The sequence below is a fragment of the Cucumis melo genome, chromosome 11 (genome assembly GCF_025177605.1).
Source record: "Cucumis melo cultivar AY chromosome 11, USDA_Cmelo_AY_1.0, whole genome shotgun sequence".
Lineage (NCBI taxonomy): Eukaryota > Viridiplantae > Streptophyta > Magnoliopsida > Cucurbitales > Cucurbitaceae > Cucumis > Cucumis melo.
Window position 1 is genome coordinate 9,007,363 of NC_066867.1, and position 72,089 is coordinate 9,079,451.

Consider the following 72,089-nt stretch of genomic DNA (forward strand, 5'->3'; position numbering starts at 1 on the left):
TGAGTTTCGTTTGGATGCACCTTTTGGCATCGAGAGATCTCCCTTTTCTTGTAGTGACACGATTTTTTAATATGGCTATCCGATCGTTTAGATTTGGATATTATTTGGTACACGATCGTTTAGATTTGATCGGAACGATTTTTTTTCAAGATTCTTTGTACACAATTCTTTAATTTGGTTACACGATCATTTAAATTTGACTATTATTTAGTACATGATCGTTTAGATTCGGTTGTTTAGATTTGACTTATTTTTTTCAAGATTCATTGGTACAAGATCGTTTAAACTTGGCTACATGATCGTTTATATTTGCCTCATTAATTTTTTTCAAGATTCTTTTAGTACAGGTTCATTTAATTTGATTACACGATCATTTACATTTGGCCAAATGATTTTTTTTCAAGATTTTTTTGGTACATGATCGTTTAATTTGGTTACATGATCATTTAGTTTTGGCCAAATGATTTTTCTTAAGATTCATTTGTTACATGATCATCTATTTTTTTTGTACACGATCATTTAGATTTAGCTATTTTTTGTACACGATCGTTTAGATTTGAAATTCCTTAATCTAAATGATCTAGGATCATTTAGATTAAGGAATTTCAAATCTAAACGATGGTTTTTTCAAGATCTTTTATATTTAGTATATGATCTTGAATAACTAAATAGTAGTTTGAAAAAAAATTGATATTTTAAAATTGATACACGATCTTGAACCAAATAACAGTTTGAAAAAAAATTAAAAATGAAAAAAAATAGATCTTTTATATTTGGTACACGATCTTGAACCAAATGACATGTAAGCTCTCTTTCCATTCTCCTTTTATATTCATAGTACCTAACATGTAAGTTCTCTTTCCAGTCTCCTTTTATTTTAATGTTTCCTTGTGGATATGGATCCCATGTGAGTTATTCCAAGCCATGTATTTAGTATGTCATCTTGGTTGGATTGGATGGAGGTTGTTATCATGGCGGGTACTAAATATGTGTGAGCTAGTTTTGGCCGCATGATTCTTTGGTCATGTGTGAGCTATCTTTCGCCATATATTTAGATGTCTTGCCATGGTTTGATCGACTACTGGTTTGTTGGTTGATTAGTGGCTACGAGATAATGACGTTTTAACTAATATTTCATTACTAATGCATATTTACATATTTTCTATTTGAGCATGTTTTATGAGTTTTACTTCTAAGAAACTTGCCACTTACTGAGTTTTCAATGTTTTCTTTCCACCCCTCCTCCCCCCCCCCCCCCCCCCCCCCCGCGCCGCGCGCAGGTAGCGATCAAGGACCAAACTTTGGTTGGATTGTCGTCATCATTTGTAGATCCTCATTTTGGTATGTATATAGTTAACTTTTGTATTGCATCATGAAATGGTTAGATGTAGCGAGAGTGATGCTAAGGACTTGCATTTGGAGAGATCCCTTATTAGACTGAAATTAAATCATTTTGTCTGTAATATCTAGTTTGAATGTGAATTCTACTTCTGGATAAGTGTGTGGTAAGACACACATGATGTGTTGTTGAGTCTGAAGTTGCTTATATACATATAGAAGTGAAAATATCTTCCTTTACTTTAACTAATCTATATTTTAGGGGAGATGTTGCCGAAAGTTTTATAGAAACTTCTTGAAAAGGGTGTTATATATCTTACATTTGAAAGGAAATGTTTTTTAAAGAATAAATTCACACCACGATCTAGGTTAGAAGAGAAACCTAGAACGGGGTGTGACATAAAAGTTTGGAAAAAAGGAAAAAAAAGAGTAGAAAGACGATGAAAAGAAAAAAGAAGAAGAAAGACGATAAAAAGAAAGGGCAAACCTAGAATATTTAAAAAATAATGGTTAACTTCATGGGTTTTGTTACACAGGCTGTAATATAAATTATATTCAATGAAATGTATACAATCAGTATTGAAACAAACATGTTTTCGCGATAGATATAGATTGATCAAAATGAATATAGATTTAGACCTCTTTGTACGTTATATAGATCATGGTAGATATATGTAAATGATGGAGATAGATCAAAATGAATATAGATTCAAACCTTTTTATATGCAAGTCAGATTGTCGATAGCGATAGTTTTGTTGGAGCAGTTACTAAGATATAACAATTGACGAGGAAGATGATTAACGAAAAAGTGTGAGCAAGTTCTTTCACCTTTTTATAGGTCCCTTCATTGTGATGTCATTTTTGTAATTATGAGTTATTGGTGTAATAACCCGAACTTTTTAAATTAAGCTAAGGTCATTACTTAAAAGATAAACATTAAAGACATTTTTTATTTTCCAAAAAAAAGAGGCTAACTAAAATTTCTATAAAATAAATACCAAAATGTTCATAAAAGCGTAAGATTATCAAAATTAACAAAGATAGTTGAAAATGTGAGCCGCGGGTTTTAACACTTTTTTTTAGAAAATAGAAACAAATATAGCATAAAATCTTAAGTTAAATGATTAAAATTTAAAATATCAAAAAGAAAAAAAACGATAAATAAGCGCGGAAGCTGAACTAGGTCCCCATATGGCATGTCACAGATCCCTTGTTGTCGCTCGCCAACTTCTTCTTTACCTCAGCCTGAAATGTTAAACATAAGAAAGAGTGAGTATATAAATATACTCAGTAAGGGACCCACTACTAGTCCCACTGGGTAATCTGTTAACTTCTCATTAGAAACATACATGCAGTATCGTGTGTCCAATGGAGCACACCTGAGTCAGTGAGATCGTACGAACACCCCTAAATCGTGCGAGTGATCCTATAGGAATACCCCTAGTCGTGCGAGTGATTGCAGGTACACACTCCATAAACATATCTGTAATACGAGGGTACGCCCCTAATCGTGCGAGTGGTCTCGTCGGAACACCCCTAGTCGAACGAGTGACCCCGTATACACAAAATAACTACCCCCTAACCGTGCATATGATCCGTAGGTACACCCCTAAATCGTGCGAGTGATCCTGTAGGAACACCCCCTAGTCGTGCGAGTGACCCCATAGATAGGACCACGATACAGGTGGGGTAAGAAACTCATCATATAAAGTTAACAGACACACCATAGTCCAAAACATGTAATATCATCATAAGCATCATAACAGGATCTAAGCATTAATCTTAACATCCTTATTCATGTGATTAATATAGCATGTATCAAAATCAAACATAACATAACGATCATCATCCTCAACCATAACATCAGTTGTCATCATAAACACAATATCAATCATCGTCTACAGCATCCCCTATGCATCATAGCCACCATAAATACATAACCGTAAATACATGCGGTCTCTTAAATTCAGTCAAAGGTCTAGTAGTAGAATCTCTTACCTAGAGATTAATTACACCGATACTTTTCCTAATAGTTGCGGTCACGCTTCCTAAGGAAAATCCTAAACACAAGTAGACCCAAAATCTAAAAGTAATTAATAAATAACAGTCCCCTAGGGACCAAATTCCAATTATCTTCACTTACCCAAAGTTGAAACGAACCCAATTTATCCTTGGTTTAGGAAAATTCTACAGCACAACTCCCAACTGACCTACCACGAAAAATAATTCAATTAAGTCCATAGTTAAATTATTTAGGGTAAAAAATAACCTTTGATGGGTGTGCCAAAAACCCAATAAAAAACTTACCAAAATTAACTGAAATGACCAAAATAGGCTAGGCGGCTTGAAAGAGGCATGACGGCTCAAGGATGAAGAGAAGGGCGGCTCGGATAGGTAGCTTACACAGAGGCGGCTCGCGTGCGACTCAGACGCAGGAGGCGCGACTCAGATGAACGGCTGGTGGGCGCGCTGGGGACACAGCTCACACGCGTGCACGGTTAGAAACTCAACCGTGGTTCGACGCGGGTTCGTGTACGACTCGGAGCGTAATCGTGCGGCTGAAAGGCGCGGCTCACACCCACATGCTTGGCGTGGACGGAGCTCCAACCTAGACGACTTGGCTTGGACTCACGCGAAACAGCCGTTTGCACAATGGTGGCTTGGCTCGGTGAACGACGAACGATCGGTGGATCGAGGTGGCGACGCGACAACCGTGACGGAGAGTGAATGACTAGTGAGCGAAGGCAAGAAGATGGGTGACGTGAAAAGTTGGCGGCTTGCAGAGACGAGAATCGGCTTGACAGTCGACGCTGCGACAGCCGACGACGGAGATGGCGGAGATGATGGAGATCGTGCGTGGCTGTCGGTGGTGAAGGATGGTGAAGGAGGCGGCGACGTTTAGGGTTTTTTTTTCTAAAGAGGAAGAAGATGATGGCACGTAATACGATATATTTATAATAATAATAATATCACTATTATTATTGTTATTATTTCTCTATCATTTCCCAAATATCTTTCTTTTAAATTCTTTTCCAAAACAAACATTCTCTCTCTTCATTTAAAACCCACTAAATTCTGCTTTTACTCAAAATTCCACCAATCACCTCACCCTTTCTCCAAATAAAATATCAACATTATCTTTTACTAAATAATAATTATATTTTCTATCATACAATTATTATTTTAATTTCATTCTCTCTCTCCACAAATATATATGTATATTCCTTTTTCCAAAACAATATCCTTACATAACCATATGATCAGATGTTTCCTTTTTATATTTTCAGACGTGATCAGATGCACATTTGAGATAATCGTTAAAGATAATTTACGCGATCGTTAAAGTATTTTGTTATCGTTTAGTATTTATTGTTGATCGTTTATGTATTTGGTAATTTACAAGATTGTGTATCAATTGTATATTATTCTACATGATGTCGTCTAATAATCATTTAGTAACATTAGTCGCGCGTGCACGGAACGATTAATCGCACGTTTCTTGGGGTATTTTTGGTATTTCGTATTCTGGGCCTATGAGATTTTTCCGTTTCTGAAATTGTTCTATAGAGTATAAATAACTTGCCGCTTTGTTATATTATTAAAAAGTCCCCGTTATTTTTCTTTTTCTTCCTTAATAAATATTTTTCTCTAAAATACAATTATTTTTTCCTTAAATAACTATATTTCAACCAATATAAATAATTATCTTTTCCTTTTCCATAATGATTATATAGATATATACACACACACACACACATATAGTCATCAAATCTCAAACAAAATTTCCTCTTTACAATTTAATAAAAATAACAACCGTAATTATTTAATTTTATTCAATTTCAACAACACCAAAATTCTATAGTTTTACTTAAACCTCGTAACATACAGTTTAATCAAATTCTCAACAAACACTACAAGCTAAAACCTCTAATTAATTAAATATTGATCTACAAACATTTGATTAATTATAAATTTCCGTAAAATGAAATAATTCTCATTAAATTAATTCAAAATAATGCCCAATAAATTAACGGTGCATTTTCATAAATATAACAAACCACTAAAGTATTTACGACTCGTGTAACAAAGCCCATGAAGTTAGTCACTTTTTAAATATTCCAAATTTGCCCTTCCGTCTTTCTTCTCCTCTTCGTTACAATTTCTTTCTATCGTCTTTCTTCTTTTCCTCTTCTTTTTTCCTGCTGCGATTTGTTTCCATCGTCTTTCTTCTTTTCCTTTTTTTTTTTACTGTGATTTCTTTTAATCGTCTTTCTTCTTTTCCTCTTTTTTTTTTTTTTTTTTGATGTGATTTCTTTTCCTCATCTTTCTTCTTTTCCTCTTCCTTTTCTATGTTGTTTTAATTTGGGTAACTAAATCTAAACGATCTAAAGGATCGTGTACAAAAAATAGCAAAATCTAAAAGATCGTGTATAAAAAATCTTGAAAAAAAAGTCGTTTAGATTGGAGTAGCCAAATGTAAACGATTCTGTAAAAAAAGTAAACGATCGTGCACCGAAAGAATCAAAGAAATCGTTTGGCCAAATCTAAACGATCGTGTACCAGAGAATATTGAAAAAATAAACGATCGTGTAGACAAATCTAAATGATCGTCTACCAAAAGAATTAAAAAAATTTGTTTATCCAAATCTAAATGATCGTGTACCAAAAGAATTTTGAAAAAATTCCTTAAGCCAAATCTAAACAATAGTGTACCAAATTTTGAAAAAAAATCATTTAACGATCGTGTAACCAAATTAAACGATATTGTAACCAAATTAAACGATAGAATTGAAAAAATAAATCGTTTAGATTTGGATAACCAAGTCTAAACGATCAAATCTAAACGATCGTGTACAAATTATATTTCACGCGTTGTTGACAGGATATTTTGGTTTTTTCTATTGTCGGCTTGCAGACTTTTTCCATTTTCGAAATTGTTCTCTACAATGTAAATATTTACAGCTTTGTTATATTTTTTAAAAAAATCCCTAAATTAAATATAATTAAACAAATCTAAGATAATTAACTCCAAAATTATCTTCATTTTTTCTTGGGACATTACAATAAATGGAATAAAAAATTTGATGTATCATTTTGCATTGTTGGTCAACAAAAAAAAAAAAAACATATAGATGAACATATAGATTTCTTATCTAAATTAATTCGTTAATATCTTCAAAGGGTTTCTCTACTTTTTTCTAACTTATATTTAAAATAGATGAACATATAGATTTCTTAACCTTAAATTTTTAACATCCTTAAATTCAAACTATGTAATCCCCAGATTCAATCATCTATCCTGAACATTTACGTACACTCAACATTCCAAATTTACACACACCAAACGACCCTCTTAAGTACTGTCTAACTTACATACCCCATGTATATAGTTTAATACATGCAAATATTACAATCCATACATGATGACTAAAAACCATGATTCACAATTAGCAAATATAAACTCTCACATATATGAAATCAAATCATCTAGCATAATCAATTCTTAAACTCTACAGCCAACTCGTTGGCATTCACCGTGGTGGTATCCTCATCTAGCATGATTGAATCATCAATCCCTTTAGATGGAATCTGATCAAAAGTCCTTTAATCAATCTTCAATGGACCTTCAACAACGGTGGTACTGATCCCCTCATGTTCCCTACCCAGCCCCACAGGCGTTAACTGACACTGCAAAGCTAATTCCAAATCATTCACCACTTCGCGCATTGAGGGCCTATTCGCCCCAACTTCATCCACACACTTCTCCGCAACGTCCACGAATTTGCTCAGCGAATTCGCATCGATGGTTCCAACAAGAAAAGGATCAATCAATTTTTCAATCTCTCCTTTGTTTTTACATAGAATTGCCCAGTCTGCTAAGTATGTCTCTTCACTTGGAACCGACTTTTTTATCGGAGCTCTGGCCGAGAGAACTTCGAAAAGCACGACACCGAACGAGTAGACATCAAATTTTTCTTTCAACTTTCCGGTGCTTAGGTATTCTGGGTCCATATATCCGTAAGTGCCTCTAATAGTGTTGTCCAATTCAGCGGCGTCCGGTACTCTAATCTTTGATATCCCAAAATCAGCAACCTTTGCATTTAAGTCTTTGTCGAGCAAGATGTTTGTCGTTTTAATGTCTCGGTGTATGATGATGCCCGCAATGGAGCCCGTGTGTAGATAATCAAGCCCTTTTGCTGCACAGATGCAAATTTCAAGCCTTTTCTTCCATGACAATGGAACATGATCTTTTGCTTTTGAACCGTATAAATAATCTCTTAAATTTCCACCATCCATGTATTCGTAAACCAGGATCATCTCTTCGTTTTCGTCACAGTACCTTTTCATGACATATGGAGTACAAAAGATTACATACATATAAACTAGTTTTTAAACACATTAGTGGACGAGTTCTTTCATGCATCTATTTTACAACAATATAAATAGATATAGTATGAAATCAATTAAATAATGAATCAACTTCAAATTTTCATAACATTGGATAAATTTAATATATCATACTACTTTTCATAACTCTCCAACTTATAAACCTTTTACTTTTTGAAAAATAAAACCAAAAAAAAAAACTTATAAAACTTTTAAGAGATTAGGTCCACCATATTTCTCGATATTTCAATATATTCATGCTTTGATATTTAGATGAATGTGTGAATCTATATTTTCATCATATTGTTTAATTTAAAGAACTATTGTTTAATAAAATAATAATAATAATAATAATAATAATAATAATAATAATAATAATAATAATAATAATAATATAAATTATATTATATTATTATTATTATTATTATTATTATTATTATTACTACTACTACTACTACTACTATTATTCACCCCACTCCCGCGTCGCGCCCCCGGTGTCTTCTTCTTCTTCTTCTTCATTTCCTTCACCCGACAGCCGATGACACCGCTTCCCTTCATCCATTTCTCTTCCGTTCAACACACACAGCCGCCATCCGCACGACTTCTCCTTCATTCAACCGACTGCATCTGCACGTTTCCGTCTTCAGCCAGTGAACAGTCAACCACCGACGAGTCCTCCAGACCGGCCATCTGATCGTTTGCAAGCTCCTCCATCTCTGACGTTCTCTCTCTACCTCGTGTACCCGAGTGGCTGTTGGCCGCTTCTGCCCTTAGTCGAGCGGGCCACCCCTCCATTTCCGATCTGTTGTCGCTTCGCCTATCATCTGTGAAACGTCCACCGTCGTCCTAGACTCGGAAACCAGCCGTTCGTGGTTGCCTCAGCTTCAAGCGGTTCGAACCGAGCCAACCAAGTCGGACCAAACTGTGAGCCGCGAGCTGAACCAAACTGAGCCGCGAACCAAGCTGAGAACTGAGCCCAGTCACGAGCGGAGCTGAGCCGAGCCATTTTTCCAAGCCAATCTCCCACTTCACCGAGTCGCCTAAGCCGTTCTATCCGTGCTAAGTCCTGTTGAGTTTTGGTAAGGACAATGTGAGGAATTGCTAACGTTTTCAATAGTCAATGCAAGTTTAAATGTCGGATTAAGATGTTGAACTTCTTGGTTGGGTTAACTGTTGATCCCTTGAAGGTGTTAGCGAGGTGACGCTGAGGTTCTAGGATGTTACGGCAAGTGTATTTGGAGCCAACTCTCCTCTATTTTGGTAAGCTGGTAGATGTTGCTTTGGAACGTTTTGTAATGTGGATTTTTAGTGATATCATTATTAAACCCTTATGTTTGTGTTTAGGTGGATTCGTTTGCACGTCGAATTGAACAAAGATTTTAGCTACAGTTCAAGTAAGGGATTTCTTACTACTGGATCTCAGATCGAGATTGAAAACGTAGTAACCCACATGTGAATTATACTATAGCAACTGTGCTAAATTGATTGATGCATGTTTTGCTAGAAAACATTACTAATATGTACTCTTGACTAATTAAAGGTGATGTGATCGTTAGTTGTAACCTATGTATTTATATACGTTAATGAGTTGTTCTGCTGAGGGGCACAGATGCTTAAATGTTCTGAGTATTGCAGTTATGTTGATGGGCTGTGCTGTTAACTGGAATAGTAATGTCGATGGACTATGAAAATCTTAATGTTATGTCAAGTTGAAGTTTGTTGTTAGGATATATACCAGTTATGGAGTTATGTCGTGGAGGAACTAAGAGTTCGGAGACCTCTTGTATAGATTTTGTATACACTGTCGAACTGTGCTGTAGACTTAATACGACTGTTATGCATAATATGGACGTTATGCATAACATAGATTACTCGTAGATGTGCTAGGGTTTGAACTGAGACGAAGTTACCGTGAGGTGGATTTACAAAGTGATGATTTCAATAGTTGACTAGTTTTGAGAAATGTCACGATGACGTGTGAATTAGATATACATATAGCGACTGAAGAGACTGTTGATTGAATCTAAACTGTCTGACTGGCTAAGCTTATAACTGAACCGTTAACTTAAACGTTATTGTTCTGTGACTGTTGTAGACGGTTTAGTATGGACCGAGGGGTAACGGTTAGCTTTATCTATGGGTAGCGTACCTTACAAGCATGGTGTCCTTTGGGATTCCTCGACTGATATGTGTATCCTTCAGGATCAGTCGACTGATATGTGCATCCTTCGGGATCACTAGACAGATATGTGCATTCTTCGGGATCACGAGACTGATATATGCATCCTTCGGGATCACTAGACTTATATGTGCATCCTTTGAGATTAGTAGACTGATATGTGCATCTTTCAGGATCACTAGACTGATATGTGCATCCTTCGAGATCATAAGACTGATATGTGCATCATTCGGAATCACAAGACTAATATGTGCACCTTTCGGGATCACGAGAATGACATGTGCATCATTCGGGATCACGAAAATGATATGTGCATCCTTTGGGATCACGAGACTGATATGTGAATCCTTCGGGATCACTATACTGATATGTGCATCCTTCGGGATCACTAGACTGATATGTGCATCCTTCGGGATCACTAGGCTGATATGTGCATCCTTTCGGATCACTAGACTGATATGTGCATCCAACGGGTAGACTGATTGATGTGTGTGTTCTACAGAACCACTAGACTGTTTATGTAGAGTACCTCTTAATAAGAAGCTAACTGTTATTAACGGGTCCATTAGTGGGTCCATTAGTGGGTCCCTTGTTGGGTATATTTTTATACTCACCCTTTTTCTTTTTAACTTTTCAGGTAAGGGTATGGCGAGGGGCAGACCGGCGAGGGGCAAGAAGGATGCATGAAGGTCATATGGACGCATCTAGTTTCTTTATGCTTCCGCTGACGTATTTGTTACTGTTTATTTCTTTTGACTATTAAAGGGAGTCATGGTTAGAACATTTGATTTGCTATTTTGTTTTGATAATGTTGTGAACTATATTTTGGAACTTTTGGGAATGTGATGCAAAATAGGGCTCGAAACTGTTTTTATGATATTTTGAATGTTTTTAATGAATCGTAACAGGTCTTTCATGAGTTTGTGTGTTTTACTGTCAAGTCTTAGCAGTATGTAGTGACCTCAGCTTAGTCTGGAAAGTTGGGTTGTTACAATTTATATCCTTTCGATGTGATTAAAAAATAAGGTTTTCTGACGAAGAAAAGAACTCGTTTACTCAGTTTTAGTTAGAGATAGATTAGATTAAATATTGGAAAATTGCACCAAATAGCACAAATTAGAAAATAAATATAACCTATAGCACAAGGGAAGAATATTTGCAAAACATAAATGACAATTTTTTACAAGTCATATGGTAAATTTTTTAATAAAAGGTCAACTCTGCCCTTCAGTTTCCTGATAACTTGAACTTTGAATTTATATCACTAATGTCCTCTCATAAATGTCCTCTCATGCTATCAGTGATGATTTATATCACTAATGTCATGCTATCAATGATGACTTCTATCAATGACAGCATGTCACTGATAACTTGAACTTTGAATTTCTATTTGATATAAATGTTGACAGCATAACTGTAAATCAATTATTTATTTCAAAAGTTGCAACTATATCAATTTCATTTATACTATTTGCGATAGAAGCTACCATATGAATAGTATTTTATTAGAGATTCAAAGATATTACCAAAGCATGCTAATTTGATCTCTGTTTTTCTTTTCTTCTTTTTTTTTTTTTTTGTCCATTTGCTTTGATATCATTGATATATAGTAGTCTATTAGGGATATTACTTATAAATGTTAGTACTGATATTGCAATAGAAGAATATCATTGATAGTTATAGCTATAAAAATATCAATTGATAGCATAATTAAATCTTATCAATTCAAAATTGATATGTTCTAAGAAGATATCACTTACATATTCTTTTTATGATATTGCTTATACTTATTATCAGCGATATTCTTCTAATGCAATCATTGATAGATAATGTTAGTGATATCATTTTACGTTGATAGCAATATAGAAAAATTACCTATAGTAGATGTCTGAAATATTAATTGATAGCAACATTGCTAATAGAAGATATCAGTTATAGCAACTTATACCACATTCTCAAATTAAAAGCTATTACCGATACCAGTTATCAACTATAAAAACTAACTATTGCATTCGATACCATATTTTCTCAAATTTAAAGTTACTCTACCCTTTAATGGCTATCATTGATAAAAGTTATCACTAATACTCATTATCAATTATATCAGCTGATAACATATTTCTCAAATTAAAAGCTACCATTGATAGCATCTATCAATGACAGCAACGTATGACAGCTATCAATTTAAGAAAATCGAAAAAAAATACTCATAGTGGTGACAAGTTATCACTAATAGCTACTATCGGTATGATAACAACCGATATCAATTATAAATGATATTCACTAATTGTAGCTATTAGTGATAGCTTTTAATGTGAAAAAATCGAGAAAAAGTGGCCAAATGGTTGTTTGACATGGGTATTTTACTATTTTATTATTTTTTGTGCTATATATGTCATTATATTAGGTTTTTTTTTTGCCATTTATGCAACCAACCATTAAATATATATTTGGTAGTTCACTCCCCATCGATCTGTATACAGAAGACTCCATTTTATTTTTTTATTTTTGTTTTTCAAGATTTTTTTTAACATCTCGCTCTTCAATTCTTTAAAACCCTATTTCTCGAGCCTTGTCGTCTTAACCGTTGCACTCTTAGTTGACATAGTCCTAAACTTTCGACGAAATCTCCGCCGGCCACACCTCTCACATTCTTGCCTCTCTAATTGTGACCACATCCTGGGAATCTGTCGTTGAGTGCCAAACCTGGTGATTGTGAAGTTTTTGTTGTTTTTTATCATGGGATGATGTCTCTAGATCATATTGAATCTAAAGAAGGGATTCTCATACGTAGGAGAAGCATAAGCTTCTAAGGGAAGTGGCATTCAACTTAAGATGGAAAAAAATTACAATTTTTGTTGAGAGCGAGTCTCATGCTTAGAAGGTGTCTAATTGATCATTCACTAAGTTACCCTATACGTGTGTGATAATTTATTTATTTATATATAAGTACAACGTTGTAATTCCTTAACTTTATATTAATAAAAACCAATTTTACTCCACACGGCTAAGATAGTGTACATGGCATTGATTTAGGTTTACATTAGTAAAAAAATATTGCATTGGTTTAGGTTACAAAACTTAGATATTGTTCCTGTTATAGCTTTTCATATGTTCCTTTACAATGTTCTTGAAATTGTAGTAATCATGTGTGTGACAAACCACATTGCATGTCAAATAAATATTTCAATGATGATCAAAGTGAGTTCAATTATTTATATTTAATGGTGTTCTCAATCCAGGGCCCTTTAATTTGATGGTTCAAGTTAAAGATGGTGGATCTACCACACTACTCTTACTTATTAGATGACACCAACTACTCTTATTGAAGAATTTACCCTAAGGTGCTAGGATTGAAGAAGTGAACTTCGTGCCTGATGCGAGAAAGTTCGAATATTTAGACTTGCAAAATAAAGATTCTTGAAAGATTAAGTCATCAATTGAAGAACTACTAGAGTTAGAATTAAAACCACTACCTGCACACCTGAAGTATGCGTATTTGGAGGAGAATGAAACTTTTCTTGTCATCATCTCCGCCTACTTAAAGGCCCCAGAAGAAAAAGCAGTTATGAAACAAAGGCCTGAAACTTCGAACTAAGGTCATAGAATGGACCTAATTGGCCAATATTTAGGGAATTAGTCTATCATGTTGTATGCACAAACTTAGGCTTGACGAGTGGCAAGCTAACGTTATTCAATATTAGAGGCAGTTAAATCCTATGATGAAAGAAATCGTGAAGAAAGTAATGATTAAGTGGCTTGACGTGGAGGTTATTTATCAAATTTTTTATAGTGAATGAATCAGCCCAATCTAATATGTTTTGGTAAAAGGTGGAATGACAATAGTCACCAATGAGAAAAATGAGTTGATTGCTATGCAAATAGTGACTGGGTGGCAAATATGTATGGATTATTGCATGCTGAACACGACCACTAAAAAGAACCATTTTTCCTTGCCCTTCATTAATCTAATCTTGGGCATGCTGAATTATTTTCCTTTCTAGATGATTATTCTTGGTATAACTAGATCGCAATAGCACATGAAGGACTAGAACACAATGAAGTTTACGTGCACTTATGGATCGCTTGCCTTTCTTCACATGCGTTTCAGATTGTATAACACTCTAGGAATGTTTAAGTGGTGTATGACAACGTTATTTGTTGACTTCGTAGAGAAGTTAATGAAGATCTTCATGGATGATTTTTCTGTCTTCGAGAACTCAAAGACAATGACATTTTGGAGAACACAAGTTGGAAGATTTGCAGGCAAAACACAAGGAACTCACTTCTAAGATGGATAAGGTGAATGCTGGCATTAACAAATTACTTGCTAGGAATGTATAGCTTCAAAAGGTATGGTTGGTCTTAGAAATGCCTTGGTTGATGAGTTTTAGAGAGACACGATAAGTAGTTCTTCACATTGATGCAATATCTTCATGATGTATTTGTACAACACGTCCATGTGCCCCAATCATCCCGCTAGACATACAACAATCCATCTCACCAGTCTCAAACCCTTCCTTCCGCGCCTACTGCTAATCCAAACTTGAGGAATGATTAAATTTTGGGGTGTTTTGCTATTTCTTCGATTTTAACTTTTTGTAACTTGTAATCATTGTGTTATTTGTTTCATATTCTGTATATTATTGCAAGTTATTTTCACTTTTTATCTGTAACGACCCAACTTTTCCGGACTAAGCTGAGGTCACTACCAAATACCAAAACTCGACCATTCAAAATAAAATTTAAAACAGACCAGATACGATTCATTAAAACATTATAAACCTTACAAGAGACAGTTTCGGGCCCTATTTTAAATAATTCAAAAAGTCACAAAATAAAATGTCAAGTCACCAGTCCAAAAATCACAATCAAAATATTCTGACAAAATACATAGCGGAAGCGAAAGAAAATCAGACGCGTCCATATGGCCTTCACGCATCCTTCCTGCCTCTCGTCGGTCTGCCCCTCGCTGTACCCCTACCTGAAAAGTTAAAGAAAGGAAAGGGTGAGTATAAACATACCCAGTAAGGGACCCACTACTGGGCCCGTTAGGGAACATCAGTTAACTTCCTATTCGGGGGTACCCTACATAACAGTCTAGTGGTTCCGTAGAACGCACATATCAGTCTAGTGCTCCCGAAGGATGCACATATCAGTCTAGTGCTCCCGAAGGATGCACATATCAGTCTAGTGCTCCCGAAGGATGCACATATCAATCTAGTGCTCCCGAAGGATGCACACATCAGTCTAGTGCTCCCGAAGGATGCACACATCAGTCTAGTGCTCCCGAAGGATGCACATATCAGTCTAGTGCTCCCGAAGGATGCACATATCAGTCTAGTGCTCCCGAAGGATGCACACATCAGTAAGGTACACTACCCCATAGATGAAGCTAACCGTTACCCCTCAGCCCTTACCAAACTATCTACATCAGTCACATCACAACGGCATTCATATTACAGTCCCGCCATAGGCTTTGTCAGTCAGATAGTATAGGCTTAAACATCTACACCCTCAGTTGCTATATGCATTACCGATTCGTACCCCAATAGGGAAACCCTAGGCCCAAACGACTAACCAACCAAAACAGGACTCACTGTCTTCCCCATCCAAACTCCATGAACCACATCCAGACCAGAGTTTAATACATACTAACCGTAACTTTAAGGTCCATCAACATATAATTTCAATCCACAACAGCAGTCACAGTATAATTTCATCAGACCGAAAATAATATCAGCACTTAACAGTCAACACGCATACAGATATTCAGTACAGTCACTAACGTGTAATCCCCTGTGGATTACTACGGTTTTAGCCTGGACTCGGGGTCCAGTAGTAGGAAAACCCTTACCTGAAACTCGGTGATGCCCCTCGATTGAAAACTACGCTCAACAGATCCACCTAAACGAAACACGAAGGTTTTAGTGGGTGGCCCTAGTAGCAGTTGATTTAAAAGGTCATCCGTTGACTTACCCAAGGAAAGGAAGCTATCTCCAACCAGGTCTGTCGCGGAACCCGAGAACTTAGGCGTCAACTTTGCACTACCTTCAAGGGAGAAAAGTAGGGCCAAAACTTAATTCAACATTCAGACTCAAATCGGACGAGGAACATTAGGGAATTCATCAGAACAAACCTTACCGAAAACTCACCGTGAACCGAAAAGAAGGAAGGAAGGCTTAGGTGGCTCGGCTCGGCTTGGACTCGGCTCGGCTCGGCTCGGCGGCTCGCGGCTCGGCTCGCGGCTCGCTCGGCTTGGGGCTCGGCTCGCGGCTCGGCTCGCGGCTCGCTCGGCTTGGGGGCTCGGCTCGGCGGCTCGCGGCTCGGCTCGGCGGCTCGCGGCTCGGCTCGGCGGCTCGCGGCTCGGCTCGGCGGCTCGCGGCTCGGCTCGCGGCTCGCTCGGCTTGGGGCTCGGCTCGCGGCTCGGCTCGCGGCTCGCTCGGCTTGGGGCTCGGCTCGCGGCTTGGATGGCGGCTCGGGTACGGCTCGCGGCTCGGCTTGTCCAACACGGCTCACCCGGATCTGTGTGGCTCGGATCGGAAACGGCTCGGGTCAGCTGGAACCGGGTCGGGTCTGGACGAAAGAGAATGGGCAGCACGGTGATCGGTTTTTTTCCCGGCGAGCGACGGCGGCGACGATTCGCGGACAACACACGAGGGATGCGGGTGGCTGCTTCGTGGAGCAGCGACGAGCGGCGGTGGCGTTGGGTGGGATTCGACGGACGACGACGAAGAGACGGGTTGCGGCTTGCGGATGGTGGCTGCGGCGAACGTCCGGCGAGGCTACGCACCGACGGAGATGGAGATGAAGAGACGGACGGAGACGAAAGCGAAAGGAAATGGATGGGGCTCGGGTTTAGCGGTGCCGCGGCGTCGGGGAGAGGAAGAATCGGCTGGCGGCGGCTGCGGGAGAGAAAAGAAATTTCGAGGGGGGGGGGGGGGGGCGTGCGGCGCGTATTAGGGTTTTTGTTTTTAAAAAATTTTATTATATATATATATATATATATAAATCTTAAATAATATATAATATTAATAAATTAAATTAAATAATAATATATATATATATATTAAATAATAATAATAATAATAATAATAATGAAGTAATAAATATAATATATTAATAATATTAATATTAAAGAAATAATAATTTATTTTGTTATTTTAGAAATAACAATATTTCTATAATATTAATTTATAATAATATTTATAATATTAATATTATAACCAATAAAATAAACATTAATAATAATAATATAATTAATATTATATTATTATTATATCGATTTGCATTTTAAATAAAACGAGAACAAAATTTTACCTTAAAAAAAATTCGGAGCGTTACATTCTTCCCTCCTTAGGGAACTTTCGTCCTCGAAAGTTTTTATTCCTCGAACAGTTCGGGATAACGGGATCTCATGTCGTCTTCACGCTCCCATGTAGCCTCTTCTACCCGGTGATTCCGCCACAAGACTTTAACCAGGGGAATTTCTTTATTTCTCAACGTCCTCACCTCTCTAGCAAGCACCTCAACAGGTTGTTCAACATAGCTCAAGTTTTCATCAATCTCTAGTGGCTCGTAATCCACTACGTGGGATGGGTCTGGCACGTACTTCCTCAACATAGAAACGTGAAACACGTCATGGACTGTCGAGAGTGATGGAGGCAACGCCAAGCGATAAGCTACAGGGCCAATCCGCTCCAGAATCTCAAATGGCCCAACAAAACGGGGACTCAACTTTCCCCTCCTTTCAAAACGCAAGACACCCTTCATAGGTGCTACCTTTAAGAACACCTTATCCCCTATCTCAAACTCAAGGTCCTTCCGCCTCACATCTGCATAACTCTTCTGCCTACTCTGAGCGGTATGCATGCGTGATCTAATCTTCTGTATTGCTTCGTTAGTAGACTGAACTAACTCAGGACCCATCAATCTCTGCTCACCTACCTCACCCCAGCAAACCGGGGATCTACAACATCTGCCGTACAGGGCCTCAAACGGTGCCATGCCAATAGTAGCCTGATAACTGTTATTATAAGCAAATTCCATCAAATGTAAGTGGGAGTCCCAGCTACCTGGAAATTCCAATGCACACGCCCGTAACATATCCTCTAAAACCTGGTTCAGACGCTCAGTCTGACCGTCAGTCTGTGGATGGAAGGCCGTACTAAAGTCCAACCTCGTGCCCATAGCAGTCTGTAAACCCTTCCAAAATTTGGAAGTGAAACGGGCATCTCTATCAGAAACAATCGACACTGGCACTCCATGTAATCTCACTATCTCAGACATGTACAACTGTGCCCACTTACTAGCAGTATAGGTGGATTTACCCGGAACGAAGTGCGCTGATTTAGTAAGTCTGTCCACCACAACCCAGATCACTGTAAAACCCCTCAGAGTTCTCGGTAGCCCTGTAATGAAATCCATGGACACGTTCTCCCATTTCCATTCCGGTATGCTCAAGGGTTGTAATAAGCCCGCTGGTTTCTGCCTTGGTGCCTTAACCTGCTGACACACCAAGCATTTACTAACAAATTCTGCTACTTCTCTCTTCATGTTACGCCACCAATAAACCCGCTTCAGGTCCTGATACATCTTCGTGCTACCTGGGTGCATGGAAAATGGGGAACTGTGCGCCTCAGATAATAATTCTGTCTTAACCGCACCATCTGACGGAACACAGAGGCGTCTCTCAAATAACAGTCCACCATCAGAGGATAACGAGAACTCAGCCGTTTGCCCTGCCTCTGCTAGGCCACGTTTCTCAACCAGATAAGGATCGTTACTCTGAGCATCAATGATCCTCTGCCTCAAAGTCGGCTGTACCGTCAACTGGGCTAACTGCATAGTAACTGTCCCCACTGACACTGCAATCTCAGCCCGCTCGAGATCCCGATGCAATGGGGCCTGCCGGGTAATAAGTGCTGCTGAATGTGATACTTTCCTACTAAGAGCATCAGCTACCACATTCGCCTTGCCTGGATGATACAGTATCTCACAATCGTAGTCCTTCACTAACTCAAGCCACCTTCGCTGTCTCATATTCAATTCTTTTTGAGTAAAGAAGTATTTCAAGCTCTTATGATCTGTGAATATCTGTATCTTTTCACCATATAAATAATGCCTCCATATTTTCAAAGCGAAAACCACTGCTGCCAACTCTAGATCATGTGTAGGGTAGTTCTGCTCATGACTCTTCAACTGACGAGACGCATAAGCGACCACCTTACCCTACTGCATCAAAACACAACCCAAACCTTTCTTGGAAGCATCACTATAAATCACGAAACTGCCAGAACCATCGGGTACCGTGAGGACTGGTGCGGTAACTAGCTTCTGTTTAAGGGTCTGGAAACTGTCCTCACATGCCTTGCTCCAAACAAAAGGAGCTCCCTTTCTTGTCAACTGAGTAAGAGGAGTAGCTATACGAGAAAAGTTCTCCACAAACCGTCGATAATAGCCTGCTAAACCCAGAAAGCTACGAACCTCACTGACTGTGGAAGGTCGGGTCCAACCAGTGACTGCCTCTATCTTAGCTGGATCCACAGAGACTCCAGCCTTAGAAACCACGTGGCCCAGAAAGGACACCTGCTTCAGCCAAAACTCGCACTTCGAGAACTTTGCGTACAACTTATTATCCCGAAGTGTTTGCAAAACCATACGTAAATGCTCCTCGTGTTCGGCCTCCGTCTTAGAGTATATCAAGATATCGTCGATAAACACAATCACGAAAGTATCTAGGAACTCCCTGAACACTCTGTTCATCAAGTCCATAAACACCGCCGGAGCATTCGTCAAACCAAAAGACATCACAATAAACTCGTAGTGTCCATATCTGGATCGAAATGCTGTCTTCGGTATATCCTCCTCCTTAATCCTCAGCTGATGATATCCTGACCGAAGATCAATCTTAGAGAACACTGTGGCTCCCTGTAACTGGTCAAATAGATCGTCTATCCTGGGTAAGGGATATCTGTTCTTTACCGTTACTTTGTTCAACTCCCTATAGTCAATGCATAGACGCATCGATCCATCCTTCTTCTTAACGAATAAGACTGGCGCACCCCAAGGTGACACGCTCGGTCGAATGAATCCCTTATCAAGCAATTCCTGTAACTGTACCTTCAGTTCTTTCAATTCTGCGGGGGCCATTCTGTAAGGGGCTCTGGATATAGGAACCGTGCCTGGCTCCAACTCTATGGCAAACTCAACCTCCCTGTGCGGAGGTAATCCTGGAAGTTCCTCAGGAAAAACGTCCGGATAGTCCCTCACTACTGGTTCTGATGACAGGGATACATCCGCCTCTCTAGTATCCACCACACTCGCTAAGATACCCCAAGTACCCTGACTGAGCAGTTTACTGGCCCTGATGGCTGAGATTACCTGAGGCAACGACTTTAACCCTCCTCCCTTAAATTTAAAACTGGCCATCGAGGGAGGGTTAAACGTTACCTCCTTACGTGAACAATCTATGCTGGCGTGGTTGGCGGCCAACCAATCCATACCCAGGATTACATCAAAGTCCAGCATATCCAGAACTATCAGCGTTACCTCAATCGCATGGCCTGCTAACTCAATCTGACATGCCTTCACCTTTTCCTTCGACAACATACATTCCCCGGAAGGAGTAGATACTGACAGAACATGGTGTAAGGGCTCAACCTCTAAGCGGGCATGCGACACAAATGCGGAAGAGATAAAAGAATGTGACGAACCCGAATCAAACAAAACTAAGGCGTAATGCCCCAACACTGGGAGCGTACCTGACGAGCGGCAAGGATCGTTTCAGCCATAAGGACACAAAACACAGACTCACATTATAAGTCAGTCTACAGAACCTAAAACTTAGGCTCTGATACCAACTGTAACGACCCAACTTTTCCGGACTAAGCTGAGGTCACTACCAAATACCAAAACTCGACCATTCAAAATAAAATTTAAAACAGACCAGATACGATTCATTAAAACATTATAAACCTTACAAGAGACAGTTTCGGGCCCTATTTTAAATAATTCAAAAAGTCACAAAATAAAATGTCAAGTCACCAGTCCAAAAATCACAATCAAAATATTCTGACAAAATACATAGCGGAAGCGAAAGAAAATCAGACGCGTCCATATGGCCTTCACGCATCCTTCCTGCCTCTCGTCGGTCTGCCCCTCGCTGTACCCCTACCTGAAAAGTTAAAGAAAGGAAAGGGTGAGTATAAACATACCCAGTAAGGGACCCACTACTGGGCCCGTTAGGGAACATCAGTTAACTTCCTATTCGGGGGTACCCTACATAACAGTCTAGTGGTTCCGTAGAACGCACATATCAGTCTAGTGCTCCCGAAGGATGCACATATCAGTCTAGTGCTCCCGAAGGATGCACATATCAGTCTAGTGCTCCCGAAGGATGCACATATCAATCTAGTGCTCCCGAAGGATGCACACATCAGTCTAGTGCTCCCGAAGGATGCACATATCAGTCTAGTGCTCCCGAAGGATGCACATATCAGTCTAGTGCTCCCGAAGGATGCACATATCAGTCTAGTGCTCCCGAAGGATGCACACATCAGTAAGGTACACTACCCCATAGATGAAGCTAACCGTTACCCCTCAGCCCTTACCAAACTATCTACATCAGTCACATCACAACGGCATTCATATTACAGTCCCGCCATAGGCTTTGTCAGTCAGATAGTATAGGCTTAAACATCTACACCCTCAGTTGCTATATGCATTACCGATTCGTACCCCAATAGGGAAACCCTAGGCCCAAACGACTAACCAACCAAAACAGGACTCACTGTCTTCCCCATCCAAACTCCATGAACCACATCCAGACCAGAGTTTAATACATACTAACCGTAACTTTAAGGTCCATCAACATATAATTTCAATCCACAACAGCAGTCACAGTATAATTTCATCAGACCGAAAATAATATCAGCACTTAACAGTCAACACGCATACAGATATTCAGTACAGTCACTAACGTGTAATCCCCTGTGGATTACTACGGTTTTAGCCTGGACTCGGGGTCCAGTAGTAGGAAAACCCTTACCTGAAACTCGGTGATGCCCCTCGATTGAAAACTACGCTCAACAGATCCACCTAAACGAAACACGAAGGTTTTAGTGGGTGGCCCTAGTAGCAGTTGATTTAAAAGGTCATCCGTTGACTTACCCAAGGAAAGGAAGCTATCTCCAACCAGGTCTGTCGCGGAACCCGAGAACTTAAGCGTCAACTTTGCACTACCTTCAAGGGAGAAAAGTAGGGCCAAAACTTAATTCAACATTCAGACTCAAATCGGACGAGGAACATTAGGGAATTCATCAGAACAAACCTTACCGAAAACTCACCGTGAACCGAAAAGAAGGAAGGAAGGCTTAGGTGGCTCGGCTCGGCTTGGACTCGGCTCGGCTCGGCTCGGCTCGGCTCGGCTCGGCTCGGCGGCTCGCGGCTCGGCTCGCGGCTCGCTCAGCTTGGGGCTCGGCTCGCGGCTCGGCTCGCGGCTCGCTCGGCTTGGGGGCTCGGCTCGGCGGCTCGCGGCTCGGCTCGCGGCTCGCTCGGCTTGGGGCTCGGCTCGCGGCTCGGCTCGCGGCTCGCTCGGCTTGGGGCTCGGCTCGCGGCTTGGATGGCGGCTCGGGTACGGCTCGCGGCTCGGCTTGTCCAACACGGCTCACCCGGATCTGTGTGGCTCGGATCGGAAACGGCTCGGGTCAGCTGGAACCGGGTCGGGTCTGGACGAAAGAGAATGGGCAGCACGGTGATCGGTTTTTTCCCGGCGAGCGACGGCGGCGACGATTCGCGGACAACACACGAGGGATGCGGGTGGCTGCTTCGTGGAGCAGCGACGAGCGGCGGTGGCGTTGGGTGGGATTCGACGGACGACGACGAAGAGACGGGTTGCGGCTTGCGGATGGTGGCTGCGGCGAACGTCCGGCGAGGCTACGCACCGACGGAGATGGAGATGAAGAGACGGACGGAGACGAAAGCGAAAGGAAATGGATGGGGCTCGGGTTTAGCGGTGCCGCGGCGTCGGGGAGAGGAAGAATCGGCTGGCGGCGGCTGCGGGAGAGAAAAGAAATTTCGAGGGGGGGGGGGGCGTGCGGCGCGTATTAGGGTTTTTGTTTTTAAAAAATTTTATTATATATATATATATATATATAAATCTTAAATAATATATAATATTAATAAATTAAATTAAATAATAATATATATATATATTAAATAATAATAATAATAATAATAATAATGAAGTAATAAATATAATATATTAATAATATTAATATTAAAGAAATAATAATTTATTTTGTTATTTTAGAAATAACAATATTTCTATAATATTAATTTATAATAATATTTATAATATTAATATTATAACCAATAAAATAAACATTAATAATAATAATATAATTAATATTATATTATTATTATATCGATTTGCATTTTAAATAAAACGAGAACAAAATTTTACCTTAAAAAAAATTCGGAGCGTTACATTATCACAATTCTTTTTTACTTGTTAAGCTTGTCTACCTTTTATGAGCTTAAGTAATTTTTCTTTTTTCTTTTTTCATTTTTTTTTCTCTTATAAATTGGATGATATTAACTATGCTGACTCTAAGATTGATTTAGCAACCTATCCATTCAAACTTAATTCGAGTAACATGGTTAAAGAAACATTTCTAAAAAATTATTAGCCAAGTAGTGTAACTCCCCAAATATAAGGTAATTTTAAATTTAATTATTCTAAGTTTGATTTAATTATGTTGGAGTAATTGTGGTATTATTTTGAGATATTTTGTGAGAATTGGTTGATTTTGTGGACATTAAGCATTAATAAATTTTTATTTGAAATAATATTTAATTAATTATTGGAATTTGGAATTTTGGTGTTTTAAAGATTTGATGTAGTTGAATGATATTGGTCAATTAATTTGGTGAGATTTAAGGATTTTAGTTCATTATATATAAATATATATAATTAACTTTTGAAAAAGAAATATTATTATATTGGTGATGACATAATTATTTAAAGGAAGAGAAAAATATTTATATTAAGAATAATATAATTACGAAGAAGATTATATTATTGATTTTAGGAAAAAGATGACTTGATGGGTAATAAATTGAGAGAGAAAGGTTTTGTTTGAAAAGATAAAAGGAAAAAGGGAAAGTAAAATAATAATAATAATAACAATAATAATAATAATAATATTATTATTATTATTTTAAATAGGGCCTCGGTATACGTGAAGTTCACTATTCATCATCTTCTCCATCTTCCTCCTTTGATAAAACCCTAGTTGTTGTCGATCTTTACCATCTTCGTTTATCGTCGCATCTTTCTATCACCGTGAAGCCATAACGTCTTCGTCGCTCTGTTCGCCCGAAGACAGTCGTCACTCTGCCATTTTCGTCAAGTGACTCCATCCCCTCAGCGTCCTTTGTTTCGTTAGGCAAGCCTATCATCGATTTGCACTTTCTTCACTTAAGTGTGGTTGGAGTTTCCTTTCGCACAATGTCGTCGAAGCCTCCATCGGTCGTCTTCGTGTTCGCCGATCAAGTTCCCCAAAGAAACAAGCAAGACTTGTCACGCGCAAGTTGCTATTTGTCTCTCAGCCAACCGAGCCTAATTCCTTTATTCAAGCCGTACACACAAGCCACAATAGTCGTCCCCTTTGTCACCTTTTCTTAAGTCGAATTTCCTCCAAGCCGAGCCGCACATCCTTTCCTTCCAGCTGAGCCTTTAGCTAAGCCATTGTTTTCCTTTTTAAGCTAGTTCAGCTAACTTTGGATGCTTTTTTATATGTTTTTTATTGGGTTTCGGTATTGCCCATTGAATATTTATATTTTAGTCCTAAATAATTTAAAATTTAGATTTAAGTTGGATTATATTTTTACATGAAGGTTTGGCTGGATTTAATTGGAAGAATCGAGCTGTAAAATTTTTCCAATAAAGGCTAAATTGTAATTGAACCTCCACTTTTGGTAAGTTGTATTGAAATGATTTTTTGGTCATTAATCAACCGTTAAATTTATTATTTTTAGTTTTTGGGTTCCATTGCTATTTAAAACCTATTCTTGGAAAGCTTTCACCATGACTGATAGGAAAGATTCGTTAGCTAATCTTGAGGTATGAGACTTTACTACTAGACTTTTGAACTGATTTTAAGAGACTGCATATATTTACGGTTATGCAATGATGGTAGCTAAGATACATAATGCAATGCTATAGATGATGACTTATATTATGTTGATGATGATGATTGATATTATGTTGCTGATGATGACTAATATTATGTTGATGGCAATACATGATATATTAATTACATGATTAAAGACGTCATGATTGATATTCATGCCATATTTATAACGTTTACAATATGCTACATGCTATGAATGAGTGTTCTGTTAACTTTGTCTATTAGGGATGTACCCATCTGGGTGTCCTTACGAAATCACCACCTTTTTTACAGATTTATGATTGTGTGAGTTTGACGAAATCACCAATCTCACATGATATATTTTATGAGTGATCAGACAGGGTCACTTACATCCTGATTCTCTTAGGTGTTCCTTCAGGTTCACCGACAGACCAAATGTGTTCTTACGAGATCACTAGATTGCATGTGTTCATGAGTCCCACAGTTTTGACATACTTCCTTATGTGACCCTAATGAAAAGTTAACAGATACCTAGCAGGACTACTAGTGGGTCCCTTACTGAGTACATGTTTATATTCACTCTTTCAATGTTTAATTTTTTAGGTAGAGGTAGAGGTAGAGGAAAGCTGGCAAATGACAAGTAGTGACTGTGACTTGCCATAAGAGACTTTTTGTTACTTCTGCCTTTCATGTTTTTTTATTACTTGATCTATGTATTTTTATTTGAATCGATCAAACTCATGAACTATTTCTATATTACTTTTCTTTAAAAGTTAGATAGAGCCTAAACTAGGATTTTATCCTTTAGCTCTTATTCCTATATATTTTTAACTATGATTTATAATTGAGTACTTTAAATTTTCATTGATATTTTAGTGTTCTCTTTCATTGGTAGTAATGACCTAAGCTTAGTATAAAGAGTTGGATTTTTATAGTTGGTATCATAGCCTAAATTTTTAGGTTCGGCAGACTGACTTATCATATAAGTCTTTTATTTTTATCCTTATAGCAAATACGGTCCGTTGTCACTTGCTAGGTATGTTTTATGATACATGATTATGCATATGTTTATGTCCTTGTCTGAATTAAAGTAGATTAGTACGAATGTTATGACTGAATTGTGAAGGACTTGTTATGGTAAAATTTAGGAAAAATGACACAACACAGAAGTGCTTGGAGAGGTGGTAAGGGAGGCAAAGGAGTTGGGCATAACCAACCTGAAGGTCAGCCAGTTATACAAACTGCCGACCCCACTGCACTTATCACACATGCAAACCTTATTTCAATGGAGCAAAGCTACTAAGATATGTTAACAAAGGCGTTCGCACACTTTCAACCTATCCAGCAAACCCAGCCAACCCTTGCTTAAGCCCAGTGGTACCCCAAAGTGTACCAGAACAACTATCAGTCGAAGCTAAGCACTAGAGAGATTTCAGGAAGTATGCCTTGAACTCTTGATGGATCTTTAGAAGACCCCTCCAAGGAACAGATGTGGTTCACTTTCGTGGAAACTATTTTTCGTTACATAAGGTACCCTAACGACCAAAAGGTACAGTATGTTGTGTTCTTATTGAAAGAGAGAAGCACAACCTGGTAGGAGACCATAGAAAGGATGTTAGGTAAGGATGTGAATCAGATTACCTGAGAACAATTCATGGAGAATTTTTTTGATAAATTCTTCTCTGCCAACGTGAAAGATGTCAAGCGTCAGGAGTTCCTAGAACTGAAGCAAGGCTAGATGACTATGGAGTAGTATGATCGAAATTTCATATGTTGTCCTATTTTTCACTTGAGTTAATAGAGACCGAAGCTACCAGAGCCAATAGATTTGTTAGAGGTATCAGGTTGGACCTTCAGGGTTTGTTTGAGCTTTCAGGCCAGCTACCCAAGCTGACTCACTACATCTGTTAGTGGACATGAGTTGACATGAGAGGGTTGATCTACCTAAGACTTCAGAGAAGGGGTCAGCCTCAGGATAGAAAAGAAAAGCTGAGCAGCAATCTACTATAGTGCCATAGAGAACTCTGAGATTAGATGGTATTTTTCAGCGGCACCGCTAGGAGATTGCTGAGGCAGGTAGGACCTTGAGAGTGGAGTATGTTGCAAATGTAAATAAGCATAGCATATAGCTGGCTTTTGCCCTAAATAATCATTTAAGACTATATCAAACTAGATTTCCGCATCCCAAGAGGGAAGAATTTTTTCCACTAATCAATAGAAGATCGAGAAAGCTGACATAGTGGTGATAGGTACGTTCGCAATCTTGGGGCACTTCACATTAGTATTATTTGACTCTAGGTCCTTTCACTCTTTTATATCCATAGTGGTGACATGTATGCTCCGAATCTTGAGCTGAAAGAGCTAAAGGTCCAGTTGTAGGAACGGATGGACAAGGGTTTCATCCGACCTAGTATGTCACCTTGGAGAGCACCAATGTTGTTTTGCAAGAAGAAACATGGGTCAATATGCTTGAGCATCAATTACAGAGAGCTGAATAAGGTGACAATCAAGAATAAATATCCATTGTCTAGAATCATTGATTTGTTAGATCAGTTACAAGAAGCCACTACGTTACCTAAGATAGATTTACGTTCAAGTTATCACTAGTTGAGGATTAGAGATAGTGATATTCCTAATACTGCTTTTTGTTTTAAATGTGGGCATTATGTGTTCATAGTAATATCTTTTGGCTTAACAAATGCTTCTACTGTATTCATGGATTGTATGAATAAGGTGTTTAAGAATTTCTTAGACACTTTTGTAATAGTTTTTATTGATGATATCTTAGTTTACTCCAAGACAAAGGCTAAATATTAGGAGCATTTGCATCAGGTTTTGGAGACCCTTCAAGCCAATAAGCTATATGCTAAATTTTCAAAGTATGAGTTCTAGCTGAAGTAGGTGTCTTTTCTTGGCTATATAGTATCTAGTGAAGGAGTTTCAATAGTCCTAGCAAAGATCGAAGTTGTTACCAGTTGACCTCGACCTTGTACAGTCAGTAAAGTCCAAGTTTCTGAGTTTAGCAGGTTATTAGAAAAGCTTTATGAAAGGTTTCTCTCGTATAGCCAGTCTTATGATTTAGTTAACTAAGAAAATGACTCATTTTGTTTGGAGCCCAGCATGTGAGAGTAGTTGTCAGCATCTTAAGTAGAACCTTGTTACTGCACCAGTCATTACAGTGCCAGATGGATATGAAAGTTTTATGATCTACAGTGATGCCTCTAAGAAAGGACTAGGTGGTGTTTTGATGGAGTAAGGTAAGGTGATTGTTTATGCCTCTCGTCAGTTAAAGAGCCATTACTAGAACTACCCTACACATGATTTGGGTTTGGCAACATTGGTTTTTGCATTTAAGATATGGAGGTACTATTTGTATCGTGAGAAGATACATATCTTTACAGACTATAAGAGCTTGAAATACTTCTTCACTTAGAAGAAGTTAAACATACAAGAACGAAGGCTTGAGTTTGCAAAGGACTATAACTGTGAAAATTTATACCACATAGGCAAGGCGAATATGCTAGCTAATGCTCTTAGTAAGAAGGTATCACATTCAGTGACACTTATTACTAGACATGTTCCTTTGCACATAGGCTTTGAGAGAGTTGAGATTGCAGTTTCGGTAGTTGAAGTCACCCACAGTTGCCTTCGTTTTGAGTGTAGCCGACTTTGTGACAGAGAATTATTGTTGCTCAGTTTAATAATCAATATTTGGTTGAGAAGCACCACATAGTAGAAGTAGGATAAGCTAATAAGTTCTCCATATCCTTTGATGACAGACTTAGGCTTGAGAGATGATTATACATGCCAGCAGACAGTGTAGTTAAGAAAGAGTTATTGACTGAGTCTTGTAGTTCCCTATTTTCTATGCATCCAGACAGTACAAAGATGTACCAGGACCTGAAACAAGTTTAGTGGTGGCGTAATATAAAGAGAGAAGTGGCAGATTATGTTAGTAAATGTTTGGTCTGACAGTAGGTGAAGACACTGAGACAAAAGCCAATAGGTTTGTTGGAACCTTTAAGCATACCAGAGTGAAAGTGGGAGAATGTATCTATGAATTTCATTATAGGACTGCCAAGGATCCCGAAGGGTTATACGGTGATTTGAGTTGTTGTTGACAGACTCACAAAGTCAGCATATTTCATCCCAAGGAAATTCACTTATACTGTGAGTAAGTGAGGACAATTGTATATAATTGAGATAGTGAGACTGCGTGGATTGTCAATATCGATCGTTTGTAACAAAGATGCCTATTTCACTTCTGAGTTCTGGAAAGGACTTCAGACTGCCTTGGGCATAAGATTAGATTTCAACATAACCTTTCATCCTCAGACGGATGGTCAAAGAGAGCGTTTGAACCAAATTTTGGAAGATATGTCGCGAGCTTCTATGCTAGAGTTTTTAGGGAGTTGAGACTCCCATTTTCATTTGATGGAGTTCAAGCTATCAGGCTACCATTGGCATGGCATCATTTGAAGCTCTGTATGGTAAGTGTTGTAGGTCTTCTGAGAATGTAGGTCCCAAGCTAGTTCAGTCCACCAATGAAACCATACACAGATTAAGGCCCGTATGTTGATAGCATAGAGCAAACAGAAGAGTTACATTGATGTATGATGTAAGTATCTTGAGTTTGACTTAGGAGACATGGTTTTTCTAAAGGTAGCACCTATGAAAGGTGTTTTGAGATTTGAGAAGAAGGGAAAGTTGAGTCCACGTTTTGTAGAGCCATTTCAGATACTTGAGCGGATTGGCCCCGTAGCTTACTGTTTAGTGTTGCCTCCATTATTTTTGGTAGTTCATGATGTATTCAATATCTCTATACTAAGGAATTATGTAACAAACCCAACACATATAGTTGATTATGAGCTATTGCAAATTAATGAGAATTTGAGCTATGAGGAGCAACCAGAAAAGATATTGGCAAGAAAGGTGAAGCTTCTTCGTAACAGAGGAATTGCACTGGTTAAAGTTCTTTGGCTAAACCACGAAGTTGAAGAAGCCACGTGAGAAAGAGAGGATGACATAAGCATTTTCCTTTCAAGGACGAAAGTTTCTCAAAAAAGGGAAGATTATAACGTTCCAACGCCGCCGTTCCTGTCGTTTTTTCTTTTTTTAGCCATCACGACAAGCAATTTGTAAGCTTTCGTTGTGTTCCATCCAAAACTTCCTCCATCAATGTTGTCGGTCAAGTCTCGTCTCCTTGATCGCGTGTCGTCAGGCATCCGAGCCATTCATTCTTTCGTTGAAGCCATCATTTGTCCAAGTCGTGCGTGTGTAAGCGAGCCACTTTCTTCGTGAGCCTAGCTGTGAGCGCAATCAGTCGAGCCACACCTGCACACACAAATGCGAAGCCATCAAGCCGATCTCTTCTAATCGAGCTACCTTCATCTGAGCCACACGCGCAAGCCGTAAGTCAAGCCGCCCCTATGCTTGAGCGACGTGCCTTCACCCTCTTGAGCCATCTTCCTCTTGTTTACCAAGCCACTAATGAGTTAAGTTTGAGCCATTTTCCTATTTTGGTGAGTATTTGATTGGGTTTTAGATATGCCCATCAGATATTAATTTTGGATTCTAAATAATTTAAATTTGGATTAAATTGGGCTATCTTTCATGAAGATTTGGTTAGATCTAATTGGAAGAATTGAGAACTATGATTTCTTTTCCAATCAAGGTTGAGTTGGAATTCAACCTCAACTTTGGGTAAGTTGAATTAATACGATTTTTGGGTCTTTAAGCAAATGTTAAGTTATTTAATTTAGTATTTTTTTCCCTTACTATTTAGGATTTATTATGGGAAGCTTGACTGTTGCTATTAGGAATATTTTTGGTTAAGCTAATCTCTAGGTAAGAGATTCTCCTACTAGATCCTCGTACTGAAGTTAAGAGTTTGCATGTGATTTCTTTATTATGCATTGATGTAGCTAAAATGCATAATATATTGATGACGTATGTTGATGACTGATAGTATGATTGAGTTACGCTGATGATGATGACTGATTTATGTTAATGATAATGCATGAGATATTAATCTCATGATTGATAGTGTTATAATTAATATTCATGTCATGTTTATGATGTTATAATGTGCAACATGCTATTGATTGGGTATTCTGTTAACTTTATTTGTCAGGGTCGTATCCATATGGGTGTCTCTCAAGATCATCACTTTTTTATGATTGTGTGGTTCGACGAGATCACCAGTCTCATGAGATGTTACGTATATGAGTAGTCTGACGGGGCCACTTACAGACTAATTGTCCTAAGTGTTCCTTCAAGTTCACTGAAGACCAGTTTGTCGTAGGTGTTCTTTCGAGTTCACCGAAGACCAGTTTTGTCCTAGGTGTTCCTTTAGATTCACTGAAGACCAGAGATGTTCCTACGGAATCATTTGATTGCGTTTGTTTGGGAACGCACCAGTTTAGGGGTACTTCTTTACAATACTCTAATGAGTAGTTAACAAATACCTAGTGGGACCAGTAGTAGGTCCCTTACTGAGTATATGTTTATACTCACTCTTTCCATGTTTAAATTTTTAGGAAGTGGTAGAGGTAGACGTATAGGAAAGCTGGTGAATGACAAGAAGTGACCTCAACTTGCCATAGGGAAACTTTTTGTTTCTGCCTTTATGTTATCGTTTTGATTTCAGCAATTTTGTATTCTTTGATTATTCAGTAGATAGGGCCCGAATTAGAAGTTCATTTTAGATTTATTTATTATAATTGTAATGAGCATTTGAGGTTTTTAGTTAAAATTAGTGTTATTTTCTCATTTTGTCAAGAAAGTTTTTATTTTCTTTTAGTAGTAATGACCTCAGCTTAGTATAAAGAGTTGGGTCGTTACATGATTGGGTTTCTTGCTTCCCCAATTCGTTATATCTTGGTGAGTATGTTATCCTGTTGCCCTATGGATTTTTCTTATATAATATATATATATATATATATATATATATATATATATAATAGGGGTTTTTTTACAAAATATAACAAACCTGCAAAATATTTACACTGTATAGAACAATTTTGAAAATGAAAAAAGCTCATAGGCTCACAATGCAAAATACTAAAAATATCGTGCAATAAATCAAGTAGTATGCACGCCAAAAGCTTAGTACATGATCGTTCAGATATTGGTCCACGATTATTTAGCTCTTGGTACACAACCGTTTAGTTCTTGGTACACGATCGTGTACCAAAACTAAACAAATTCGGTACATGATCTTGTACCAATTCAAAAGTATCTTGGTACACAATTATGAACAAAGATTGTTTATATATTGGTAAAGGATTGTGTATCAATATCCAAAGCCATCTTGGTTCATGATCGTGTACCAATATCATTAAAATTTGGTACGCGATCGTGTACCAAGAGGCGCTAAACGGTCGTGTACCAAGATCTAAATGATTTAAGAGCGTATACCAAGATATTTTATATTTACTACACAATTTTGAACCAAGATCATTTTAATCTTGGTACACGACCATTTAGATTTGAAAGAGGAAATATATGAGAGATGACGAAGAATGATGAGATTCTAGAGGAGGAAAGGAAGAGATCGCCAACAAAAACAAGTGGTAATATGGAGAAGAAAAAGTAATAATAAGAAGAAATTAATAATATGAAGAGGAGATGAATTAATTGCAAAGAATAAGAAGAAGAAAAAGAAGAAGAAAAAGAAGTGAAAATCGATCGGTCGTATCAAAGGCAAATTTGGAGTTTATGAAAATATTTTACTGACTTTATGGGCTTTTGATTTTGTTAAACCAACCGTAAATATTTTAATGTTTTGTTATATTTATGAAAATTAACCGATATAATATTTGATAAGAGTTGAGGACTAACATACCCGTATAATGAAACTAGAAAACGATGGCGTATTTGGGAAAATATAGCGATCTCTGTCTGAAACTCCTTGATACCCTGTCCATGTCCAGGCTGACTTCGCTTCACAGCTACTTCTTTCTCCCCAATCTTCCCAACATAAACATTTCCAAAACCTCCAATACCAATTATTTTGTCATTATCGAATGCATCAGTTGCATCATTTAGTATCTCAAATGGTATCTTCAATTCAAGATTCAAATTAGAAGCAAGATCCGCAATCGACTCGATCTTCTTGGACGACGGATCATTTTGAGAAAGAAGCAAAGGGCTATGTTCTTTTGATTTCTGTTCTCCAGTGAAACAAAACATAGCCAATCCAATTATCAAAGCAATAATAATCACAACACCACCAATACAAACCCCAACAATAATCATCTTGGGACTCTGTTTCTCCTCTTCTATCCTCAAATCAACAACACCCACAAACGATTTATCAATTAACTCCATAATCTCAATTCCATTTAAGAATACCCTTGATAATGGATCTTTTTTATTGACGGCTATACCCACATTGAAAAACCCCGAACTATCTGTGGCAATGATAAACTCGTACCAAAATGGCAATCCAGACGAATTTTGATCAGTTACATCCGTGTTTTTTAACGAAGTGTGATTGACGCCAATGAAGAGATTAAAATTGAAAGTTGTGGAATTTGGAAAGATGTTGCACCATAGTAAGCGAAGAAAATACTTGGATTTCTTCTTCAACTTAAAACACCAAGTTAGATTTAAATTTCTTGAGCTGGTGGTGGTGTCCAAATCCAATGTTTTTGCAGTAGTGAAAACGGAACTCGGGGCTACATAGATTTGTCCGTCTCCGGTGTATTTTAATCTTTTATCGTAGATGAAGGTTGTTGCAAGGGATTGAGGAGCCATGAATTTAGAACCTGGGAGCCAGATTCTCCATAATGTGTCATAGTCTGGTGTGATCTCCCAATGTCCCATCCACACTCTGTTCTCCAAAAACATAACCCAAAACAACATTCTTAGTACAACTTAATCATTAAATATTCAGCCTGTAGCTACATTTTAAATGTTTATCTTGTATGAATATAGGAATATGTTACAGTATCTTCCCTTTGAGATTTTATGAGTGATTTAACATGATAACTATGAATGTCGCTAGTTTTATACCTAGAGAAAGATGGTAAATGCACACATCAAATCTATATATGGTTCTAATTATTAGGAAGCATACATTTTATCATCCGAAGTCATATTGTAGCAGCCTTTTATTCATTAAAAGAAAGAATTCAAACATTAACTTTTAAAATGACGGTTCATGCCTTATCTATATATTGAATTAAATTTCAATTGGAAGTTTTAAAAAATAATAAATAAAGTAAAATAAAATAAACCATGTAAGGACATCAAGAAGCTTTTAAAATATAAATATTTTATTGTACAAATTCCTTTTGGGAGGGGTTTTTAAAAAATATAACAAAGCAGCAAAATATTTACACTATATAGAAAAATTTTCAAAACAGAAAAAGCTCACAGACTCATAATGGAAAATATCAAAAATATCTCATGATATATTTGGTCAACCATTGCGTAGATTTTATTATTCTCTGTTACTTGATCGTTTAGATTTGATCATTTAGATTCGACTCCAAATTTAAACGATTTTTTTTGTCAAGATTCTTTAGTAGACAATCGTTTAGATTTGGTCTTTCAGGGTATACAATTGTTTAGATTTAATCGCTTTAAATTTCGGTAGCCAAATCTAAACTAGTTTTTTTTTCAAATTTTTTGGTAATGGTTGTTTAAATTTTCAAATCTAAACGTTTTTGTCATTGGCACCTTCGTAATCAAATTACTTGCATTACTTGCCACAATCATTATTATCTTTCAATTGAATACCACAATCGTTCTCTAAGTGTTGGCCCAAGCTCAAAGTATTACTCTTCATATTTGGCACAAAATAAAGTACATTTAAAATAAGTTGGTACTCACTGTTATTTAGGCGAATGACAATGTTATCTCATCCTTTTACATCTTCCTTACAACATCACCAAATGATACAATATCACTCATATGGTTGCTTTCACTAGTGTTCTACCATGTATTGCCTTTGCTCCATTTGTTATGTGCAAGCCATTGACAAATTGCCACAGTCTTGACTTCTTTCTTTAATGTAGTTTTCCTTCTATTCAACTCTATTTTTTTCCAAGAGCTTTGCATTCAGATGCATAATGAACAAAATTTTGACAATTATAGCATTTACTATTTAATTTATCATACCTTGATCTAGAGTTACCTTTTTCACAATCTATTGTTGAGTTTCCTAATCCTCTTTGGTAGTTATTCTTATTCTCTTCATTATTCGGCCGAACACATCCTTGTCATTGTCAGCTTCCTTGTCCTCGATGTCACTACATTCTCGTCCTTATTCCCTCTATTAATGGGACTAACTCGTTCAGTAGTCGAATCAACTCACAACTTGAACACTTGATCCATGATTCCTTCCTTTTTCTTATTTTCATATGCTTGTAACGAATCCATGAGTTGCTCAATGGTCATGACCTATAAGGCTTTTGTTTCTTCGATTATGACAACACTATGTTCAAACACAGGACCTAATGATCTTAGTATTTTCTCCTCACCATTTCTTCTAAGTTCTAGAAAAAAATTCTGAGATGGCTTCTCCTTCTTTCATACATAAAATTTCAAACTGAGCTTTTAAAGTTTGAGGATGTACTTTTTTACGAGATTCGCTCCCTTGTATGATGCTTGAAGTTTCTCCAATGCTACTTTTGCCATCTCTACTTCAAAAATTTCTCAAATGTAACATCATCTAATCCTTGATAGATAAGATAGAAAGCCATCTCGTTTCTCTTTTCTAAATCTCTTAAAGTATCTTTTCGTACCTGAGAAAGACCGCCATCATTATCTGGTTCAACGCATCCTTTCTCTATAATCTCACATAAATCTTATAAGCTAAGGAGAGCCTTCATCGTGATATTCCAATTATCATAGTTGCTTTTGTTGATTATTGGGACTAGGAATGGAACAATGCTATTGCTTGCCCATCTTTTTAAAAATGATCTTTGTTGAAGATTTCAGTTGTTGGCTCTATATTTTTTTAAAGGCAATAGTTGGTTCTATTATCATGCATAAAGTCTTAATAACCTTGTTTAACATTAGAATATTTTCGTGCAAATATTTTCTTTTTATGAAAATATGCGACAATATTATTTTTCCAATATATTTTTTGGTATGGGTTTGTGTTGGTTTATGTCCTAAAACTCGTGGATAATAAATACAATCCATAAACCGTTAATAATAAAGTGTTATTATAATTTCATTAAGTGTTATTGATTAGATTATTGGTTTTATCTTGATAATTTAAATCCAATAAACTAACATTTTAAGCTGTATGATGAGTATTAAACAGTATGTACAGACATACAGAGATCAATGTTCGAGATCAGTTTAAAAGGTCTATAGTATAGGGATAAGGTTAGGTACCTTATCTTGGTAATACTATGGATACGACTCACTTTGTATTTAATACAAACGTAATGGTCCAATGTGTTTGTGTAGGTGACATGCGAGTGGGAGCATCTTATGCAATGAGTTTGCATAAAATCGAACCACAAAATAGTTACCACTAGATGTAACTACATTAACTAATTAGGTTTTTATTTTATTAGTATTGACTTACATAACTTACTCTTAATCCTAAATGTATTATATACTCCTACCCATGAGGGATTATCCTTTGATATATACGAGTAAGAGTGGCCAAATTGTCGACTCAATATGCTTATCATTTTGGGGACAAGACCGAGTGGGGAGTTGGGAACATAATCACATAATATAGAATTCACTCCTTCCCGACTTTAGGCTAAGTAGATGAGTGTTCCCTTAAATGGTATCTCCAAGACTTGAACAAAAGGTCCTACCCTCTCTATGGCATGACATGTGTTTTTGTTTAGTCGTCGGACAATAAGCAGGTTGTTCATTAGAGGAGTACTAGTATTTAAGAACTAAAAGTAACCAAGGGGTAAAATGGTAATTTGACTCAGCTGTTGTTAGGAAAACTTCTGAAGGACTAAGCTTATTGTTATTTGTCTATATTCATGGACACGAAAATATATCTACAGTGAGAAGAGTTCAACTGTGAGTGTTTAGTGGAGCGTACATACAGTTAATGAATATTGATTAATGTGGTTAATGAGTTTAGCCGATTAATCTCATATCGTCGTAACTTTTGATCTGTAGGTCCTCTATTAGGTCCTATTCCTATCTCATCAAGGGTAATGAGATTTATATATATTGGTTGTAATTTGAAATGTTCAAATTTACTTTGGTAATTAATATATAATATATGGTGTGATACATTATTATATAAAGTTTATATTTTAACTAAACTTTATTATATAAATTTTATTTTGGATATGGTTTAAAATTAATTTTGAGAGAATAAAATATTTGAATGAGTTCAAATATTAATTGAATGTGAATTAGATTCATATTAAAACTATGTGTCAAAATTTAATGTGTATATGATACACGTTAAAACTACTACTTTTTTAGAGAAATTTAGATTTGAATATGATTCAAATTTGGATTAAACTAAATATCTATTATATTTAATTTAACAATTAATTAATAGTTTAGTTTAATTTTATTTAATTCAAATAATTAAATTAAAACTATAGATTATGTAAAAGATAGTCATTTGAATGTGGTTTATATGAAATAATAATTAAATATAATTTAATTAACTAATTAATTAACTTTAATTATTTATATTTAATATTAATTGATTTTTTTTCAATTAAATTAAAATGGGAAACGTGGGTGGTTCTCCATGTAACTAAAAGATCTCTCTAACACTCTCTTCTTCATCCTGAAGAAGTGGGCGGTAGGAGTACGACTAAAAAAAATAATTTTTTTTCTCTAGAAGTGCTATGTAATTCTCTAAAAAATTATACTCTGTAAAAGCAAAATTTCCACTCCAATTTTTTGTTCCCACAAAACAATTTCATTCTTAGAGGATAGGAAAGGTCTCCAAGTGATGGTGCCCCAATATTGGAGTTTTAGTAAAAACAGATACATCGATAAGGGTGAGTTTTCTTCTATGTAATTTACCTTTTATTTTTTAGAAGCATGTTTAGCCATACAGTAATTTAGTTACTGTACTTTTTGTTAATGTAATGGTATTTTTAAGTTCCTAAATTAAATTGAGTTATGGTTATGTTTAAAATTTATTTCACTACGTAGAACTCTCATCCCCTTCCGTTTGTGGCTTATCTTTTCCTTTTGGATATTATTTCCATTAATAAACTAGATTATTATTATTTAAAGAATATTAAGAAACCATTTTAGGGTTGCCAAATTCGTTTATTGAAGAAGTCCAGTTAGAGTTTTTCATAAACTGTGTTCTTCATGCAAGTGCAAATTTTGTTCAAACAAGAGTTTTTCATATGGCCATGATGGATTTTTGACGAAATATAGTATAAAGCTGCATCCTTGTAATCTTGATCTTTCACCTACATTAAATAAATGATGTACGAGAAATATCATACAACACCATTCACATGGAATTAGCACATCTATCCTGAAAGGTGCACAACCTCCCTTGAGTAGCCAGAGCCAGATAAAAAACCTAAGACCTTAAGATTTCTGATGTAACAATCTATTATCAGCTGCTGTCATTTTTTAGTAAGCTGTTGAGCAACATTGAAAATATTTGAATCATATGTTGTTGTGTAATAACCAATTATGTTCTAGAAAATGGTTGTTATGTTGTGTTGGATATGTATATTGATGGTTGTTCTGTTGTGTTGTATATGTATATTGATGGTTGATCTGTTGTGTTGTTATATTAATGGTTGTTATGATGGTTGTTCTGTTGTGTTGTATGTATATTAAAATTCTAATGTTTGTTTTGTTGTATGTATATTTGTATTAATGCTTTTCAATGTATTTTTTATGTCGTTTTTTATACTTGTTCTATTTTAATGCCTTTGAATGTCAAAATTGTTATGTGTTTCAAAATTATGTGCAATGGAGGAACTCAAATAGTGGAGGGAAGTTCAACATTATTTTAGCTGGCATAAACATAGAGACATAGGCGACATCTGTAAAGAGGGTAGTTGGACATTATTACGAACTGCATCTAGAAAAATACAAGTTTGCTTCAAACAGAAAGAATCCTAACTCTGGTGGTTCAAAAAATTGATTCTGAAAAGAGAAGTAGAAAATGACAAGATCGAGAACTGAACAGGTAAGCCATCGAACGTCGAGATTACCTTTCACGACAGATTTCTCACGACGTCCTTGTCGACGTATATTTCTGCATCGACGTAGCCTCTCCCAACGCATTTCTAGTTTCTGTCCATTTCTTCTTGTAGTGGATTCAAGCCTATATAAAAGGAGCTCACCTCCTTTGTTTACAAATGTCTCGATTATAAACATTTTAAGCTTTAGTGTATTAGCTCTAATTAAAATCCTTTTGTATTCTCTAGTTGAAGGGTGAGAAAAAAGTGTGAGTAGTCAAAAGCTTTGAGAGAATATTTTTAGTAATTGGGGTTGGAAGAGAGAAAACTATTCTTTGATTGCAACAATTTTTTCACATAGTAGATTTCTTTCTCGTCCATGGTTTTAGTTTCTATTGGTTTCTATAAATTCTTTCTTTCTCATCCAAGATATTATTATTAATAATATAAGATAATACAATAATACTAATAGTATTATTATATTTTTTTAAAACCCTCATTTCGCGTGCCAAACCCTCACCCCATCTTCTTCTCCTTCGTTTCTCTTCTCCAACGCCACTACCCTCCCCTCTCCTCTCTTCCGTTCAGTTTCTTTCGCCGCCTACCGTCCACTGCTTTCTCATCGTCGAACGTCGCTGTCAGTCCCCCTCTACTTCAACAACAATCCACTCGCAGCCATCCGTGCGTTCAAGTCTATCTTCCTCCATCTCGTTCAAGCCTAGCCGCCCGCCACTGCGTTTTGTCTATCCACCTTTAGCTTTGCGCTAGTCGAGCCACACCGCATTCCTCTTGTTACTTCTCTCTTTAAGCCATGTGTTGCTTCTCCGCTTGGGTCACACATCCTCGTTCATTTGCCACATTCAAAGCCCACTGCTTTTGCAGCCCGTAATTGGCTCAATTCATGCGCCACTGCCTCTATCTTACTTTGAATCCTTGTGGGTGTTTGGTAACAGTAAATTTGTGAGTTTTGTAGTTGTTTTCATTGCTATTTTTAAGTGCTATTTTTTATTAAGTAATTTGGAGCTATCATTATTCATTAGATCCTTGAAGGTGTTGGAGCTTGAGTTCTTAGTTTATACAACAAGTTTGGTTAGAATTCAACTCTCCACTACTTGGGTAATTAAGTTTGTGGAAGTCGCTTTGGAATGATTTTAATGTGGGTTTTCGTTTGTGATAATGTTTGATTTTCTCGTCATTATGTCTAGGTTTTGGTTCGTTGAACTTTAATTTAGTGAAGGAACTTAGGTAATGCTAATGTAAGGGATTTCTACTACTAGACTTATATTGAAATTGGAATATATTGACTAAGACGAAAGTTATAATGTATCGACTGATACGAAAGTTGGAATATATTGATTGAGCTAGTTCAACTGATATGTGTAGTTAGAAAGTAGTGATGGTTTACACTATTGACAGAATTTAATGGTTTGACTGTTAGGTGTAGCCTAGATATATTAATGGATTTTACTATTGACTAAATTTAGATGGTTTGAGTGTAGCCTAGATATATTGATGGACTATATTGTTAATTGACTTTAGATAGTCTGACTGTTACGTGTAGTTTAGATATATTGATGGACTTTATTGTTGACTGAACTTAGATGGTTTGACTAGTTATGCGTAGTGATTGAATTGTTAGTTTTAAATGTGTTTTGATGTGAATGTCTTGGATTGGTTAGAATGGACCGAGGGCAACTGTTAGCTTTATCTATCGGGTTGTGTACCTTGCAGACACGGTGTCTTACAGGATCACTACATGTTGTGCATCCATCGAGATCACTAGAATGATATGTGCATCCTACGGGATCACTAGACTGATATGTGCATCCTACGGGATCTCAAGACTGATTTGTGCATCCTACGGGATCACTAGACTTATGTGTGCATCCTACGAGATCACTAGACTGTTATGTGCATCCTACAAGATCACTAGACTGATGTGTGCATTCTACAAGATTACTAGACTGATATGTGCATCCTACAGGATCATAAAATTGATGTGTGCTTCCTATGGGATCACAAGACTGATGTGTATTCTTTCGTATGGGATTATAAGATTGTTATGTTGCAGGGTACCCCTTAATAGGAAGTTAACCACTTTTACCCCGAATAGGACCAGTAGTGGGTCTCTTACTAGGTATATTTTATACTCACCCTTTTCATGTGTAACTTTTTCAGCCAAAGGTAATACGAGAGGTAGACCGGCGAGAGGCAATAAAGACTCGTGGTCTCCATATGGAAACGTGTTGTTTTCTTTCAAATGTTTCCGCTTAATATTTTTATTGTTTTTTTTTTTAGAATTGAAAATGTGTGTCATGTTTAGGACATATATTTATTTTTTATGATTCATAAACGAAGTTGTGAACTTCTAAGTTTGTTTGAAATAGGGTCCAAAGATAGTTTTTCTTGTTTTTAGATGTATACTTGATTTTAAACAGGTTTTTATGAACTTTTATGTTTAGATAAAGTGTTTTAGTATCAAAGTAATCACCTCAGCTTAGTTTAAAAAGTGGGGTCATTACATTTTTCAACCATTGTTTAAAATATACTAAAGAGTTTACTGATTTAAGGGGAGCCTAGACCTTTACCATCAATAATGGATTCTTGGTCTTAAGGGGAGCCTAAGACTTTGGCACGAGAAATGATTCTCTATAGGGAGAGCCTAAGATTTTTCAGCAAAGGAGTTTGTTGAATCACAAGGAAAGATATCATCGCAAGAAGGAGTCTCACATTCACCAAAGGGGAGCAAATTAGGTGAAGACAGTAAATATATTTAAAATGGAGTCACATCTAAGAGGAGCCTAGATGTTTAGTTAGTTAAGCTCAACGAAAATCACTGTAGTAGGTTATTACATATTATAAGTATTACGTTGAGATTTGCTTAACTTTTGATATTAAGTGGATTATCTTTCCTGGGCAACTCTACCCCAAGCTTAGATGTAGGTGGTATATCACAGAATTGGTTTACCAAGCTATGTGTCTATTTACTTTTACTTGTTTCTTTATTGTTCGTGCTTTCTTCGTGACATCCTCGAGTGTGTGACGAGTTACCCATACATTTTTTTTTTCGATTGGTACTAAAATTGAGTAAAGATGTTACTTGTGTTGTTGAGCACTACTAATTATTTTGGTTTCATACAAATGTGTGGTGGGACATCCCTTCTATTTGTTCTGCATGCACCCCTAAATGTATGGCTAAGATAATTTTGTTAACATATTCTTGGTCTAATGGTTACAAATGCCTAACTAGAATATTCTCTATACTTAACATTTATTTTTCTAACTTTCTAGATATTTCTTCGATCTACTCTAAATATATTTCCTACAATTATTTTCTCTAAAATATTACAGTAGTCAAACATTCTAGAATGTATGGCCCATGTATTGCTTAATCCAAATCAAGGTTATATTTCAACCGTTAATTATAAGTAAAATTGATAACAAAAAGTGGTTTGAAAGTAAAACAAAAGTTAAGCGTCAGAGATTAAAATTACCATAAGATGTGAAGATTTAAGTCGGATTCATCACCTGTAAACAGATTGGAATGCTTGGGAATCCAAAAAATACTTCGTCCCGTTCATTCTTACTTCCGGAGAAATAGGGAAAGCCGACTCTGGTTTGATGTCACCAGGAACAAGAAATAGTTCAATGGCATTCACAAAAGCCATAGACGATTCCATAGGAGAAAATTTGATCCCGAAAGCCCTTTCTTCAATCTCAAAAGTAAACTCCTTAACAACTGCTGTCTTCAAATCATTTCCAATTGAGAAATTTGATAACAATTGAAACCCGCAACTAACTGACACATTAAACTTAGCTTGAGACATGATTTCAGGTAAAGTTGGGAAAAAATGGAGACGAACCACATACGTTCCATTTGGATCGATGTCCCCAAACACATACCATGTTGGCTTATTGTAAACTCTTGCTGTTCCGTATATTTCATTTACGGATTTTAGGATGGTGTCGTTCTTAACTTTCTTGCTTTTTCCGGGGTAGATCGACCAATGTCTGGCCTTGGCGTCACCGATGAACCGTCTGTTGTTTCTGAGTTCGGTCACAGTTTTTGATCCACAGTTGAGGAAATACTTATCAGGAGGATTGTAAGCTGAAGAGGAAAATAATTGAAGAAGTAGAAGAGGAAGGAGGTGGGAGAGGAAAAGGATTATTTCCATTATTGATTGGAGAAGAAAATGTTGGCTCAGTTTGCTTGCTTTTTAAAAGAAGAGAGAAAAATAAAAAGCATGGATTAAAGCTTTTTCTTTAATTCTTTTTTTAAACATAACATTCTTGTCCTAAGAGATCAGACTACATTTAACTCACGAAAAAATATTCAGGATATCTTCATTACACATTGTAATTTTAGTTTGGTAGGCATTAATTAGTTTTATGTTTGGAAAAGGTTAATTTTTTTTTTTTTAAGAGAAACCTGGAAGATATGGGTATTAGATACCCCTATCCCATATTTTATTAAAAAGAGATAGAAACATTACAAGGCTAGAGGGCAGCCAACTAATGATCATCATCTACAAAGAGCTTGGATGTTCAAAGATATTGTATTTTGACTATAGTTCTTTAGAATCTTGTTTCTTGTGGATCATATTCCAACAAGATTGCAGATGTTCTCCCAGCTTTCTAAAACACTGATAGCTTTCTCTTTGAAGATTATATTGTTTCTATCAATCCATATAGTCCACAAAGTAGCGGCAGTTCTATTGAATTTGATCGTGGAGCTTATGTTGTTTTGGCTGATTTTGTAAAGACTTGTGTGCCTAAAGACTTTACGTTGCTTTCTCTAATTGAGACATCTGTTGCTTTTTCCACCCTTTCCCATATGTATTTTGCTCTTCTGCAGTTGATGAAGATGTGGTTTAGATCTTCTGTAGCAGCTTTGCAAGATACACACCAGTTTGGATTGAGAGCCATGTTTGGATATCTTCTTTGGATAACATCCGTGGAGTTTAGTCTTTCATGGAAAACCGTCCATAGGAAGAACTTACATTTCTTCTGAATGCTGGATTTCCAAAGGTCGTTGAAATTGATAGACCGTTCATTTATATTGGCCACTGTCGAGTCGACGCTGATAGCTTTTTTGACAGAAGCTATCGTGAAAAAACCACTACTATTTAACAACCAAGAAGGCTTACTTGAGCCTTTTGTGATATCCAGTGAAAGGAGAATGGATTTGATGTTGTTCCATTGGATTTCTTCCCAGTCATTTAGAATTCTTCTAGCCGGAAAGATCCAGCTATTTAAATTTGGATTCCACATATCAAAAATAGTAGCTTGTTGGTTATTTCATAGAGCATATAACCTGGAGAATTTTGTTGACAAGGGTATGCTATCAATCCACTTTGAATGCCAGAACGAAAGGTTTTTTCCTTTGTTTATCTTCCATTTGATTTTTTCCTCAAACCAATCTCTCCCTTTGAGAATAGATCTCCATGGCGCTTTTGCAATACTGTGTTTTGTATCTGAGGGGAAAGTTCCTAGGGTGTTGTTTGAATATTTGGCCTCAATTGTCTGTTTCCATAGTGAATTCTCTTCGTAATGGAACCTCCAAGCCATTTGCTTAAAAGACCAAAATTTGTATCCTTTAGATTTGTGATGCCAAGGCGTCCTTTCGTCTTTGGGGTGGTGCATAGAGTCCAGTTTATTAGATGACTTTTTGAGCTCTCACTGTTTCAACTCCATAGGAAACTCCTCCATAATTTTTCTACTTGTTTTTGTATTCCTTGTGGAGCTTTGAAGATAGAGAGGAGGTACGTAGGAGAACTTGCAAGGGATGATCCAATCAAGGTGAGCCTACTTCCCTTAGATATTTGATTGTACTTCCAGCTGTTTAGCTTTCTTTCGATCCTGTCTGTTACTTGCTTTCAAAAGGTCTTGGCATTTGGTTTACCACCAAGGGGGTACAAAGATAGTTGATAGGAAAATTTTGGAGATTGATACCCCAAAGATCAGCAATTTGATGAAACTCCCTTTTTGGTATTTAAATTTCACTTTACTATTCTCAATATGCGGATTACAAGATTCTTCTCGATTGATCTTCTCTCCAGATTCAACAGCCAGCTTTTACACGAATTTTCTGATGCCTCTCTCCATTAGTCTTCTCTTATTTACAGTAGTTCCTCACTAACTAATTTCAGTTACAACTAGTAACCATCTAACTTCCTAATATATCACATGTGTAAAAAATGTGATTTAATGTGATTTATTTTTTCTTTTATATACAAACTTAATAGGAGGATGTCTAACATTACCCTCCCCTTCTAACTTCACCTTGTCCTCAAGGTGAAAAGTGGGATACTGCTGCTGTATTTCATCATAGGATTCCCACGAAGCTTCATGGTCGGGTAAGTTCTTCCAGCGGATTAGAACTTCCCAAGCTCTAGCCTTATTCTTCTGATACTGCAACACTTCTTCTGGTTGTGCTTGCCACTCCAAATTTTCATTGACAAACTGGAGGGTTGGTTGGATACCCGTGCAATCCCCGATAAATTTTTTGAGTTATGACACATGAAAGACTGGATGGATCGAGGAATCTGTTGGTAAATCTAACTTGTATGCCACTGTTCCCACTTTGGCTTGAATCTCATATGACCCAAAATATTTGGGGGATAATTTTTGGTTTCGTTTCTTTCGTAAGGATAGTTGTCGATAAGGTCTAATCTTCAATAGTACCCAGTCTCCCACATTAAATTCTACATGCCTTCGTTTCTTATCGGCGTATTGCTTCATTTGTTGTTGTGCCAATAATAGTTGCTCCCGAAGAGTAGCCAAAATTGTATCTCTCTCTTTCAGCTGATCAACTAAAGTCGAATTAGTAGTGGTGCCATCCCCATAGGATAATAATGATGGGGGTTTTCTGCCATATAGCACCTGGAAAGGCGAAGTGCCCAGTGATCGATTATAAGTAGTGTTATACCAATATTCTGCCCATGACAACCATGACACCCATTCTTTTGGTCGCTCACTGCAGAAACAACGGAGATAAGTTTCTAGCCCACAATTAACTACTTCGGTTTGACCATCAGATTGTGGGTGGTATGCTGTGCTCCTATTCAATTTTGTGCCGGCTAGACGGAACATTTCCTTCCAAAAGTTACTAAGGAAAATCTTGTCACGATCAGATACAATGGATGCGGGAAAGCCATGTAGTCGAACTACTTCCTTTACAAACACATCCGCTACTGATTTGGCCGTGTAAGGGTGTTTGAGTGGTATAAAATGGTTGTACTTACTCAGTCGATCAACTACTACGAACACTACTTCAAACCCTTTCGCCTCTGGTAACGCATCAATGAAATCCATCGAAATGTCGTTCCACACTTGTAGTGGGACTTCTAGAGGGGTTAATAACCCAGCTGGGGATAGAGCCATGGTCTTATTTCGTTGGCAAACTATACATTCTTCACAATATTTCTTGACATCCGTCTTCATACTCGGCCAATATAATTCGCTTGCTAGTCTTTTGTAAGTGCGCAAGAATCCTGAGTGACCTCCCACTACTGAGTCATGATACGTAGATAATATGGCTGGAATTAGTGACGAAGATTTGGATAAAACCAGCCGATCTTTATAATGCCACAAGCCATTTTTTTGCAAAAACTTAGCTTGTTGCTGGTTGGTTTTTTTCTTCTCATCGGTGAACATCTTCTGTAGCATTTCATCCTTTTCAACCTCCTCTTTAATAGTATTGAGATCTACTAAAGTGGGGGCTGATAAGCCAAAATGTAATATCTCATCCGGTTTTCTTGACAGGGCATCAGCTGCCTTATTCTCTAAACCAGGTTTATAGACAACTTAAAATGAATATCCGAGGAGTTTAGCCACCCATTTTTGGTATTGCGGTTGAATAGTCCTTTGTTCTAGCAAGAATTTGAGTGACTTCTGATCAGTTTTAACTATAAATTTGGTTCCCAACAAGTATGGGCGCCAACGTTGGACTGCTAGTACCACGGCCATTAACTCTCTTTCGTAAACCGGTTTCGCTCTATCTCACATGGCCAGTGTGTGGCTATAAAATGCTATTGGTCTGTTTGATTGTGTCAGTACTGCACCCACCCCTATGCCCGAAGCATCTGTTTCGACCTCTAATGGTTTGTTAAAGTTGGGGAGGGCTAATACCGGTAATGATGTCATTGCTTCCTTTAATCTTCAAAACGCTTCTTCAGCTTCTTTGTTCCATGTGAAACCTCCTTTTTTAAGAAGCTGTGTTAGTGGTGCGGCTATGGATCCATAGTGCTGTACGAATCGTCGATAATATCCGGTTAGGCCAAGAAATCCTCTGACTTCTTTAACAGTTTTTGGTATCGGCCAGTCGGCAATTGAACGTATTTTCTCTGGGTCTACCTCAACGCCTTCTCCTGAAATTATGTGTCCCAAATATTCTATTCTTGGTTGGGCAAAGCTGCACTTCTTTTTATTGGCGTACAATGAATATTCTCTCAAGGTTGAGAGAACTATTCCCAAATGGCTCTTATGTTCCTTTTCATTTTTGCTATAGATCAAAATGTCGTCAAAGAATACTAGAACGAACTTTCGCAAGTAAGGCTTGAATACATTGTTCATTAAGGCTTGAAAAGTAACTGGCGCGTTAGTCAATCCGAAGGGCATGACAAGGAACTCATAATGTCCTTCATGCGTTCGGAAGGTTGTTTTTAGGACATCCTTTTCTTCCATTCTTATTTGATGATAACCGGATTTGAGATCAATTTTGGAGAACAAGGAGGCCCCATTCAACTCATCAAACAGTTCTTCCACAACCGGTATTGGAAACTTATCCGGAATAGTTGCATTATTGACTGCTCGATAGTATACACAAAACCTCCAGCTTCCGTCCTTTTTTTTGACAAGTAACACTGGGCTGGAGTAAGGACTTTTGCTTGGCCGTATTATTCCTGAGGTTAACATTTCTTCCACCAATTTTTCCATTTCAGCCTTTTGATGGAAACCGTATCTATATGGTCTCACATTGATTGAGTCGGTCCCTTCTTTAAGACAAATGTGATGCTCAATCTCTCTTTTTGGTGGTAGTGTTTCTGGCCATTCAAACACATCCTTATATTGTTGAAGTACTTCTTGTAGCGATTCTGTTCCCTCGAAGGTACACTTGCTTTCATCTTGTGATGAACTTACTTATTTTGTCACTTCTATTGCTTTACATTCGATAAAGTAACCTTCATCGTTATCATTCCAAGACTTGCACATACTTTTGAGACTAATTCGGGCTTTAGTTAGGCTAGGATCTCCCTTGATACAAATCTATCTACCACTGTTTGTGAATGTAAAGGTTAGATTCTTCCAATTCACAATAGTTACTCCAAGTGAATGTAACCATTGCATCCCCAATATTACATCCACACCCCCTACTTCTAAGGGTAGGAAGTCCTCGGTTACTTTCCAATCGGCCAAATGGATCTCCACAGCTTGACACACTCCTTTTTCTTGTATAGCTGTTCCGGATCCAAGGATAACCCCATAGTAAGTTGTTTCTTTGGTTGATAGCCGTAATGTTTTTACTAGCTTTTCTGAGATGAAGTTGTGTGTTGCTCCACAATCAATCATCACAATTATTTCTTTGTTCAATAATTTCCCTCTTACCTTCATAGTACCGGGATCATTTAGCCCCACCACTGAGTTAATTGATAGCTCAGCAAAATTTTGGTTTTCATCTATCACTTCTAAGGTTGCTAATTGTTTCTCTGCTGTTTCTTTTTCTTCAATAATTTCATACTCTTCATTCTCTCCAGTCACGACAAACATTCTCAATTCGCGTAATTCTTTCATTTTGCATTTATGGTCCGCCGAGTATTTTTCATTACAACGAAAGCAGAGTCCCTTTTCCTTCCGAGCTTGAAATTCAGCATCTGGTAGTCGTCGAAAGTTTGTTTCCTTTCTGACTTCATTAGCGTTCGAGTTTCTTAGAGTAATCGTATGTACTGGAAACGTGGTATTCCCTCTGTTTTCGGTAGTAATATTGCCAGTCATCGGTTTGCTGCTGTTCGTAATCTGCGGATTATATTTCCCGCCGGAATACCCATTTAATTTTGCTTCATTTCGTGCAAACTATTTGTTTTCGACCAACTGTGCGATTTGCATCATCTCGGCCAGTCCTTTTGGTCGACCATAGAAAACCTCTGCTCTTATCCAAGGTAATAATCCGTTCATAAATGTATCTTCGACAACTTTCTCCGGTATGTCTGAAAGTGGGGCGACAAGTTTATCGAAGAGATTTCGATATTCTTCTACGGATGATTCTTGTTGGATTCGAAGGAATTTTCCAAGGACTGTTCCATCAAGACTTGATCAGAAACGAATTAGCAGTCTTTCTTTCAGATTTCCCCAGCTTAGAAACTTATCCCTCTCTTCTTGCGATCGGTACCAATTAAGCGCCGGACCGTCGAAACTAATAGTAGATACTAGCATTTTTTCGGATTTAGTAAGTTTATGAATTTGGAAGTACCTTTCAGCTCGGAATAGCCATGAATCTGGGTCTTCTCCGCTGAACACCGGCATTTCTACCTTCTTGAATTTGCTCCGATCAGTCGCTGGTTCATCGTTATCGGCTTTTCCGTCAACTCACCCTTCCTCCGCGTTTCGGGTAATTTCGGTCGATTTGCTCGTCGACGCTTCCTTTTCCTTTCCTTTATCAGTCGCAAATTTGTGCGTCGCGGATTCTGTTGTCTTGTCGGCAATTGTTTCCATTAATATCAGCAGGTTCTTCGATATCTTGTTTAGGCTGGATTCCATCGTCGGCAGTTTGCTAATTTCCTTCTTCATCGTGGAAATCTCTTGATCCATTTGATCGAGTCTTTCTTCAATTCTTGTGTGCACCATCTTTTGCTCAGTGATCGATGCTCTGATACCAAAATGATGAAACTCCCTTTTTGGTATTTAAATTTCACTTTACTATTCTCAATATGCGGATTACAAGATTCTTCTCTGTTGATCTTCCCTCCAGATTCAACAGCCAGCTTTTACACGAATTTTCTGATGCCTCTCTCCATTAGTCTTCTCTTATTTATAGTAGTTCCTCACTAACTAATTTCAGTTACAACTACTAACCATCTAACTTCCTAATATATCACATGTGTAAAAAATGTGATTTAATGTGATTTATTTTTTCTTTTATATACAAACTTAATAGGAGGATGTCTAACACAATCCTTTTTGTTCTATCTTGATCAACGTTTATTGGGCTGATTGTAGACTTAGTGGAGTTTATCTTTAGACCAGAGGCTAGTTCAAACAATCTGATAGCCATTTAAAGGTTACTCAAGCCAGTATCATTGTCTTCGATAAAAATTAGAATGTCGTAAGCAAAAAGAAGGTAGTTGATGCTGCAGTTTTCATTGAAGATGACACCATTTATTGCTTTTTTGTCTTTTAGATGGCTCAACAATCTGCTTAGGTAGTCCATTGCTATGACAAAGATGAAAGAGAGATGGGGTCTCTTTGTCTTACTTCCTCTTTTTGGACTGATTCGACCGTGTGGTTTTCCATTTACAATAATTGAGTATTGCACATTACTGACAAAGGCCATTATCCACTTTCTCCATCTTCTGGGATATCCTTTCATTCTTAATATATAATCAATGAAATTCCAGTTAATTGTATCGAACACCTTTTCTATGTCAAGCTTTAAAACAAACCCTTTTGTTTTCTTCACTCTCTAAAAGTCTATGGTCTCATTTGCTATGAGCATGGCATCTGTGATTTTCTACCCTCAACGAACGCCATTTGATTTTCTACAATTGTTTCCTTAAGAGTGAACTTCAGTTTTGTGGCCAAAGTTTTCGAGATAATCTTGTAAAGAGAAGTTGTTAGATTGATTGGTCTATAACCACTGGTCTTTATACAACTTCTTTTTTTCCCGATAAGAGCAATAAAAGTATTGTTTACGTTTTTGTTGATAATGCTTCTTTTGTGAAAATCTTCAAAAACAGTTAACAAATCCTTCTTAACAATATGTCAATATTTTTTGTAAAACATGACTATAAAACCATCTGGCCCAGGTGCTTTTCCATTATCAAAAGAATCAGTCGCTTTTTTCACTTCAATTTCACTAAATTGATCACAAAGAAGATTGTGATGGGATTGGTTAATTTGATGCCAATCCAAGTTGCTTATCTATATTGAGGAGTCCAAATCTGCTTGAAAAAGGTTCTGAAAGTGAGCTTTGATGGTTTCAACAATTGCTTCATTTGTGTCTTATTTTACTCCTGTGCAGTCTTCTAAGGATAGAATTTGATTTTTCCTTTGATTTGTTGAGCAAAAATTATGGAAAAAAGCAGTGTTTTCATCGCCATCTGAGATCCATAGATTTCTAGATCTTTGGGCCTAAAGTTGAGTTTGATTTAACTTTATTTTACTAAGGTCTGCCTTCAATGATAATCTTTTTAAATGAAGAGTTTCTTTCATTTGATTATCAGCTTCAAACTTGTCTACCTGTTCTATTTCCTCTATTATCTTTTTCTTTGATTCTAATAATTGATTCTGTCTATTTTTTTGCCATGTGTTTACTGCCTTTGCCAAAGCTTTGAGCCTATTCATGAAGTGGTAACCATTCTAGCCATTTTGTGCTGCGTCTTCCCACCAAACTTGTATATGTTTCTTGAAATCTTTTTCATTCAAAGATAAATTGAATAGACAAAATGGACAAGGGCCCCATTTGATTTGATTTGTTTCCAGTACAATGGGGAAGTGAACTGATCTTGATCTGACCAGCGTTTTTGAAAAATGATGTTCATAATTTTGTTCCTAACCTCTTGTATAGAGAAAACGATCAGTCTTAAGCAAGTTGGATCATTTCTCAAATTTGACCAGGTGAATTTTCTATTAGAGAGTGGTGGATCTCTCAGTTGATTTCTTTGAATGATATCCTTGAACTTGTCCATACTAGCTTTATCCAAATAGCTTGCATTCGATTCACTAAGCCTTCTAAAGACATTGAAATCACTAGCTAACAGCCAAAAAGGGTTACATTTTGATTGGAGATTGTTTCACTCTTCCTAAAAAGAGTCTGCAGGACTGGTGGGAGGGACCATAAACTGCAGTTAACCACTACGTGAAACCAATTTCATCCTTGAATTATGCTGAAAGAAAATAGGCGCCCTTGATAGAGTTTATGCAATTGTAGGTTGTATCATTCCACATAATTAAAATCCCCCCAGAGCTTCCATTTGAACCAAGGGAAATCCATTTTGTTTGAGTCAAAGACCAGAGAGAATTAGGTTTCAAATTTTTTATAGAGGATAGTTTTGTCTCAGTGAAAATTGTAAAATCAGGCTTATAAGAGGAAACTAGATTTTTTATTTGCGCTCTTTTTAAGGGAGAGCCTAACCCTCTTACAATCCAACAGAAAACTTTTATTTGTAATCACAATCTCCCAAAGGTCCGTGGCATGTGTTTATAGAAGCACCTTCTTGTTCATGGCTTGTTCCAACGGTCGAATTTTTTTGTGATAATTTTAATTTGTTGTCTTTTAGCCATATAACTAGCTTTTCCTTGAAAGCCTGTTCTTCATCTTCATTCTTTTTTTCTTCCATTTCTTCTTCTGTTCTATCATTTGAGCTGATATCATTTTATTTCCCTTTGCTTTGGAGTTCGTCGGCCTTGCTGTTACTTTTGATGGTTTGTGAATTGTTGATCAAAATTTGATCATCAATATTGACTATTGGCTTAAGACTGTTGAAATCGTCAAAGTTGTATTGATTTTCAGCAATTGATAACGACCCCAAGTTCACTTCCAAAAACTTATCCTCCACTTTCTTTACCTCTATGATGATGGACTGAAGTTATTGTTTAGATGATGAGGAAGCTTGCTATAGCAAGTGATAAGCCTCCAATATGTTTTAAGTTTACAAAGCTAGAGGTTCTTCTAGGATCTTTGTAAACGGACACAATGAGTCTAACTTACCGAATGATTCCAACCAAGAGTTTAGTTTGACTCATTTGTGTCCATTTACAAAGATCCTAGAAGGACCTCTAGCTTTGTAAACTTAAAACATATTGGGGGCTTATCATTTGGTATCAGAGCCCTTGGTCAACATCCTTTGGCCGACTCTAGAGGTGAAATATCTTTACTTTCCGTCATTTTTTTTCCTCAATACGAGTTTATAATCAAGTCTTGCTCTCAGAGTATTCAAAAAAAAAATTCAGAGGGAAAAAAATCAAAAGGAAAAAAAATTCAGAAAAAAAAAGATTTTTATTCGAAGATCTGAGGGGCACACCAAAAGTTAGTGTCATTATATTGTGTGTTTTTTCAAAGTTTGCAGTTGCTGGTCTTAAGGTTGAGTTGCTCTAGTTTAGATTGTGAAAAGTTGATCATTTGAATCGGTTATATCAAGCGTATAGCAAGATTGCACCAAAATTAAATCCAACCCTTACATCTTTGACCTAGTACCAAAAGCCTACCCTTGAGTGATAAACACGAGTTTCCTTGAGTGAAATCTTTGTGAGAAGTGTGGAAAGGTCCTTACTCCTAAATACAAAAAAAAAATGTCGCATGATGGAGAAGAAGTTCCGGAAGTGATAGATCCAAATGTTGCTATCCTTCAAGCAATTCAAGGTATGTTGGAATTGATGAGGGAGGAAAGACAAGAAAGGAGGGCACATGAAAGGGAAGTACGACCATTTCAAGAAGATGAAGGTATGTTTGACTTAAATGCACATGAAAGACAGTTTGGAGGTAGAGGAAATGTGAGAGGGAGAGGAAGAAATAACCTCGCCAACGTAATGCAACCTAGAAGGATGGAAAGAATGCATGAAGATAGAGATGGAGGAGTTAAACTCAAGATTCCACTTTTTACTGGAACGGCGGATTCAGAGACATATTTGCAATGGGAAAGGAAGATAGAACATGTGTTTGATTGCAACACATTTAGTGAGAATAAGAAGATGAAACTTGCCATTGCCGAATTCACCAATTATGCATCTGAATGGTATCATTATCTCAAGTCCGAGAGAAGGAGGAAAGAGGAGGATCCAATAGAAACTTGGGAAGAACTCAAAGAAGCCATGAGGAAAAGGTTTGTCCCAAAACATTATGAAAGAGATTTGAAAACTAAATTACAATCTTTGAGGCAAGGTACAAAAAGTGTTTTTGAATATTATCGAGAGATGGAAACTTTGATTGGAAGAGCAAGAATCCAAGAAGATGAGGAAGACACCATGTCTAGGTTCCTTGGAGGGTTGAATCAAGAAATTACTCATCTTGTTGATAGAAATCTACCATATAATATGGAAGATATGTATCATTATGCTATCAAAATTGAAGCTCAATTGAAGGAAGAAAATGAGCGTTCAAAAAGGTATGTGTCTAAAACTCACACCTTTTCAAGTTCTAATACATGGAACAATGATGGTTTTGTGAATAGGAATGAATCAATGCAATCAAGGGGGAAATTTGTGGCTGCCCAAAAAGTGGAGACCGAGAGCTCTAATACTAAGAAGGTTGAATCTTCAAAGGAGGTAAGGGAGAAGACTAGTTCTATTCAATGTTGGAAGTGCAAAGGGTTTGGACACATGAGTTAAGATTGTATCAATAAAAGAGTCATGGTGGTGAGAAATGGCGTGATTTATTCGGAAGATGAATGTGAGGAAAATGATGCACAACTTGAGGAAGAATATGAAACACCCGTTGATGACGAGTATATTGAAGAAGGTAGTTCCATATCTCGGATTACAAGGCGGTTACTTAATGTGAAAATCAAGGAAGAGAAAATTGAAGATCAAAGGGAAAACTTGTTTCACACAAGATGTTTGATTAAAGGAAGCCCATGTAGCTTGGTGATTGATAATGGAAGTTGCACAAATGTGGTAAGTAGTTTTTTTGTAAAAAGGCTTCAACTTACTACTCGTCCACATCCAAAACCATATAAACTTCAATGGTTGACCAACAAAGGAGAATTGAAGGTAAATTCTCAAGTTCTTATTTCTTTTACTTTGGGAAGATATAAGGATGAAGTTCTTTGTGATGTTGTTGTAACGCCCCAAAAATTAAGATAATTTATTGGGCGTTATTTTGAATCCATTTAATGAGAATTATTTGATTTAGGTGGGAATTGAAATTAATTAAATATTTCTTGGATGAATATTTAATTAATTAGAGGTTTTGGCATGTGGTGTTTGTTAAGTTTTTGTTTAAATGGTAGGTTAAGAGGATTAAGTAAAGTTGTGGATTTTTAGTGTTGTTGGAGTTGAATTTAATTAAATAATTATGGATGTTATTTAATTAAATTGTCGGGTGGAAAGTTTGTTAGAGATTCAATAATTATATGTATATGTGGAAATATATATATAATTATTATGTTAAAGGAAAAGATAATTATATTTGTTGAAATATAATTATTTAAGGAAAAGATAGTTGTATTTTGGGGAAAGGATATTTATTAAAGGAGAAAAAGTAAAATAATTATATTTTGGGAAAATATAATTATTTGTAAAAGGATAATTAATTACTTTGGAGAAAGATAAACAATAATTAATTATTGTGGAAGATAATTAATTACTTTGGAGAAAGATAAACAATAATTAATAATTGTGGGAGATAATTAATTATTTTGGAGAAAGATAAATAATAGTTAATTATTGTGGAAGATAACTAATTACTTTGGAGAAAGATAAACAATAATTAATTATTGTGGGAGATAATTAATTATTTTGGAGAAAGATAAATAATAGTTAATTATTGTGGAAGATAATTAATTACTTTAGAGAAAGATAAATAATAATTAATTATGGTGGAAGATAATTAATTATTTTGAAGAAAGATAAACAATAATTAGTTATTGTGGAAGATAATTAATTATTATGTAGAAAGATAAATATTGTTTATGGAGTGAAGTTGTTATGGTTGAGTTAAAATAATTCATGTTGGAAGTTATAAATGATTTATTGGAAAAGATTTGGTTGATTAAAATAATTGAGGATTTAAGTTAATTTGAGATTTTGGAGGGAAAAGTTAGTTTTGGTGGAATTGTAATTAATTGAGTATGTATATATGGATGTATAAATTTAATTAATAATTTGGAAAAGTGTAGTTAATTATATTATGAAATATAATTATATTATGGAATATAATTATATTTATTTGGAAAAGAAAATAATCCATGAAGAGAGAGATGGTTGATTTTGATTGGACGAAAAAGATATATATTTATAAGAGAGAATAATGGTTTAAATAAATATATATTTATTGTAGATTTTGGTGAGAGAAAATTAATGATAATAAAGAAGTATTATTATTATTAATAATGGTTATAAATGCCTAAGATTAAGGCATTTATTTAGGAAAGATAATGAGAATAAAGATATATATATATTTTTTGGTATTATATATATATATATATATATATATATATATATATATATATCCTAAAAGAAAAAGGAAAAGGAAATAATAATAATTATTATTATTGTTATTATGTGAGTCTATAAATAGTATTGGAATGCTTAAGATGGAATTAAAGGAAAAAGAAAAAAGTTCTTTATCTTCTTCTCTAAGATAACCCTCTACTGTCGCCACTTCAGTTGAAGTTAAGATTGGTCTCTTTGGAAGCTTGAGGATTTAAAGTGATGAATTTTTCATCAAGGATAAGAGGATTTTCCAACCTCCATTTGAGTAACCTTGGTAAGCTAATGAAATTAAATTAATATTTTATTAATTTAATTTTGGATCTATTTGAGGTTTCTTTAAAGGTTAAATTGGCTAAACTTTTTAAGATTTAAATCTTGGATTTTCCCAATCAAGGTTGAATTGGTTTCAACCCTTTTTTTTTAGAAAGTTAATTAATTTGGGAGAATTTTTGGATGTTAGCCAATTGCTAATTTCATTAATTAAGATACTAAGTGTTCCTTTTATGATTAGGATCAAGTTAATTGGAGAATTTTACTGTCAACTAGGGAGTACCTTTGTTTGGCTAAAATCTCCAGGTAAGAGATTCTCCTACTAGACCTTCGAACTGAATTCAAGAGACCGCATGTATCAAGTTAATTGGTAGCTAAAATGCATTGATCCTTTTAGTGTCAACTAGGGAGTACCTTTGTTTGGCTAAAATCTCCAGGTAAGAGATTCTCCTACTAGACCTTCGAACTGAATTCAAGAGACCGCATGTAATTATGATTATGCATTGATGGTAGCTAAAATGCATAACTTGATGCTACTGATAATGACTGTCATTGTATTGATGTTGGTGATGATGACTGAGATTATTATGTTGATGATTGATGATGATGACTGATGTTATGTTAATGATTGGTAGATTGATGTTGATGATTGTTAATGCATGATATATTAATCACATGATTAAGGACGTTAAGATTAATACTCATGCCATGTTATGATGTTATGTTATGCTACATGCTATGGATAGGGTGTTCTGTTAACTTTGTCTATTAGAGTCGTACCTGCATGGGTGTCCTTCGGGATCACCACCTATTTAGGACTGTGTGGTCCGACGGGACGCCAGTCTAGCATGTATATAGATATGATTCGAGTGATTCGACGGGGTCCTCGCATCCCGATCGTCTTAGTGTTACCCCCGGGTTCACTACAGACCAGCATGTCCTAGGTGCTCCCCCGGGACACCGAAGACCAGATTTTCGTTCCTACGGGAGCGCATGTTGCACGTGTTCGGGAACGTGCCAGAGATTGGGTACCATTTTCAGGACTCTAATGGGAAGTTAACAGACACCTAGCGGGACTAGTAGTAGGTCCCTTACTGAGTATATGTTTATACTCACTCTTTCTATGTTTAACATTTCAGGCGAAGGTAAAGGTAGAGGAAAGCTGGCGAGCGACAAAGAAGGATCCGTGACATGCCATATGGGGACTCAGTTTTGCTTCCGCGTTTATGTTTCAGTGTTTTAATATTCCTTTTTTAATGAAAATTTGTTCTTCCCACGTTTCAAAAAGTGTCTTTTGTCATTGTTTCTTTTTAGTAACGACCTCAGCTTAGTATAAAGAGTTGGGTCTTTACAGTTGTACCTATGCATGCGGGAGATATTTTGTTAGGCCGACCTTTGCAATATGATAGAGAAGTTACATACGATGGATTGTTGAACAAGTATACCTTTACTTTGGATGGGAAGAAGTTTACTTTGCTGCCATTATCTCCATATGAAGTACATTGTGATCATTTGAAATTAGAAAAGAAAAGAAAAGAATTTGAAGAAAAGGAGAGGAGAGAAGAAAATAAGTTAAAAGAAAGAGAGAATAGTGAAGAAAGAGAGGAATGTGAGGGGCAAAAGGTGAGTGCAAATCAAGAAAGAAAAAAAAGTGATTTTGAGAAAAAAAATAAAGAATGTGAGTTTGGTTATGAGAAAAGGGGAAGTGAGAAATATGTTTTGAGAAATATGTTTTCATTCGAAGCACCAACCTTTGTACTTATGTGCAAAGGAAAGTGTTTAGAAAATGAGCCTAACTCTAATGATGGTTTGCCTAGTGCTTTTAAATCTCTTTTGCAGGAATTTAATGACATGTTTCCACATGAAGATGCACCTACGGGTTTACCTCCTCTAAGAGGGATTGAGCATCAAATTGACTTCATTCCTGGTGCAACTCTTCCAAACATGGCTGCCTATTGAACAAATCCAACCGAGACTAAGGAGATCCAAAGACAAGTTGAAGAACTCATGGATAAAGGGTATATTAGAGAAAGTATGAGTCCTTGCTCAGTTCTGGTGATTTTGGTACCCAAGAAAGATGGTACGTGGAGGATGTGTGTTGATTGCCGAGCTATCAATAAAATAACGGTAAAGTATCGACATCCTATTCCTCGATTAGATGACATGTTAGATGAATTGCATGGTGCTAATCTGTTTTCAAAAATAGACCTTAAAAGCGATTATCATCAAATTCGTATGCATGTAGGAGATGAATGGAAAATGGCTTTCAAAACAAAGTTTGGGCTTTATGAATGGCTTGTTATGCCGTTTGGCCTTACTAATGCACCAAGTACTTTTATGAGGTTAATGAATCATGTTTTGAAGGAATACATGGAAATTTGTGGTTGTATACTTTGATGATATCCTTGTTTACTCAAAAGGCTTGAATGATCATATTTTGCATCTTAAGACAATTTTACTCAAACTTAGAGAAGAGAAGCTTTATGCCAACTTCAAAAAGTGTAGTTTTTGTCTAGAACAAATACATTTCCTAGGGTTCATTGTTGGAAAGGATGGAGTAAAAGTTGATGAAGAAAAGGTAAAGGCTATCCGAGAATGGCCAACTCCTACCAATGCATCCGAGGTAAGATCCTTCCATGGTCTGGCTAGTTTCTATAGGAGATTTATTAAAGATTTTAGTAGCATAGCCTCACCATTAACTGAACTTGTGAAAAAGCATGTGAAATTTGAATGGAAAGGAAAGCAGGAAAATGCATTCAATGAGCTTAAAGAAAAATTCATCAAAGCACCTTATCTTGCTTTACCTAACTTTGATAAATCTTTTGAGATAGAATGTGATGCAAGTGGGATAGGTATAGGGGCTGTTTTGATGCAAGAAAAGCAACCAATCATGTTCTTTAGTGAAAAACTAAATGGAGCTCAACTCAACTACTCTACCTATGACAAGGAGCTACATGCGCTTGTGAGGGCTTTGAAAGTTTGGCAACATTACTTATGTCCAAAACAGTTTGTTATCCACACGGATCATGAAAGTTTGAAGCATCTCAAAGGTCAAACTAAACTAACAAGAGGCATGCGAAATGGGTGGAATTTATTGACACATTTCCTTATGTCATCCATTACAAAAAGGGTAAGGACAATATGGTGGCCGATGCATTATCAAGAAGGTATGCTTTATTCTCATCCCTTAGTGCAAAAGTTCTTGGTTTTAAACACATGATTGAGTTGTACAAAGTTGAGAAATCTGAATTTTATGATGTGTATGCACAATGTTTAGAAGGGAAAAATGTTCAAGATTATATTGTGTTTAATGGGATGCTTTTTAGGAAGGAAAGCTTTGTATTCCTAAGTGTTCCATTAGAGAGTTACTTGTGAAGGAAGCTCATGGGGGAGTACTTATGGGACATTTTGGAGAATTTAAAACATATAGCATGTTGTGTGAACACTTTTATTGGCTAAAAATGAGGAAAGATGTGAACAAAGTGTGCAAGCAATGTTTCAAGTGTAAGGAGGCTAAGTCCAACACAACCACATGGCCTTTACACACCATTAGATGTTCCTAATGAACCATGGGTATACATTAGCATGGATTTTGTTCTAGGATTACCAAAGATTAGAAGACATCATGATAGTATTTTTGTGGTGGTTGATAGGTTTAGTAAGATGGCTCATTTCATTCCATGTAACAAAACCGATGATGCTACCAACATAGCTAATCTCTTCTTTAGAGAAGTGGTTAGATTGCATGGCATTCCCAAAACTATTGTTAGTGATAGGGATGTTAAATTTTTAAGCCATTTTTGAAAAGTTTTGGGGGAAAAATTGGGAACTAAGCTTCTATTTTCTACAACTTGTCACCCACAAACGGATGGGCAAACTGAGGTGGTTAATAGAACTTTGGGGGTCTTGCTTAGATCACTAATTTCTAAAAATCTTAAGTCTTGGGAAGAGACCCTATCTTTTGTGGAGTTTGCATACAATAGGGCAATTCATAGCACAACTCATTGTTCGCCTTTTGAGGTTGTGTACGGTTTTAACCCTTTGACTCCTCTAGATTTATCACCTTTACCGCCTAATATGTTTACTAGTGATGCAACTTCTTCTAGGGTTGAATACATCAAAACTTTGCACAAAGAAATCAAAGAAAGGATTGAAAAGAAGAATCAAAAGCTAGTCACTCGCAAGAACTAAGGAAGGAAGGAATTGATTTTTAAACCGGGAGATTGGGTTTGGGTTCATCTAAGAAAGGAAAGGTTTCAGGATCAAAGGAAGTCAAAACTTCAACAACGAGGCGATGGCCCTTTTCAAATGCTTGAACGGATCAATAACAATGCATACAAGTTAAATCTACGAGGTAAGTACAATGTAAGTTCTACTTTTAATGTGGCTGACTTGACTCTTTTTTATGTAGGCAATGAAGACCTTGATTTGAGGACAAATCCTTCTAAAGAAAGGGGGGTTGATGTGGATTCACTCAATAATTTATTGCATATACCTGAAGGATCAATCACAAAGCGCAAGGCAAAGAAGATACAAGAGGCTTTCACACTGCATGTTCAAAAACTAGCAAATGCACAACGAGAAACTAAGAATTTTGAACTCAAATTCTTGTATAATGTTAGTTCAGCAAGTCAAGAAGAGCATGGAGTCAAGATGACACGGGAAAAGTTGTGTAATTTGGAAGATGGCATGGGGAACGAAAAAAGTGTGCAGAATTTGTGAAGAGGTGGCTATCCAACTTGCATCTCTTGGAATTTCGTGATGTCAAGGTTGTCAAACATTACCATTATGAGGGGCGGGTTACATGGCACATATTTAAGACAATTTAAAAACAATTCTATCTTTTAATTTTGAGAAATGGTTGCTCGTTTGATGTGTAATCAAGTTTTAAGTTCCTAGGTCTTATTTTTACAATTTGCAATTAAGTGTATTTGAATGACTTTTGAGTTCCTTGGTTTATCCATGACCATTTGGCCTATAAAAAGGCTTGTAATGCTTATGAAATGAAATATAATGAATACTAAAAAGCTTTTGCTTATTCAACCCCTTTGGTGTTGTCTTTTCTATCAAATCTTGTCTTAGGTTTGATGTTCAATCGATTCATTGGATTAGTTTTGATCAATCTAATTCTGGAGTGAGTCGTCTTAGGATCTGTGAGAGACCATCATAGATTCTAAGTTTGATCTAAAAGTGATTCATCCTCTAACTAAACTCTTGGTTGGAATCATTCGATAAGTTAGACTCATTTATGTCCGTTTACAAAGATCCTAGAAGGACCTCTAGCTTTGTAAACTTAAAACATATTGGGGGCTTATCATGACTTTAATGGATTCTTTTTTTGTTTTTCCTTTTTGTCAAATAGTTCTTTCTGTCTTTGTTCATGTGGGCTCCCAATTCTTAGCTGTCTCGTATTGGAATATTCTGAGTTGCTAGAGAATGATAGTTGGGGAGAGAAAAAGGAAACTTTCCTTTTTTATGGATTTGTAAGATCTTTCCTAACTTCTGTCATAATTGTTTTGCCCTTCTCTCTCCTTCTTGCATTCAATTCTAAATCAGAAGCAATATTTTTCGAATCCATGGAGTTACTATTCTTGGTCTTTGCATGATCTGAGTCAGAGGAGTTGCCTATCATTATTATTTTACTTTCAAATTTACCATCTGTATTTTTCGGTGGGATAGCATGGCTTCCGATGAATGTGAAAGCTTCTACCTTTGCATTATGTTCATTGAACGCCAGAGCTGCTTCCTTTTTTAAAGTACCATGAATTCTAACGTTCCTTTCCATTAACCAAAGGCTATGATTGTATGATTGAGGGGGGGGGGGGGGGCAGGATCGTGCTGACTATGAAGCTTTTTCCTTATTCATCAGTAATAAGAATTAATGCAGGGATGAAACCAAAATAGTTGAATCGGACTTTGATTTTAGCTTCAATCATGTTGCTTAACTCCATAGTTTTCTTTGCTACGACAATGAAGCCTCCACATGCTTTCCCAATGTCTGTGAAAATTTTAAGGCTCCACATGTGTAGATGTACTCCCTTGAATCCTAACCATCCTCCATAGCTAGAAATGAAAGTATGCGCTACGTGATAGTTAGTATTCCACTTTTCAAATCTAACAAAATGTTTTCTCACAGTGGACCACCCGTTGTCACACTTATTACTACATAAGAGTAATGCATATTCTCTTGCAATGTTGATGATTGCTTTGTCTGCATGAAATTGTTTGTATGTAAACTTAAACTCGGTCTGACGTTGTATAGCTTTCATGATCTTGCTCCAATAGTCGTGAAAAAATCTTCTAGTGGTAATCATTGTGTTTTCTAGATCCATTTGATTTCCCTGAAAGTTTGGATTTTTGATTTGTTGAGGAGCTTTCTTTACTGGTGCTATCATAAGAATGGTTCTTCTGTCTTTTCTTTTTTCTTCACCATTGTTGTTTAAGAGGACGTTTACATTAGATCTTTTGGGTGTTTCAAAGTTAGAGGACGAAATGTACCTGGTTTCATGTTCATTTCATTGTAATAATCTTGACCTTTTTGGAACCGATTCTGAGGAGAATGTGATGAAAGACAGTAAATTGATCCGACCTTTTTTGTCTGAACCCTTTGGCACTAGAATGATACACTTTCTTTCTTTGTTTTCAATTCTGAAGATCTCCATTGTGTTTCCTGATCTGTTTTTATTCTTTGTTTTCCTTACCTACATGCAATTATCATGTTGCCTCCTTTCGACATAGAAGTGCTTTGTAGGTGGACTTTCCAGCCGTGACTTAATACATCTCCTTACCCAGTCAAGAGTTTCTTGAGTGATGTCCATTAAGAAGGATTTGTGACGACATACTTCCGTTAACCACATACGTAGATGTTTAGTCTTGCTATCCAAAGAAAGGATGAACTCCTTCCTTTCTAGTTAACAAGTTTTTGGGAGCTGTTTGATAAACGACATTCTTCTTGTTTACCTGAAAAGGAAAGATCGAAAAAGCTAGGAAGGAAAATCTTAGTACCGTTTTTTTTGAAAATCCGATTGCTTTTAACCTTTTAGTTATTGTTCATAACAGTTTGATTTGGTAGTTGGAACTAATACTTGGAATCAATGGATTTGAATTTTTGCAGCTGCTACCAGAGATGGAGTAATATGTGGGAGAGAATCTCTCTCTAGACATCTCTCAAAAAGGTTAATTGAAAAGAATAATAGGTGGAAGAAATGACGCTATCATAGTATCTGACAGAAATAAAAGTATATGCAAAGTCATAAAGGTAGTATTTCTCAATGTTTTACATTGCATGTGCATGGTTTATTTACTAAGGAACCTGAAGTTGAAGTATAAGAGAATAGTCGATACCGTATTCCATGCATGTGGTAAAGCTTACGATCTCGTAGACTTTGAACACGAGATTCGTTTAATGGAATTTTGTGCACCTGGTATATGTGAAGAGTTAAAAACAATTATTTTTTAGTGGTGTTATCGTGCGTACTCCCCATGTAGGAGATATAATGTCATGACCACTAATATATCAGAGAGTTTGAATTCTTCCATGATTAAAGCTAGGGAATTACCAATATGTTTCATGATCAAGGTATTGAGAATGATGTTGCATAAATGATTTTTTTGATGGAAGAAATCATGCTGATTATCAAGTTACTGATTTTACAAAATCCATTGAGCAATTTATAAAGGAACGTATTGAATGTAGTCGATCAATCAAGATTTTACTCACTTGCTTTTCCTTATAAAATATATTGTTTATATACATATTCATATTAATTATATACATCATAAATTTTTTTCCTTTCTATATAGGTTAATCCCATTAACAATATGAAATACCAAGTCATCGATGGCACTACCTAATATGTTATGTACTTTCCTTCAAAGATTTGTAGTTGCAAGATGTGGGATATATTGCAAATGTCATGTTCGCATGCATGTACTGCTTTGATCATCAAGCATCTGTAAATAAAATCATGTCTCTCATTTTTATTTGAATAACACTTTGAGTTCAATGTATAGTGGATTAATAAATCGCTTAGGCGATCATCAAAAATTGTAAATACCTGACGATGTAAGATCCATTGTCATTCTCCTACCGAATGTAAAACGTGCAATTGGTCGACTCAAGAAGATTAGAATTCCTTCTAAAATAAAGTTCAAGAGACGTGTTAAATGTGGTTGTTGTGGAAGTTTTGGCCATAACCAAAAGAGATGTAAGCTTTCCTTATTGAGCTAGTTTTTCCATATTGGTCATCGTGGACTTATAACGAAAGGTTCATATATATACGTCTAATTATGTCTTTTATACTACATTACAACACAAGGTTCATATGTAATGTACTCTTTCAACTGCTACATTACATTTACACCGTATTATTTCATATAAAATATACGTAAGCAAATATTACATAATCTTCCTATTCAAACAACTTCTCATTAAAGTCCTTGGATCTTTAATTCTTTTAATTATATACCCTGCAAACATAATCAATATTCCTCTAACATTTTTACCTTCTACTTCTCACATACATTACATATACCAAACAAAACAAAAGGTGTTTTTATGTCATATATTATATAGTCACAGGTTTATATAGTATAGACTTCAGATTTGCGAACTAAACAATGTCACCCATTCAAACTATTTCTCATCTATGTTCTGTTGGGGTTGATGTCCTAAATCTCGTGGTCTTCTAGTTTGTAATTGTATATATTGTACAGATATTTTATTTATATAGTAAAATAACGTTTTATTTTATTCGATATTTAGTTGCATTAATCCACAAAACCAATAAGCTAACATCCAAGTTTATCTTCTGTAACCTAAACATGTATGTGGAGACCTACAAGTGCATCATGTTTAAGTGATAACCTAAATGGTTTACAGTAGATGGATAAGGCTGGATACCTTATCCTGGTGACACTACGAATACGGCTTGCTTTGTAGTTGTTATAATTGTTTTAAAGTGCTACAAATGATTTGATCATAATCATTCATGTCGAGACATTAAAGCAGGGGTATTCTATACAAAGAGTTTGTATAAAATCGAATCATTAAATGAATAGTCTCTCTTATTAACACTGTTACTAGTTGAGACTACATTTCACCAGAATAATCCTAAGTGACTTAACCTGAATCCTGAGTGAGATGTGAACTCCTTCCTATGAAGGCGGTTCTTTGATTTGCATGGGTGAGAGTGGCCTATGTCGCCGACTCAATATTGCTACCATTTTGGGGATTCATCTGATGGGAGCTAGAAACACCGTTACACAAGAAGGAATTCACTCCTTCTCTATAGATAAAGTAAGTAAAGAAATTGCTCTCTTAAGGGATGATTCCAGAACTTGAACAATGTGACACCACAGCCTCTCTTGGCCCGAGAGGAGTTCAGTTATAGTGGGACTATAATTATTGTTCATTAAAGGAATCAGTGGTACTTAAGAAGTTAGATGTAACTACAGGGGAAAAACGGTAATTTTTTGCCTAGCTGTACTTACAAGCAATTTGTGAAGGGTCATCACACTATTGATTGGTTATTTCTAATGAACATAAAAATATATCTACAGGCAGAAGAGTGCAATTATTAGTCTTTAGTGGAATGATTGATAGTTAATGAATGGAAATTAATTTAATTAAAGAGTTTAATTAATTAATCACATATCATTGGAGCTTCAATCTATAGGTCCATAAGGTCCCCTTGTTAGCTCAATAAGGATAAATGAGAATCCAATTTATTTGGGATAGTTGCAAATGTAGCAATAATATTCAAAATAATTAAGTATATAGTAACATTTTAAAAAAATTGCAAATATAGCAAAATTTGTCAAAATCTATCAATGATAGGAGTCTATCACTGATAGCCTACGTAGTAAATGTTGGTCTATCACTGATAAACCATAAGAGTCTATCAACGATAGAAGTCTATCACTGATAGATTTTGCTATATTTGCAATTTTTTTAAAATATTGCTATATACTTAATAATTATTCTAAAAATTGCTATCTATTATAATTACCCACTTTAGAATTTATTTTGGTTTAATTTGAATTGTTCAAATTGATTAAATGGAATAAATTGTACATGATACAATTAATATAATGTATTTGATATACTATAATATAAAGTTTTTATGAGAGAAGTTAATATTTGAATATGATTCAAATAATAATAATAATATGAAAAAGATTCATAAATAAACTATAGGTTAAATTAATATGGATTCAATTCATATTAACACTATAGATTATATGAGAGATTTAAACCATTACTTATGTAATATATGATATAATATAAAGTTTTTATTATATGAGATATAATATAGATTAAATTTATATTAATTTTTTATTTTAATTAATATATTTTTAATTAGTAAAAAAACTCTCAAGGGAGTTATTCTACGTGCACTGATGAAGGAAGTTATTTGATAACTTCCCTCCATCTTTCTTAGTGGTTGAGATATAAAGAAGATTCATTGTGGTATCTCTCGGTTCTCTCTCAATTTTTGGATGATTTCTATGTATTCCAAAAAGAAAAAGAAATCTCATAAAAAAGTTCCCTTACCAAATCACGGAAGCCCAACTCTCTGTTGATTCTTTCTTTGGGAATAACGAAGAAGACTTCGTGGTATTCTTAAAAGATTGGAAGAAGAGTTCTTTGAGGTTTTACAAATGTTAGTTCCTTTTCTCCTTTTCCTCTATAGAAGCATGCTTAGGCTTTCCTGTTTGTTTTCTCTGAGTTTTTTTTTTATTTTACAAATTGAATTCTATTTGCAAGGCATTCATATGCTTTCGCTTTGGGAATTCCATTCCTTCATGTTCCTGAAAGCATAAACATCATTTCTCAAACATGATAAATTTCATACATTTACCTAAATATTAGATATACCAAATAGACCATTAATCCTATAATATCATATATTATATCATATCAAACATATACACATCTAACTTTTTAATGTTCAAAAGTCCTAGCAATAGAAAACATTAATAACTAACAAAAAGAAAAACCAATAACCCACAAACATGTTTCTAGAGATAACGTTCAACAATTAGTTTACTCTATCAAACTTGAATATACTATAGTCATTGTGAAATACAGTTTAAAACTTGGTCCTTCAAAGTGTTCGTTATTGGACTCTATATTTTTCTTTTTCGGCTCCGTATATCCAAATTTCGTTGTGAACGAAGACCTCATTATCTTTGAAGGTAGAATTCCTTCCTCATGCTCCTCTTCAAAGCCTATTGATAAGGAAAGATATTCCTCAATCCTGTTTATTCATATACAACTTAGCATAGTATATATCTAATATTATGTCATATATATATATATATATATATATATATATATATATATATATATATATATCATTTATCCTATACGTACATTCGCTGTAACATTTCTTATATTTTATTGCTTCCTTTTCTATTTTATCAACTTCTTTCAGTAGATCTCGGCTATATACATCATTATCAATGCAACCATTGTGACCAACCTGTTGAACATGATAGGTATGTTATAATATCTATAGCTAAACATAGTATTTGTAAAGCATATTTACTGTGAATATTAAAAATATACATGATCTCCCTCATTCTAATTATCTCTTTTTTCTTCATTTTTGTCTTTTTCTCCACCCAAATTATCTCACTACAAGAATTTTGGGCTATGCCGACATTTTTTACGACGAAAAAAACTGTGGGCAAAGATATGATGTGTCGATGAATGTCTCTCACCTCTGCTGAGCGTCTCCCAACTTGTTCCCTTTGTTTTTGGCAACCCCCGCCGCCACCCCTTCCCACTTTTTGTTTTCCAAAACCCTCCCCTCCCTTCGCCATTTTTGTTTCCAGAATCCCCTCCCTCCTTCGATTTTTTTTTCGAACCTCCCTCGATTTTTATTTCTGACCCCTCAGACTTTTTTTTTCGCTCACTGATTTTCCCTTTTCTTCTTGCAAGACGCCGAATATAGTTGAGAAACATTTTTCCATCTTGCTGCTTGATGTTGTGTTATGGTTAAGAAATATTTATCTATCTTCCTACTTGATGTTGTTTGAAAACAAAAGGCTAACCATTGTTTGACCAAAATTTAATCGAAATATGTACAGATGATCGTGAGAGATGATTTAAATGTTTGAGACTTAGAGACAAAATAAAGAATCAGAGGCTAATATTGGACCAAGAATGTTGGGTTTTTTTTTCTTAATTAAACAAACAATTGATGTGCCTTATATAGGCTTACAATAAGAGATTCTTGCTAAAAATAATAAACCCAAGTTACATACTCCCTTAACTTAACCACTAACTTGATTCAATCAACAACCCACTAACAGAAATAGTAAAAGCTATGAATCATTAAAGACCCATTAATTTAGGATCTAAACTAAGACACTTAAACATTATTGCCACGTCACTTTGAATCACTCTTCAATACTCCCTCTTGATTCAAATTTGTTAATGCCCATCATAGCTCTAAAGTAGCAGAACTTCTCCTTTGACAAAGCTTTAGTAAGTATATCAGCCCACTGCTTATGTGTGCTAAAATATGACAGAGAAACCTCCTCCTTCACAACCAAATCACGAATAAAGTGGAAGCGAATATCAATGTGCTTTATTTGACTATGAAACATCAGATTTTTCGTCATTGAGATCGCTACTTTGTTGTCGCAGAATATCACTGTTGGTCCTTCTTGTTCATGTTGTGGAGTTCTATTAGCATTCTTCGCAGCCAAAGTGCTTGACATGCTGCTAAAGTTGCTGGAGCATATTTCGCTTCCTAAGACGACAAAGCAATGGTTGCTTGTTTCTTCGAGCTCCAAGTGATAACTCCTGACCTGGGACTGAATACATTTGCTAAAACACTTCGCCTATCATCCAATGAGCTTGCCCAATTATTGTCTCTGAACCCATATAGCTTGAAATTGAAAACTTTAGAGTATCAAATGCCATACTCAATCGTTTCAACAATGTAGTGCATAACCCGCTTCGCTGCTCCGAAATGGTCCCTGGAAGGATGCTACATAAACCTGAAAATTACACTAATAGAATACGCAATATTGAGATAAGTGTGTGTTAAATAAATCAAGCCTCCAACAAGGCTTCTAAATTGTTGTGCATCGGTCATCTCTATGCTATCATTTTGTTGCACCTTCTCATTCAAATTCATCGGTGTAGTTGTTGGCTTGCAATTGAGCATACCAAACTTTTTGAAAAGATCCTTGGCATACTTCTTTTGTAAGATAAATATCCCACCATCAACTTGACAAACTTCTAAACCAAAAAAAAAATGTAGCAAACCGAAATCCATTAGCTCGAACTCATTCTTCATATGTGATTTTAATTCTGCGACAAGAGATTTAATAGAACTATTATAAATGATATCATCAACATAAAGACAAACAAAGATGAAATAATTTTTACCTCCCTTTTTCACATACAAGGTAGGCTCATTTGCACTTCTTTTGAATCCATTTTGCTAAAAATACCCATTAATTTTGCTCAAGGAGCTTGTTTCAACCTATACAACGCCTTTGTCAACTTATACACCTTTTCTTCATTGCCTTCATTGACAAAACCTTCCGGCTATCCAACAGACTTCTTGCAATTCTCCATTAAGAAAGGCTGACTTGACATCAAATTGATAAACCGACCATTGTAGTTGTGCTACCAACGCTAGAACAGTCCTCACGATTTCGAAACGAGCTACTGGAGAGAAAGTTTCCTCAAAATCAATACCATGTTGTGGCATATATCCTTTTACCACGAGTCAAGGTTTGTGCTTCTTTAAACTCCCATTGCAACAAATTTCGTCTTAAAGACCCACTTCAAGCTGGTTTCACTTTTTCCTTCCAATAAGTCTACCATTTTCCACGTCATATTCTTCTCAATCACTGTTATTTCTTCCTTCATTGGCTGCTGCCATTCTTCTTTGCTTGCTGCCTCATCATAACACATTGGGTCAGAAACCATAAGAGCAAATTGAGAAGAATTATAGATGTCCTCCATGGATCGGAACCTCCGAGGTGGCAACTCATCCGACGTTTCATCATTGCTTGACGAATAGTGGTAGCTTTGTGGTATTGATGGAGCACTTGATGGAGGTGTAGGTAGGCGTCTCCGTTGAGGATCCATCCAAGTTTTTTACTACCGTTTGCGCTCCGTCATTTGCCGATTCACCACCCATCGAGGAAACATGTTCTTTACTATTTTGCCAAACCCAACTAGCATTCTAATCAAACACTACATCTCTTATTGTGAGAATCTTGCCATTAATAGGGTTATACAATCTATATGCTTGGGATTAAGTACAATATCCAACAAAAATGCATTTTTTGGATTTTGCATCAAGTTTTTTATGAACTTGAGAGGGTGCCAAAGCATAAGAAATACAATAAAAAAAGTCTTAAATGACTTACATTGGGTTTCTTACTGCACCAAGCTTCAAATGAAGTCTTATTAATGACAGCCTTTGTCGGTGAGATGTTTAATAAGTAGACAGAAGTCAAGACCGCTTCAGCTCATAAAACATTTGAAAGGCCTTTTACTTGCAACATGCTTCTCGCCATCTCTACCACGATTTGATTCTTCCTCTCGGTGACCCCGTTATGCTTCGGAGTGTAAGGCGTTGTCAACTCCCTACGGATGTTATGTTCTTCGCACAAATGGTTGAAGTCGTTGGACAAGAATTCTCTATAGAGATTTAATCAACAAACCACTTTGGTTTCCACCTTCGTCTTGAAGTGCTTGAACTTCTCAAATGTCTTCAATTTGCTTGCTAGAAAATACACCCAACTTATATGGCTATAATCGTCAGTGAATAGCAAGAAATAAAAGCTCCCACTAAGGGACTTTGTTTGCATGGGCTCCCACAAATCGACATAAATTAACTCGAGACACTTTGAGGCTCTCCAAGCTTTCTCGATACAAAAAGACTTCTAGGTTTGTTTTCCATACACGCACCCTTAACACATATCAATGACACTAATTTTTGGTAGCCTAGTAACCATGGTTTGTTGGTTTGGCAATGAAAGCCCTTTTGATGTTGAGATGTCCATACCGTAAATTTCATAGCTCCTATTCGTTCTTTGCTGTACAAATTGTTGTAGCAGTAGGGCAAATTTTCCAACTTTGAGACTTCAAGCGGAAACATTTTGCTTTAGGTCATCTTGACTTTTGCCATAAGTCGTCCCCTTTGCTTATCTTTGATCAAACACACACCATCATCAAACAAGATAGAATGCCACCTATCCATTAGTTGTCCAACACTCAACAAGTTATATCCAATATCAGC

The 72,089-nt window shown here is 36.3% G+C and overlaps 1 protein-coding gene and 1 long non-coding RNA gene across 2 annotated transcripts; both read right to left on the minus strand.

The window, feature by feature from the left end:
• Window positions 1-6,943: 6,943 nt before the first annotated feature.
• Window positions 6,944-43,365, minus strand: LOC103495906 (probable receptor-like protein kinase At2g23200). Its single transcript, XM_008457588.3, has 3 exons — window positions 42,706-43,365; window positions 32,910-33,899; window positions 6,944-7,679 (listed from the first exon to the last, which is right to left on the minus strand). Exons 1-3 carry the CDS (start codon window positions 43,350-43,352, stop codon window positions 6,944-6,946), a joined length of 2,373 nt encoding a protein of 790 aa, XP_008455810.2. The 5' UTR covers window positions 43,353-43,365.
• On the minus strand, window positions 14,647-16,001 carry LOC127143839 (uncharacterized). Its single transcript, XR_007815393.1, has 2 exons — window positions 15,763-16,001; window positions 14,647-14,889 (listed from the first exon to the last, which is right to left on the minus strand). It is a non-coding gene; the product is annotated as an uncharacterized LOC127143839 (long non-coding RNA).
• Window positions 43,366-72,089: the final 28,724 nt, after the last annotated feature.

What these genes read in the sequence shown, in the direction of transcription:
- LOC103495906 (XM_008457588.3), bottom strand. Translation starts at nt 43,352, where the DNA reads ATGGAAATAATCCTTTTCCTCTCCCACCTCCTTCCTCTTCTACTTCTT. An exon ending in GCATTCCAATCTGTTTACAG is followed by an intron (nt 33,900 to 42,705) that starts GTGATGAATCCG and finishes TTTGGAGAACAG; the next exon opens with AGTGTGGATGGGACATTGGG. An exon ending in TTTCTAGTTTCATTATACGG is followed by an intron (nt 7,680 to 32,909) that starts GTATGTTAGTCC and finishes TGTCATGAAAAG; the next exon opens with GTACTGTGACGAAAACGAAG.